This window comes from Ichthyophthirius multifiliis (assembly GCF_000220395.1).
Source record: "Ichthyophthirius multifiliis unplaced genomic scaffold scaff_1120509251387, whole genome shotgun sequence".
Classification (NCBI taxonomy): domain Eukaryota; phylum Ciliophora; class Oligohymenophorea; order Hymenostomatida; genus Ichthyophthirius; species Ichthyophthirius multifiliis.
Genome location: NW_004085923.1, coordinates 24886 through 86763, shown reverse-complemented (window position 1 = coordinate 86763; position 61878 = coordinate 24886). Strand labels below are relative to the sequence as shown.

Sequence of the window (61878 nt, the reverse complement as noted above, 5' to 3'; positions counted from 1 at the left end):
TTTTNTTTATTATTAAATTAATTAAATTTAATTTATTATATATATATATATATATATATATATATTCATCTATTAATTTATTAGTACTGTTTTTTCTTTAAATAACATATTAGGGTTTATTATATTAATAAGAAAATTAATCTCTATATAAAGATCATAAATAAGTAATGCTATAATTAAAAGTATCATTAGTCATGAAAATTTTGTTTCATATGGAAAATTTAATATTAGAAAGTAAAGACTGACTTATTCCAAAATATTTTATATATATAACATAAATTATAAGAATTCGAATTTTTGTGGTAATATATAAATATAAAGATAATATTTTTTATTTATTTGTATAAAAATACAAACATAAAACAATAAAATATTTGCAATAATAAACTAAAAATAAGCTTATATTTTTAAATGATTTTCTTTAATTTTTAATGTATTTTTTTTGGTTAATATTAACTTTTAAACTTATATTTATTATAAACTCTATAATTTTAAAACATTAATTATTTCTGTTTTAAAAATAATTTATCTTTATACTTAGTAAAAATATTATTCTTAGTTTAATATAAATTAAATTAATATGTTAATATAAATAATAAATCTATATTTAAAATAGTATATATATATATAATAAAAATTAAATGGAAATTATATTTATCTTGAGGGGTTACCTAGTTTTTATTTTGATTATATAAATACAGATTATAATAGTAAATATTTATATCATTGTTTTTTCTATTTTTATCATTTTATATATTATATTAATTTAATTTTAATAGTATTTATAATATTAATTTAATCAAAAAATTAAAAATACTAATAATTGAATATTATGTAAGAATATAACCTTGTTTTGATTATGTAAATATTAATATAGTTTTAAATTTAATTAAATAATTATTTAGTTCAAATAAATATTTTAGTTGTATCTAGAAGTATATGAATTAATTATTAATTTTATTTAAAATAAAATAAAATATTTTGTATATATATATATATTAGTTTTTTATTTATTCACATATTTTTCATAAAATCTTTTTTATTTATATATTTTTAAAAATCTTTTAAAATGAAAAAATTTTAAATATTAAATGTTTTAAAAATAAGTAAAACTATTTTTATTTTTAATATCAAAATTACAAATATAATAAATTAAATAATTATTATTTAATTAATTTAATAAAAAAAATAATATATATAAATATTTTTGATATATGTATATTATTTTATATAGATTAATAGAATTTATAGATATATTTAATAATTATTTTATTTTATTAATATTTATATCAGAAAGTTTTATAAATTTTACTAAATGATTTAAACAATTTTTGAAGCAGTAAAAACTAATGTATTGATATTAATTATCATTTTTGTTATATGCCCAATTTATTTAATGTTTGGAAATTTTATTTCAATATATTATAGGAATTTATGGTTGATAATTAGCAATAGAAATTCTTGGATTTTTAAAAATATAGGTGATCTATCATTTCTTTTTCCTTTTAATGTAATTTTTAATATAACTATATTTATATATTTATAAATATTTATTAGTCAAAAAATAATGAAATCAGACTTACTGATACTCTTTTAATATCAGCTATATGTGCAATTTTAACTGTTACTTTATTAGCTGCAATGATATGGAATAATATTTAATATAAGGAATAAATAATTGAAGAAGAAAAAAGAAATAAAATTGAGTAAAAAAAGAAAAATAAAAAAGAATATTGAAATTAATTATATTATTTTTTTAAATACTTTTTATAAAATAAATATTACAAATGTATTTTAGTTTTGGATAAAAATCATTTTTTATTTATAATTTTTTTGTTTAAAAATAGTTTAGATATATAAAATATATATTTAAAATATAAATTAAAAAAAATAAAAAAAATACTTATTTTATTTGAATTTTTTTCTTTTATATTTATTTTCATTATTAAATTAAAAATGCAACTCTACATATTTTATAATTAAAAATTTATAACATATAAAAAATAAATAAATTTAAAAAAAAACAAAAGAAATATGAGCAATTTATAATAATCTCAAACAAATCATTAAGTAAATAATAAGCTTCCAACCCTAAACTAGAGGAGCAACATTTTATCAGATTTTAACGCTTCAACAAAATTATAATATTTAGGTGACAAAAAATCTGAAAAATCCGCACAATTCTTTAAAGATACTAAAGTATAAAGTTGTTCATATATATCTCTTAAAACAGGAGTTCCTCAAGCAATTCCTTACTATTGTTAACCAAATAAAACTTATGCTGATAAAATGTCAAAAAGCTCTTATTAAACATCATTTTATTAGTAAATAATAATATTAAACTATTTAAATTAAATTTTTATTATTTATAGAGATGTATATAAAGTAAGACCATATTAACATGTAGGGATGAATAATAAACCACTTGATACATATCATCCTCATTCTTATAGGAACAGATTACCAGTACAAGATGCACCTCCTTAATTTACAAATGCCTCATAAATAGAAGTCGGAGATAGATCGTAAATAAATTGATTTTATTTATTAGTTATTGTTTTTTTTTTTTTTTTTAAAAAAAAAAAAAATTTATATTAAAAGAGAGGTTAATCATAGAAGATTTGTTAGTTAATCTAGAAATGTTTATGGTAATTTCGGAAAATTCGATCCGGTAACTAATACAGGTATTATTGCTAGATAAACAAAATGGCACCATCATTTATAATAAAAATGAGCAAAAAAATATTATATTTTTAAGAATTTATATTTAGTATGGAAAAAAATAAATATATATATATATTAAAGAACCTTCTAACTTTTTTATATTTATGTTTTTATTTTGCCTTGTAAATGAAAAATAATAAAAAACATATGTAATAGATATTAAATTAAAGTAATTTATTATAAAAATAAAATAAAAAAACTATTATATATAAATATAAAAAAACTTGGAAGGTTTTTTAATAATTATAAAATTTATGAATATAATACTATTTCTATATAATTTTTTTATTATTTAAATTATAATAAAAAAAAGTAATGTAAAATAATTAATTATTAAAACAAAAACATAATTAATTATTTTAAAATTAAAAAAGTGATTTTAAATAAATAATATGATAATAAATATTAAATTAATTTTATTTTATTTTTATAAAAAAGTTATAAATATTTTTTATTGATAAAATTTTATAAATTTCATATATTATTTTTTTATTTTTTTTTTTAAAAAAAAAAAAATATTATTAATAAAAAAAAAATGTAATATAATAATAATAATTTGAACTAATATGTTTATTAAGTTCCTTAAAACTTAGTAAACTCTACTTTTATATCTCCTAATTATTAACCTTAAATAATAATTAATACTCCCCAGTCTACATCAATTCCTCTAAGCTAAAGTTACAATTCTGTTCCTTAATATGTAACTTAAATTCCTTAATAAAATATGGTATACTAACCCTAAATTATTCCAACTTAATCACAACAACAATTAAGCTATATCCATATTACTTAAACGCCTTAAAATAGTAAAAAATACGATTAGAAGTACGTTGATAATGCCTTAGCATTAAGATAATGTAATATTATACATATACATATATATAAATTTTCTTTATTAAAATTATATTAGAAGTAAGCACTAGTAACTAAAATTTAATGACCTAAAACATTGCAAGTAAAATTTTAAGTAATTAAGAACTTTCTTAAAGCAATATTCCTGATAATTTTTACAATCAAAACAGAAGTAATTTTTTGTTTAAATATAAAAATATTTTTATTTAATTAAAAAAAAAAAAAAAAAAAGGAGAATAAAAAATGAATATAAAAGCTTAAATTAATTAACTTAAATATATATAAAATGAGCTAGTGATTGGCTAAATTCAGTATTAAAATGAAGTCGAAAGTATGTTTAATAGTTACTAATAAGAACTTAAGAATATTATTTCTTAAAATTAAAAAAACCCAGGATTAGAATTGCAGTACTAAAGTTAAATTGATTCTTTGTAAAAATAATTATCTTAAAAAGACGAAGAAATAAACTAATATAAATGCAATTAGAAATAATTAAAGGAAAATTATTTAGCCTTAAATCACTAGTTTAATAAGGAATAATAATTAAAATTTGAATCAGATAAGAAAGTTTAACATTTATAAAATCTTTAACTAATAAGTTAAGAAGAAATAAGTCTACTTAAAAACGAATAAGTTAATTATGAGAAAATAATTGAAAATTTATAAAAAAGTTAATAAAATTAATAAAACCTTAATAATGTTTTTCATGAAAATTAACAAGTTTAATAAAAATACTTAATCGTCCTTTAAGAAAACGAAAAGCTTTAAATTCATTTAAATGAAAAATAAAATTAAATAATATAGAATTCAAATCAAATTTAGAATTTGGCTCTTATGAATTAACAATAATAGACTTAAATAGAAATTTTTAATGAATAATTTAGCAAATAATAAATATAATTGAAAGAATTAGAACAATAAATACAATTAAAATAATAACTGGAAGTATAATTAGAGTAAGAAATAGTAAAAAAAGACAAAAAAATTCAATAAGATAAACAAGAATACATTGATAACTTAAATAAATTGTAAGAAGAAAAAATATAAATAACTTAATAATTTTAAAAACTCTAAGAAGAAAAATAACAGGATACAGATAATGAATAAGAAAAGGACGTTTATTTAAATTAACTTAAGTAATTAAATAGTTTAATTACCTAAAAAAATGAACAATTTAATATATTATAATAGAAAAATATGGAGCTTTAATTGGAAAACTAATCTTTAAATGAAGTTAATAACAAAAACTAACTTCTATAAGAGCAAAATTAAAGCATTAATTAATAATATTTAGTTTTAAAAGAACAAATTATTTAGTTAACTGAACATGTTTAAGATTTGACAGTAAAATTGAAAGAAAAAGTAAATGAAAATATGTAAATTAGTTAAAAAAATGAGTAAATTTTTAAAGAAAATAAGCAATAGTTAGCCACATTAAATGAAACTTAGATTTTATTAAAAGAAGAGAATGAATTTTTAATTGAAAAAAATAAAATATAGAATGAAGAAATAAATAATCTGAAGAATTAAATAGAATTACTTAAATTATAATTGGATAATCTTTAAAAAAATGATCAATATAATTCGGAATAACTAAACTTGTAATTTTAAGAATCGCTTGAAGAAAAAACATTCGAATACGAGAATTAAATTGAATAGTTAAATAAAAAGATAAAAGACTTAAAAAACGAAAAAGAATAAATTAAAATGTAGAAAAGCTTAAGTTAAGATCAGGAAAACATTCCAAACTAAGAAAAAATAAATGACCTTTAAATTTAAATGTAAGAATTATTAAATAAAGTAAGCTTATTAAATGATTAAAAATTTGAAAAAGATAACGAAATCTTAGATTTATAAAATTAAATATCAAATATTACTTAATAAAAGGCTAATTGTTTAAATGAATTAGAAAATATATAATAAACTAGCAACTAGATCTAATAAAAGAATTAATAAGAAATAAATAATTTAAAATAATCCAAATAATAGGAAATTAACAGTTTATAAGAAAAAATATTATTAATGTAAGAATAAAATTAGTTATTATAATAATAAACATAATAATTATAAGAAAAACTTTAAAATATTGAATAAACTTAAAATATAAAATTAGATTAGTAAAGTAAATAAACATAAGAACTTCTAACTAAAAACTAATATTAAAGTGATGAAATTAATGAATTAAAAATATAATTATAATAATTAAATATTAATGTAACTAGTTAATTAAATGAAAAATATTAGGAAAGCTTAAATAATTTAAAAAATCATTATTTAAATGAATTGGAAAACTAAGCTTCTGAATATAGATAAGAAATCGAATAATTATAAATACAAAAGAATAAAATCGAATAAATAAATCAATAGTAAGAAATATAGATTTAAAACATTAAAGATTAATTATAAAATTAAATTCTTAAATAAAATGAGAGTTAATAATAAATTCTAAAAATTACTTAACAAACAGATTAATAAATTTAAGGTTTAAATGAAGAAAGTAGAAAATAAATAGATTAAATAGTATCTTTTGAACATAAAATATAAGAACTTTAATCATAAAATTAAGTTTTAAATAATGAAATATAATAAATAAGAGAACAAAATTAATAATTATTAATTATTTAATAATAATTGAAAAATAGTATTAGTTAATAAGAAAAAGAATATTAAGATTTAAAATAAGAAAACTTATCGAAGACTTAATTAAATAGTCAATTATAAAAATAACTTGACTAAATAAATCAATCAAATACTGAACTATAAAAATAAGTTTGCTAATAATAATAATTAAATTATGATTTATAATTAACTTTACAAAATGTTTCATAAAATATGAATTGTTAAGATTATATCCATAATATGGATTAATTTAATTCTTAAATGTTTGAAAATATAAATTAATAACTAAAAAATATTAATCTTAATTTATAAAAATAATAATCACTTAATGAACTAAGTTAAGATAATTAGAATTTGTAAGTAAACTTGTTAACTGAAATCGAATAATTACATAATATTAGTAATGAAATAGAAAGATCTTAATAATAATTAAAATAAAAAACTTAAATTTAATAATAGTAAATAGAATAGCAAGATTAAGTGAAATTAACCGAAAATATTTAAGAAGGATTAAATTAATAAAATAATGTTAATTAAATTTAATATATTTAATATTAATTCTAACAAATCAATTAACTTAAAGAAATTAATTAATAAATTGAAACTATTAAAATACAAATGGAAAACAGATTATAAGAATATACCCAAAATGAAAAAAAATAAGAATAAATACAAATATAATAATCAAAATAATTAGAATAACTATATTAGGATCTAAAAAATAATAACAATTAGAATCGTTTGAACTTATATCTATAAAATACATAATAAGATTAAGAATCTATATTAAAAATTAAAATTTTGTAATAGAAAATTGAAGAAATTAACTTATATAATTAAAAAATAGTTTAAGAAAATAAAAATTTGAATGAATAAAATCGCCTATTATTGGCTTAAATTTAAATTTAGAAAGATTTCTTATCTTAATAAAGTCAATAAGAAATAATTGAAACATAAGAAATAAAGTTAATTAATAAAAATATAGAAAATTCTGAAAAATAATATATTAATAATAAAAACACATAAGAACATTAAAATTTAAAAATTTAAATTAAATAATAAAAAGAGGAAGATTAATTAAATAATAATTATTTGTTAAAAATTTAAAACTTAGAAAACTAATTGGAAGAATATTAGTAATTAAAATAAAAATATGATGAATTAAATGAAAAAAATAACTTAATTTCTAAAGAAAATGATAAATTATATTAAGAATCTTCAACCTTTACAATTAATTATTAATAAAGAATAATTAAGAAAAAAGAAAAAATAAGATAATTAAAATCAAAAGTTGAATAATTATAATTAAAAAGTAATATTGATAAAAACAGAAAAGAAAATAATAATTCAACTGAAACTTAATAAAATTCCCAAGAAAGTTAAATTAACCATTTAAATAATAAGAAAACATAAAAAAAAACTAATTAATAATTAAAAGAAGAATAATAATAATAAATTAATTTTTAGCAATTATTAAATTTATCAAATTTAATATATTAAGTAAATAAATGAGAACATTATTATTGATATGTTATCCATCAAAAGATACTTTTATATTAAAATATTTATTTATTTCCTTTATTTATTAAATATTAATATAGAATTAACATATAAATTAAATTATTAAATATATATATATATATATATATATATATATATATAATTTTAAATCATAATTATTTTTATTTTTATATTAATTATAGTTTTTATATTATAATTTGATTGGTTTAAGTTTTTAGTTTTTCATTTCTTTTTTATCTTTTTAACTTTATTTCTTGTTTTATTTATTAAATTGGAAAAACGTAATATATTTTAGTTAGAAACGCATTTCAATTTTGCTTTTTGAAATACTTATACAAACATTGAATAATAAAATAAAATTTAAATAACAAATAAATTAAAAATAATAATGAGAAAGACGGAATTAGTTATAATTTTACTTTTTATAAGAATATAATAAATATATTTAACAAAGTATTTATTTAAAATTTACACTATTATATAATTATATTTATAAAAATATTTATTATTAATAAAAAAGATTAAGAAATTAAGAACTATTATATGTAGGTCTACCAAAATAAAATGAATTTTAAGAAAGCAATAGTTAATTATAATAAAATGTTAATTAAAACTATATTAGCAAAACAGCTTTAACCATAAATAAAGATTAAAAAATAATAAATTAAGAAATTTAATAAAATGAAAATCAATAAAACGAAAAATAAGAACCAAGTAAAAATCTTGAATAATTATTATCAAAATAAGCTTAAAAGTAATAATTTAAGGATTTATAAAAAGAGAAACAATAAGAAAATCAAATTTTACTTAATAAAAAAATGATGGTTTTTAATAATAATAAAATAATTAATAAATAAATGTCTTTATAGATATTTAATAAACAAATTAAGGTACTAAAAATTTATAATATATAATATATTTATAAGTTCTCTTTAAAAAACAGAACAAATAGAATAATAATAATATTACAAAAAGTTATATAGATAAGAATTCAAACCTATTACTGATAATATTTAATATTAAATAAATACTAACAATTAATAAACATCAGAAATACAAGAAAATCAAATAACTTAAAACAATAATACATAAATTTATTAACAAGATCAATATAATGTTAATTAATAATCTGAAGAGTCTTAATAATAAGCTTATGTTGATATATAAAATTAAGATTAATAACTTTTTGCCGCATAAGCAATTAATATTCACATTTTAAATGATAGTTAATAAAATAATTAATTATAAAATTAAGATTAAAATTAAAACAACCCTACTTAAGAAGATATTTAAATCATTAATCAATGTAAGTTTTATAAATACTTAATATAACAAAATTAAATATAGAATAAGAAATATTATAACAAAGTACTGATTATAAACAAAAAATTAGAAAACAGTATTATAATGATTTATTTAATTAATATTATGCAGATTAAGAAAAAAGTATTATATCTTTATTATTTTATTTTAATTATAAAAATATAAAATTAAAGGTAGTTAAATTATTTAGTATATAATTAGCCAAAATGATAATGAATTTGGTTGAGTTTATATTTTTTTTAAAATATGAAAAATTTAAATATAATTCAAATATTTTTATTATTTAAATTAAAAATCAAAATCAATAATTATTAAGCTTAAATATTACAATAAATTTGATTTAAAATATATATATATATATATATATATATATATATATATATATTATTATTATATATATATATAATTATTATTATTTTTTTTAATTTTTGAAAAATAATATACATGTGTTTTTTTGTTTCTAAAGCAAAGCATATTTCATAATAAGATAAATATATAGTATCCTAATGTGAAGAATATGCTAAACTACTTTAAAAAAAATATCAAAATATTTATATGTAATTAAACTAAGATAAATAATAATTTTTTTATGATGCTTAATTATCAGATATGTAAATAAGCATAAATTAAATTCCTTATTTAATATAGTTAACATATAATTTAATTTAAGAATAAATAAATGAAGATTAGAAAAATTTATTAGTAGATGCATTAAAGAAATATTTATCTAAATTATAAGAACATTATCTATTAATTGTTAAATTAAGTTAGTAATCAGAATAAATTTTAAATATATATAATTAAATAGTTTTAAAATATAAAATTAAATAATCTTCTATTATTAAATAAATTTAAATATATTATAATCAATTCAAGTTTTTTTAATAAGATATAAATATATCTCAGACTTTTAAAAGCGAATAATAAGCAATATTAACTTAAGAAGAATAAGACAGATTAAATAATAGATTAAAAAGTGTTATTAGTAGTTTATGTTAGAGTATTAAATTAGACTGATTTATTTTTTTCTTCATTATTAAAGTTAAATTTTAAAATATTTATATATAAAATAAAAAAAATGTTATATACTATGTAAAACTTTATTTATAATTATGGTTATCTTTTATTAAAAATAATGTTTTTTTATATTTTCTCTTTTTATAAAGTTTAAACTATTATTTATTAAAAATCTTTATAAATAATTTATATAAATTTTATAAAACTATTAAAAACTAATAAATTGTAAAATTAATTTAATATTTTTTGTATTTAAATTTAAATACAAAAATTAAAAGATTTAGTCATTATTTTGCTCTAGTTTAATTTAATTAAAATTTTATTATATTAAAGATAAATTTTTAAAATTAAATAAATCTAATTAAATTGAATTAATTAAAATTACTAAATTTTTATTAAAAATATTATAGAATTTCATTAATAAATAGTTATTTAGATTTGATTTCTCCAAAATAGATCTTTATAATTTTATTATTTTTTATTTCAATATTTTTATAAAAAATATATTTTCAGTTTTTTTTTTTGTTTTTTTTTTTTTTAATAAAGAAAATTTTTAGTTTTTTAGTTAATTAAAGAAATATATATAATATTCAAATAGAAAATAAACATTGAATAATACATATTATAAATAAATAATTAAATAAAATATAAAAATGAAGTAGTAAAGGCTTTAACAGGAAACAGCAAAATAATTGTAAATTAAAACTAGCTAAAAAGATATTCCAAAACAAAGCAAAATAATATTAAGAGACACAAATAATAGTTCATTAAATTTTACTTCAATAAGTACAAAAAGGTTAATTGATTCAAAAAAGGAAATTTTTAATAATTCAAGTATATAATATATATCAAATTAAGAAGCAATTGAGATATCACCAAACGAAGTAATATTTAATGATATAAAAGTAAACCAGATATATGAAATATTTGTATTTGTCCGTAATTTATCCAAAAAAATGAAAAGAATAAGAATTTTTTAACCATATAATCGATGTTTTAAAGTAAATTATGATATGGTTGGGGCTGTAGCTGCAGGATTGGCAATGAAATTAACAATAACATTCGAAACTTAAAAACTAGATAATTTTTCCGATAGTATTAAAATAGTTTCTGATGGAGGATATGAAAAAATAGTTTTACTACATGCTTATATGTCTTAAGGCTATATATTATTTGAACCTTTTATAAATTTTGGGTTTGTAAATGTTGGAAAAGAGAAAAGAGAAGAAATTTTATTTAAAAATGAAGGAAATAGTGAATGTAAAATAGAACTTAAGACAAATGATGTTCAAGATCTAAAAATTTTAAACCATAGTTTTATAATAAAATCAGGAGAATAATAAAGTGTTGGAGTGATTTTTTTTGGAAGAGACAGTGGAATGTACAAGGGATATATTAATGTAGTTACTGATGGACATGTATTTTAAAAATAAATTGAGGTTAATGCTACTTCAGTAAAATTTATGAAGTTTATTATTGATTAAACTGGTTTAGATGTTACATCTTTTGACTTCGGTACTTTCTATTATGGAATGAAAAAATAAATTGTTGGATATTTGGTTAATAATACACCTAAAAAATACAAATTCAAAACTAGATTTAGATAAGGTATTCTCTATAATCTTGATGATATGGCTAATATTTAACCTCCTAATGTATTTGGTAGAGAATTAACTGAAAGAATTATGAGTTGTGAGCCTTCAGAGGGTATTATTGATAGTTATAGTTAGGTTTTTTTTATTATTTTTAATATTGTATATTTAATTTCTTTATTTATTTTTTTAGGTTCAATTATTATTTACTTGCTTATCTAAAGTTGATTATAATAGTTAAGTTTGGGTCGATAAATATTGTATTGATAAAGATGAAGAAATGATTCCAAAAATTTAAGACTTTGCTTATTCTGCTATGTTTGATTTTGAAGGTGAATAATTAGATTCTATTATTGTTCATTTGACTGGCAGAGGTATATGTCCTATGGTTAAAATTGATTAATAGATAGTCTAATTTGGAGATTGTAAAGTTTTTGAACATAAAACTTTACCTTTATGTGTATATATAATAAGATATTATTTAATTTTTTTATTAAAAAAAAAAAAAAGATATAAAATAGAAATAATTAGATTCCAGTAGATATATAATTAAATACGATTCCGGGATTTTAATTTGAGCCTAAAGAAATGGTATTGAAACCAGGAGAGAAAATTAATGTATTAGCTACCTTTAGACCAAGAAACATTGGCTAATTTAAACAAAAACTATAAGTCTTATTAATAAATAGGTCTTATTCTTTAAGAGTTAAATTGATAGGTGAAGCTACTGAAATAAGTAAACTTTCAGCTAGTTTTAAAAGAGGGCCTGAAGGACTTCCAGAAGATTTTTAATTATAAAAATCATTAGAAAGCTAACCAGAAAAAAAATAGCGAGATGAACATTCAATGGTGTCTATATATCCAAAATATCTTGAATCTATTATAACCGAAGAAACTTAAATGAATAAGATAGAAGAATTAGTTAAAAGCTTCGAAAATAAACATAAATATAATAATGAATTAAAGGAATAAAGATAAGAAAGGTTAAAGAAAGAAAAAAAATAAATAGTTTAATAAAAATTCAACTAGATTAAATAAAAATTAAAAGAAATGGGTTATGATAGCCTCTAGCAAGCATAAAATAAAGATTAAAAAGATAATAATTCAAAATTTAATACTTTAGAAGCTTTCAAAGATGCTCCTGTAGATTTCGAATATGAAGTAGGAATGGTAAATGCTTGCATTGATGTTCCTTATTTGCCTCTACCTGAGTAAAAATATCTAAAAAGAATATTTAAAATAATAAATAAAAAGGGCTTAAGAAAGTCTTTTTGTGACAAAACCTATAGACAATTATGAGCCTTATAAACAAGATGAGAAAACAGGTTATTTTGAAGCAAATCCAAATGTCCATATAAAGAAGAAATTTACAGGCGAACCCAAAAACCATTCAGAAATTCGAGAAATATCAAAATAGTTGAATGGAGAAGAACTATAAAAAATATTCGCAGGGCCAGTAGAAATAGACTTTAAAAACGTTTACGTAAATTCTGAAGTAGTTAAAACTTTTAAAGTAAGAAACGATTTGAGAACTTCTATATCTGTAAAATTAGAAACTAATAAAACAGAATTGAAAAAAACTTATTAAAAAACTTAAATTATTCCTAGTGGTTAAGTCGCAGGATTTGAAATCGTTTTGAATTCTAAAAATATAGGAGCATTTAGAACTAATGTTAGATATACTATTAATGATAAGCATAAGTTCGAAATTTAAATTTTTGCTAACATTGAATTAGTTAAATTAGAATTATCTAAAAACCTTCTTAGAATGTCATTTTCAGACGATAACATAGAAATGGATACTAAAGAAATTATATAACTTACTAATAATGGTAATGCAACAGGTACTTTTAACTGGTTTACAAATAACTCCAAGAATTTTCTTATAAAACCTATGTAAGGGTAGGTTTAAGCTGGATCTTTTATTCCGCTATAAGTAACTTATAAGCCTTCAACTTTAACATCAGGAAGTTATAATGCCATTTCAATGAATAATATTGTTTTGCCTCAAAACACTAATAATACTACAAATACTGTTAATAATGGGAGTGGAGGAACATAGAATATTACAAGAACAGAAGAAGAAAAACTTATTTTAAGAGTTGTTGATGGAATGGAATAATAGCTTAAATGTATTGGAACGTTTATTGAATAAAAATGTGTTCTCAAATAGTCTTCTGTTGACCTTTAGGCATTTTTTTCTTTAAAATATATAATTAAATATATAAATAATATAAAAAATAGGAAATATCGGTTGCAAAAGTTATATAAACAAGTTTTTAAATAAAGAACAATTCACGATAACCTGCTGTATATTTTATTGATCAAAGCAAACTACCTAAAGGATTAGAAATATTAAATTTCAAAGGAAAAATAGGATGTGATGAAAGTAAAGTTATAAATATAAAATTTTGTTCTTTTGTTCCTTGTGAAGTAAAATATGATATTTATATATAAATAAGGGGTGGAAAAACATTAAAATTACCTTTTTAAGTAACTGTAATTATACCAAACGTTTAAATCGAAGAGCCTGTCTTTAATTTCGGCAATATCACAACATTGGGAAATCCAGGTGTTTTACCTTTTACTTTAAAAAATTATACAGATATTCCAGTAGAACTTATTATCGATATAAGAAACAAAGGCGATGATAGTGAAGAAAGCGAAGGAATTGACTGTCTAAAAATTAATACTTTAGATGAAGAAGGTGACGAAAGTATTTTACATTCAATACATGAAGATTTAAATTAGAGCTTTGAATAAAATTTAAATACTAATTAACAACAAAATTAATAATTACTTAAATAAAATTTAGAGGATTTAGATGATGATCAATCCGCAGCTGAATGTTAAGAAAAAGAAGAAAACGAAGAAGAAAACCATGATTAAAAATCAAGATATTTTTCATTATGTTTAAAAGGTTAATAATAACTAAATTTCCAGCTTAAGTTTTCACCTAAGAATTTCAAACCATACAAATTCATATTTCCTATATAAATAAAGAATTACGGAACTATTGAAAGCATAAAAAGATTTATTATATGTAAAGGCTTAAAACCTAAATTCTTAATAGACCCTTAAATAGTAGATTTTGGAAAAAAAATAATTACAAGTATAGATAAATAAACTTGTTCAATAAAGTCTCTTTCATTTTCAAATCCAGACAAGAATCGTGTAAAATGGAGAATCGATCCGACCGTTTTATCATAAAAAATATTTGAAATAAGGCCTGAAAGTGGAGAAGTAGGTCCTGGTGAATAAAAAAGTATATAAGTATTATTTAATCCTTTTGAATAAAATTATTACAAAAAATAAGTTCCTTTATTTATCGATGATCCAGAAATTAAAACTAATTCTTCTTATGTTGATATTATACTTAAAGGAGAAGGAGCTTTCCCAAAACTACTTTTTGATAGAAAAGAAGTCATTATGCCTGTTGTTCCACTTAATATTTATTCTAGATGTGCTTTTAAAATTATTAATAGTGGATATGATAATCTAAACTTAAAATATAAACTAGTTGATGAACCTCCAAAAGGAGTTAATATTAATATCGAATTTCCTGAAGGAAAAAATCTAGGAATCGCTAAGACTAGATTAAAAGTGAATGTTTCTTTTATAAGCAAGAAAAGTATTTCTTTTTCTACTAAAGTTGAATTTTAAGACGATTAAGATAGAATTTATGAAATAATTATAAGTGGAACTGCTGATAATTGTTTATTTACAAATTTCACTTATATGCAAAGATGCCCAGGTGAATTTAAATTTAACTTAGAACATAATAAGTCGCCTTTAACTTTATTAGAATACGATATAAACGATAGTAATTCAAGTTTTTCCGAAAATAAAAAATTTTCTTAGCCTAAAGCTAGGAGTGTAGTTTCAAATAAAACATATAGTTCTTTGGGAGGAACAAACAAATCTTTAAAAAGTATTCTAGGCTATAGTCCTATTTCAACAAATTATATAGAAAATAATATCGAATTTTTAAAAAGATGGCTTAATTTTAACATTTTAAATTAAGACATTGACTCGTTTCCTAATAGTATTATTGAATAGCATGGTGCGTAATTATTTGATATTTTAGCCTATTTTTCTGATAAGAATAATAATAGTTTTAAGGCTAATATTGAAGCTCATACTAAAAGAGCTGTGAAAGTGGAAAGGCTATATAAATAATATGATGATATTATAAAAATTCTAAAATAAGATGGAGCTTTGCTTAATCACATAAGGCCTGAATATTTATTAGTCTATACTGATTACTTGTTCTATATGAAAAATTTACCAAACTAAAACAAGTAATTAATTGCTCCTTCCGCATTAAAACTTTCAAGTTAAATTTTTTAATATATTTCAATCGATGCTTGGACTCATATGATCTATTAAATTTTAAAAGTCTATTATTTGCAAAGAATTAATCCAAAAATGTACAAGTCAATTTAAGGAATTCCTCCAGAGAAAATTAGTATCCCTGAATATATTGATGGAAGCAATTTTATTTCCTAAAGTGAAGCTTTATTGATACATTGGTTCGAAACTCATCACGAAATTATAAATCCGATCTAAATTAGAAGAATTAGAAATTTCGATGAAGACTTTTAAGATGGAAGTGTTTTCGCTTCCGCAATTCAATCACATATAGGAGAAAACTCATATTAGCTATTTAAAAAATTCAAATAAAGTTGTGGAAGTGAATAAGAAATTATTTATAATGCTGAAAAATTAATTTTAGCATTAAATGTAATTAATAAATAAATATTTATAATTATACATATTTTTATAGAATATAGGAATGAAAACACATTTAGTTGTAAAAGATTTCTAACGCCCATAAATGTAAGAAATGTTAATTATCGGTTTATAATTATTTAATGCTTTACCTCATTACATACCTAAAGAATAAGTTGTCATTTTCTAATGTGTGTTAGGATAAGAAGTGATAAAAACAATAACGTTAACAAATAAAACAAAAAAACAGGTAAGCTATTGGGTTAATTTAGAGTAATAAGATAATGACTTTTCTTTAGAAAACGAAGATAATTTTGTTATCGAGCCTGATGGAGTTGTGAATTTTAAAATAAAGTTCGTTTCTAGAATTTCTGAAAGTGTTTCTGCCAGAATAAGATTTACAAACAAAAAAGAAAGCAATGTATGCGCTGCTGCTTTAGTTTTTGAACTAAAATCATAGATTATAGGTAGAAACTCTGACGAAATCTGGAAAATGACTAGCAATTTATATGAACCTTAGGAAAAACTTTTAAGTATTACTAATAAATTTACTAAAAGTGAAAAGGCAGAATTTTAAATTACTATAATTTAAGAAAAATTCAAATAAAATGACTCCAAAAAAAAGAAAAATTAAACTAAAAAAGATTAAAATGAATCCCATATGACTTAATTACTTCCTGCGGAAAATAACGATATATTTACTACTTTTTTTACCACCAAAACTACTATTAAAATCGGAAAATTATAAACAGTAATTTTACCTGTTACTTTTTTGCCTTTACAAATGGAAACTTAAAAATGTTATATTATTTTTAGAGATCCTTTAGTAGGTAAAAAAATAAAAAAATATTAAAAAATAAATAAAAAAAAGGTGAATTTCAACATGAAATTATTGGCACTGTAGAAATGCCAAATATATAAACTGACACAATAAAATTTCCTCTTACAAATATGAAAACATTATATGTGGATGAAAATGCAGTATAAGAATTGGAAATTCCTTTTTAAAATGAATCATAAATACGTGCCAGAAAACAAGTGTAAGCATTTTATATGGAAAAAAATAGGGAAAAATTAATGAAATAAAACTAAAATTATTGTAATATAGCAGATAAATAGACTTATTTAGCTATGGAAAAATTGTAATTCCCAGGCGGTTCACCTGACTTAATTTAGTTTGAAGTTGAAATAATTCCTTCAGCTTCTTTTGTAACATGTGGTAATTAATTTAGCTTATATAATCCAAATAAACTAATAAAAAAAACCAATGATTAGTAATTTACTTCTAATAAATTGGCTCTTAATTTTCTCTTTAGATAGCCTGTTAAGGAATATAAATTCCTTTTAGTTCTTAAAAATGCACAAAAAACTGATATTAGACGCTACAAATGTGAAGTTAATGTCAATCCAAGACCAATAAAAGCCTTCATAGAGTTTAAAGTACCAGCTAGGCTTTCAGTATCTTAAGAAATTCCTTTAGTAAATAGTACTGAAAGGGAATGGAATCTAAAAGTGGGATTTAATGAAGAAAACTAAGGTAAGAATGCTCAATTATTTTAAATTCCTCCAATTAAAGAATTTGTTGTCAAAAAAAAATCAACAGGAATATTCCTTGTAACTTTTAGTCCTAAATGGATATGTTAAGCATTTTCAAAATTAACATTTTTTAACCCAAATACAAATGATTTCATTGAATATGAACTTAAAGGTATTGGGGAAGAGCCAGTAGCAGAAGAACATATAATAATAAATTGTAAAGCAAAACAGAAAACAAAGAAAGAAATTGTAATTAAAAATCCTTACACTGACCGTGAGGTTACATACAAAGTCGAAACAGATCTTATTAATACATCAGGACCTTCTACAATAAATATTAAACCTGGAAAAACTACTTAATATGCGTTTACTATGTAAAAACTATTTATATTTTACTTATTTTTAACTATTTTTTTTTTAGACATCCTGTTCTAAGTGGATAGTTTACTGGTTCAATTACATTTTATGAAAATGAATAAAATTATTTGTGGTATACTGTCCTTTTAAATACTGAAATACCAAAATGTGAAAAAATAATTGACCTAACTACTTTTATAAGGCAAGCCGTAACATTCGATATTGAGATATATAATAATTTACCTTAATAAGCTATTTTTGATGTTGTTATTAATGGGGATACACTTTTTGGTAATCAATATTTATAAATAGAAGCTAAGTAAACAGCAAAATATTCCCTTTTATATTAACCTAATATAGTGGGTAGAAGTAAAGGATCAATAGCTTTTATAAATGAAAACTTAGGTGAAATCTGGTATGAACTAAGTCTAAATTGTGAAGAACAACCTCCTCAAAGACTTAATTTACTAAAAAGTGAATTAGGGAAATTTTCAAAGCATTAAATTTTTCTAGAAAATCACACTTAATAGGAAATTTAGGCAACCTATACAATTAGTAATGTTACTAATTTCTAGATTTCTCCTGAAAATATTGTTTTAAAACCTTTATAAGAAAATATGATTGAAATTATTTATATGCCATCTAATTTAGAAGTAATTTTTTTTTTTTTTTCTTCATTAAATTTATTATTTTAGATTATTGAAAGTGCAGAAATTATAATTTCTACTAAAAATATAGGAAAATGGTAATATTTGGTTTTCGGATAAGGTATTCCCCCAACTAAATTTGAACCTTTATTGGTTTCTATAGGAATTAACAAATATTTTTCTTCGACAGTTCATTTCAAGAATCCTTTTAAAGATACAATAAATGTTAATGTAAGTTTAGAAGCAAAAGTAACAAAAATAATTTTAATAATTATATATTTATTATTGAATATGAAAAAAAAAAAAAAAAAGGATGAAAGCTAAAATGTGTTCAAATTAATACAAAAAACTAAAAAAAATTAAAAATAATTAACAGTAGCAGGAATGAATATAGCCCAAATTCCATTTTCATTTATTCCAAGAGAAATAAACACTTATGAATGTGAAATTATAGTATCAATGAATGAAAAAATAGAATGGAGATTTCCAATTATAGGAATAACCGAAAATGTAATAAATTAAGTAATTCACCATTTTAAAACTTAGTGTAGAGAATCTTGTGAAGAAGAATTAAAAATAACACTTCCTTCTGTAATTTATAAATAAATGTTATTTTATTTTATTTTATTTTAAAAATAGATTAATTAATAAGTAAATTAAAGCGATATTTTTGATTATGAACTAGATGGAATTCCTCCTGAATAAAATAAACTTGTTAGATAAAGTGTATTTATTAAAACTTACAAAAATAGTATTTCTTCTCCAGATGATCATCTTATTTTTAATTGTAAATTTTCTCCTTTAAAACCATTTAAGGAAACTATAGAATTCAATATAATAAGATAATTGGGAGGAAAATGGAAGTAAATAATATTTAACTTTTTTTTATTTTTTTATTTTTTTAAAATAAATAAATTATATTTTAAGATTTAAACTCTTATTTGAAGCTATAGAACCTAAAGAAGATGATACAATTTATATAAGTTCCGAATTACAAAAAACTACAAGTGTTTAATTCAAACTTACAAATAAATCGAAAACATTTACTCCATTTAAAGCTTATTTTACTCCTTCTTCTGACTCAGAGTTTACTGTTAGACCTAAAGAAGGAGAATTGGAATCATATGGAAGGGAAGGAACAAATTTCGTAATTACTTATACGCCTATCGAATATGGAAAATAGAGTAATGGTAAACTTATTATAGAGACAGAAGAAATGATATGGTATTTTATTAACTTTTTATTTTCTTATATTTATTAAAAAAAAGGTCTTATATCGTTAAAGGTAATTTACCTAAATACTTTCCTCCAGTAGCAGATGCGAGTATCATTGATAATAAAATAGGGAATGAAATTTTATAAAAAAGTCTATATAACAATGCTATTAATTAATCTAAAAATTTTATGGCCGAAAATATAAACAAAGCTAAAAATATGAGTCCTGTTAAAACATAATAATTAAAAAATTAACTTTCTTAATAAATTAGAGATAAAAAATATTGAAATTTAGTTAATGTTTTCCTTTTTTATAATATTAAAATTTTCTTCAAATCAAATAACTATTTTTTTATTTATTTTAGAAAATAATTTACATTTAAATTTATCAAAAATTAGAATTTAATTTTAAATATTTATAATTACATTTCAAAACAAATAAATAAATATGACAGAATTTTTAATAACTATAAATTATATAAAGTTCAAAAAAAATATTAATATTTGTTTATAAGAATAAAAAATATCTTATAAATCATAAATACATGGAAATAAATATTTTTTATATATATATATATATTTTTTTTAATACTTAACTATCTTACTAACATATTAACTTTAAAAAGTTTTTAAATATTATCTTTTAATTTTTTATATAATCTTAAATAATATTTAAAATTAATTTTTAATAATCATAATTTGTTTTGTAAAATAAATATTGAATTTATTTTCTTGAAATAATTTTTTTTCTTTCTATATCCAAATATTATATAGAAATTTCTATTTAAATTACTTTATCCACTCTAGATATTTTAAACCCTCTCGAAAAGTAAATCTATCTATAATTTCACCTATTTGTTTAAAGAAAATATACTTACTTACATACTTACTATTTTAATTTCCGTCAAAATTAATTTAAAAACCTTTTAAAAAGCCTAATTGCACTCTAAATCTTAAAATAGTAAAAATATTAAATTTCAAAGGTTAATTATTAAAGTGTATATGATAATTATTTATTTCGTTTCATTTAAAAAAAAAATATTTCAGTCATAACAATATCTCTACTTATAAAATTTTTTTCTTCATTTAGATAAATTGTATTTTTTTTCATTTAGATAAATTGCATTTTTATATATTATTTGTTTAATTTAATCTTCTAGTTTAACATTTTTATCCTCTAGAGTAATTTTTTTTCTTTTTTTAAACTTTATAATGGTAAAGTATCACTTTGCTATGGTTTAACAAGTTTTTTATATTATTAAAGGATTATTTTTAAATCATAAAATCATTTAAAGTTCTCTTTTTTTAAAAAATAATATTTTGTATATTGAGATGTAAAATCAATGATTTATTTTTTAATAAAACTTATTTATATTATTTTTTTATTTAATTTTTTTTTTAAAAAAAATACTTTATTTAATTATATTTTTTTAAATGCCTTTAATTACTTTTTAAATTACTGATTATTATATGAATCCGTATTTAAAACTTAAAACATTATTTAAAACTTCATATTTATATATATTCCGTAAAATAAACCCAGTGCATTAAAATTTACTTTTTTTTATTTATTTAAATCTACAAATGAGTAAAAACATAAATTATTTAAACAAAAAAGATTATAAAATAAATTAAAAAAATATGTTTAAGAAATATTTATATTAAATTTATAATATTTAATAAAAATAAAAAAGAACACAAATTGTATTTAAGAATTTTTAATAAAAAACAAATCCTCAAATCAAAAAATTTACAAAGAATGCTTTTCGTAAATTGAGATTTTTAAATTAATGGATGGATTGCGGCTTATATTAAATATAAGGTATTTATAATTATTTAATGAAATAATAAATTAGATAAATTTATTTGTTTATAATATTTTTTTAAAAAATATTTATTTTAATAATTTATTTTAATTAACAATATATAATTGTTTTATTTTTTTTTATATTTCACAATTAAAGAATAATTAAGTCCTTATCTACAATTTTTTTAAAATAAATACTTAATTGATGATATTTAAGAATAATAATTCATAATTATAATATAATATTTTTATAATTTAAATTCATAAACTAGAACTTTATTTTATTTTAAATTTTTAATTTTATAAATAATTTAAATATTCTATTAAACTATTTAATTTTATAAATTATTATTATTAAAATTTTTGTTTAATATGTAAATTATTTAATATTAGGCTAAAATGAACACATTTAAATCAATGTTAACTTAAAATAAAAAATTGTTTTTAAGTAATAAATATTTTATTTTATATAAAATAATTATATTATTTTTCATTTAAATATATTTTTATTTTGTACTTTTTTAATAACAATAAAAAATTATAACCATTTTACCGCCAAAATTATATATTATTTTGCGCTAAAAAAAACTTAATATTTTATACCAAAATTTATTTATAATTAACAAAAAATAATACTATAAATTATATAAAAAAAATATGAACTAAAATTATACAGGTGTAAGCTAATAAAAGATAGAGAAAGTAAAAGCTGTCTTTTATAATTTCTTAGATGAGTAATTAAAAATAAACAAAATTTAACTTTAAAATAAAAAACTAATAAATAAAGGTTTACAGCAATATTAAATATAAATGGTTAAGAAGAATCGTAAAAAGTGTATGTTTAGCAAGTTATTGATATGAAAAAAAATTTGATTAATACTTTATATGTAGATTTTTCACACTTTGCATAATTCTCACAACCCGAAGTTCTAGATTTTATAATTAATGAATACTATAAAATTGAACCTCATCTTTAATAAGTTGTTCCAAATTTCATACAGTCAGTTTTATAAGAATAAATGTAATACATTATATAGATTTATATATTTCTAATATATATAATATATTTATATTATAAAAAAAGAGTAAAAGATGCTATCTACTATTTGAGTTTTTATAATAAGCCTAATCCTTTAAAAATAAGAAACTTGGTAACAGCTGAATTAGGAAAGTTAAATTGTATAGAAGGTTTAGTAACAAGAACTTCAGAAGTACGCCCTGCTCTTTAATTTGGTACTTTTTAATGCTAGATATGTAATAGTGAAGTCAAAGACATTGAATAATAATTTAAATACACATAGCCTAAAGTATGTAGCAACCCAGGCTGTAACAATCATGATAAATGGAACTTATTAGCAAATTAAAGTTTGTTTGTAGATCTATAAAAAATAAGAGTTTAGGAAGATTCAAGTAGCATTCCAGCCGGTAGCATGCCCAGAAGTTTAGATATTATTTTGATCAATGAAATTGTAGAAACTGCTAAACCAGGAGATGTTTGCTCTTTCACAGGATTCTTGGTGGCCTTCCCAGATATTACAGCTTTAACTAAGCCAGGTGAAAAAGCTTAATTAGAAATGAAAAATGAAGGAATTAAAGTTAGAAATGAAAACGCAGGAGATGGTATTACAGGGTTATCTTAATTGGGATAAAGAGACTTAAATTATAGATTAGTATTTTTGGCAAGACATGTCTAGAAAACATAAACGAAATTTACAGTAGGAAAAAAGGATTTGGAAGAAGAAGAAGAGGAAATGTCAGAAAAAGAAAGAGAATTATTAATAAAAGAAAAGTTTACATAAAAAGAACTTCAAAGAATAAAATATATGTTCGATAGTTCTAAAAGTATATATGATAAATTAGCAGGTTCTCTTGCTCCATAAATACACGGTCATTTAGAAATCAAAAAAGGAATTCTTCTAATGCTTTTTGGAGGAGTTAATAAAAAAACTGAAGAAGGAATTAACCTAAGAGGAGATATTAATATATGTGTAGTTGGGGACCCTTCAACTGCAAAATCTTAATTTCTTAAATATGTGCATAGGCTTGTTAAAAGATCAGTTTATACTTCTGGTAAATCTTCAACTTCTGTTGGTCTTACTGCAAGTGTAAGCAGAGATCATGATACTGGTGAAAATTGTATTGAAGCAGGAGCTTTATTATTGGCAGATCATGGAATTTGCATGATTGATGAATTTGATAAGATGGACAAAGCTGATTAAGTAGCAATTCATGAAGCTATGGAACAATAAACTATCTCTATTACTAAGGCAGGTATTCAAGCAACTTTGAATTCAAGAACAAGTATTTTGGCTGCTGCTAATCCTTTGTTTGGAAGATATGATAAATCCAAAAGTTTAAAATATAATTTAGATATTAGTGCTCCAATCATGTCTAGATTTGATCTTTTCTTTGTAATTTTGGATGATTGTAACGAATAAGTTGACAAATATATTGCTAAGCACATCGTTAATATGCATAGAGATTGGGAAAAAGGAATTGTTCCGGATTTCTCGAGTGAAGATATTTAATTATATATAAAATACGGAAAAACTATTAGACCTAGATTTACTAAAATCGCAGCTGAAGAGCTTTAAAAATCATACGTTAAATTAAGATCTTAAGATGCTACTTCTTAAAATACTTCATATAGAATAACTGTTAGATAACTTGAATCCCTTATTAGATTAAGCGAAGCCCTTGCAAGAATTCACTTAAGTGCTGAAATCTAACCTGAATATGTTAAGGAAGCTACTAGATTACTAAGTATGTCTATTATTAAAATCGAAAAAGGAGAATAAGATTATGCTATTGAAGAAGATTAAGGTACTTAAGAATTGGTTACTGCTATGGAATAGCATAATATAATTGTAAATTTTTTGATTTTTTTTAATTTTTTAATTTTTTTACTTTAAGTAACAAGAAATTGATGATAAAATTTAATAAGAAAGATAATAATAAAAAGTTGTTAAAATGACATACGAAGAATATTATAAAATTAAATAAACTATTATTTAAACAGTTAAAACAATGTAAATTTAATTAGAATAAGCTGCTGGTGGCGAAATGGAATAAGAAATTTAAAGTATTTATTTTTTTATTTTTTAAATTTTTTATTTTATTTTTTTAGATGGAGTTAGTTAACGAGATATAATCGAATAAATTATTTATGAATAATTTGAATAAGATAAATAAAATTAAGATCTATAAAAGGCCTTTTAATTAAAAAAACTATATGCAGCAATAATTAAAAAACTTATAGAAACAGAAAATATATTAATTATTACTGAAGATTCTAGAAATTTTGATGATCGTAAATTAGCTATACATGCTAATTATTCTGAAGATTTTTGAGGAATTTTAATAAAATTCGAATTAATTTAATGTAAAATGAATAATAATATTTATGTATATTTTAAGGCTTTTTTTATTTATAATTATTAAAAAAACATCAATTAAAATATATTTTTATAAAAAAAATTAATTATAAATTAATATTTAATACAGACTTTACATTTTTATTTATAATAATCAATACTAATATAATAAATTAATATAAAATTTATTATATTGATAAAATAATTTATATTAATTTTAATTTTTACTTAATTAAACTTATTTCATATTTTATGTTTGAAATTTTTAAAAAAAGTATTTTTAAAAAATATTTTATGAATTTTAGATAAAATATTTATAGAATTAAAGTTTTATTTAATTAATTATTATTAAAAGTAATATAAATTATTATTAATTAAAAATATAATTAATAATATAAAATAAAAATATATGATTATAAATTACATATTTAGTATTATTGTCATATAATAAAATATATTTTTTAATAAATTGTAATTACTATTATTTTATATTACCATTTTATACAATTTTTTATAATTTTTGTTAAGTATTTTTTTAAAAAAATATTTAATTTTATAATTTCAATAATTATGTTTTATACAAAGAAATATTTTTATTTATTAAAATAAATATATAATTATTTATATATTTATTATTATTTTAAATATTTACAATTATTAAAAAAAATTCAAATAATAAATTAATCAAAGACATATGCTTAAATTTTAAACTTGCAATTTCAGTTTATATTATTCATTAAAACTACAACAAAATACCAAAATAACCCATATATGTGATATAAAATTGATATATCTAAATTTTTAAAATTATTAAAAAAAAAATTCTTATTTTATAAAAGAATTATTAGATTTTGAGTTTTGATTATATTATGATAAAAAAGAGAAATTTTAATTTAATAGTAAAAAAGTATTTGTAAAATAATTTAATTGATATTAATTTATTTATATAATATAAATCTTTTTAAAAACTATAAATTATTATCAAACTATTATTTTAGCTTTAAAAAAGCATTAATAATATATTTATCTCTATTAAATATTTATTGTTAAAAATATAAGGGTTCTTACTTTTTTTATTTGAAAAAGAAAATATAATATATTAATTGATATTTATATTATAGATGATAAAATAGTCATTCATTCAATTTTTTTCAAAGTATATTTATTTTTTAAAAGATAAATAAAATTCTTATTTTTTAAAAAAAGAAGACAAATTAACTATTATTTAAATAATTTTGAAATTGAAAAATAAAATTCAATATTATCAAAATAGATGAGACTAAAATATCAACAACTATAACATATTTAGGTTATTTATTACAATTAAAATTTTAAATACTTTCCTTTAATCTGTATCTATAATAACCTTAAATAAAAATATTATTTTAGTTTTATATTTACATTTATTTAAATGCATATAGATTATTTTAAAAATATATATATAATATTCTCTTTTAATTTTTTAATTATATAATAAATAAATTATTTGTTCATATTTTTATTTTATTTTATTTTTTAAAAAATATATCAAAACAAAATGAATATAAAGATAAATATTTTTGCAGCAATTATTCAAGTATTATTTATAGTTATTAAATTTAAAAAATAAATAATTAAACAAAAAAAAAAATTAATAATAAAAAAAATACATTTATTATATTTAAAAAAAAAATATAAAATATATAAATAATATAAATTTATATATTAATATATATTTATAATAAATATGATATTGTTAATAAATTTAGAATAAAAATAAATAATTATATATAATTTTAAATAATAACTATATTACTAGAGTAAATATAATATATTAAGTTTACTTAAATTTTATATTAAATAAATAAAGTAACATTAGATAAAAAATAACATAATTTTAAAAATTTATATTGATAATAATAAATAAAATATAATAAAAAAAATATTCATATATATATATTATAATAAAAAAAAATATAAATATAAATATATATATATATATATTTATATATATAATTTACATATATTTATATATATACATATATTTACATATATTTATATAAATTATTATTATTATTATTATTAATTTTTTATTATTATTATTATTAATATTTTTTTAATTATATTTATTTATATTATTATCATATTTTTTATATTTTTTAATTTTTTTCTATAATTTAAGTTCTTTTTATATTGTATTTTATATTTTATTATTATATTTTTTTATTTTTATTATATTTATAAATATTTTTTTTAAATTATTTATATTTTAAATTTTTTTTTATTATAATATAGTTAAATATTTTTATCTTTATTTATTTTTATTATATTTTTTTTATAATTTATTTTTTTATTTTATTTTATTATATTTTTAATTAGCTACATTTACATAATATTTATTTTTTAAAAATTTTATCTATTTTTTAATATACCATAAATATTTTATAAATATATTTATCATTTTAAATACAATTACTTATTTTATATTTTTAAATAATTTTTATGTGTTTTTTTTTACAAATCATAAATAAAAATCTAATTCACTGTAAAATTAAAAGTTTATGTTTATTTCTTTTTAATATTTATAAACAAAGAATAATACTTAATATATATTTTATTTTAATTAATTAATATTTTTAAAAGTAATATTTTATTTTAAATTGATAAATTTTTAACAGATATTTAAAATTCTAATGATTATGATCAACTTTTTCTTTTGTAATTAAACTTTAAGATTAACTTTTTATAAATTATTTATTTTAATTTAAAACATAAATTAATAAAAGCTTTTTTTAGTAATGCTAAAAATTATAAATATAGTAAAAAATAAAATTAATTATTAAAAAAAGATTTTTTTTCTGATAATTTATTTTGAATAAAACATTACATATATAAAAGTGTTTTGCTTATATAAATATAGGATAAAAAAAAATTATATTATTTTTAGGCCTATTTACTTATTTTAAACCTAAGTCTACAAAATTTCGTTCCTTATTTTAACGACTCACTTTATTCTGAATAGTTTTTAAAAGAATAAACAAAGACTAAAAATATTCATTAACTTTTAACAATTAAATATTAATATTTAGGGTTAATAATAAAGTTTATATATTACAAAAATATTAAATGATGATATGTTCACTTTATATCAAACAAATATTAATTTAAAAAATATAAAAGAAAATTATTAACTAATTTATAATTTACAATTCCATCTGATCTTCGTTAATAAATATATAGATAAAAATTTATCTCCAAAACTAAATTATTAGATACAGCTTATAAAAAATAGAAAACTGAAAAATAAGATTATAATTTATTAATATATATAGGATTTTTGTTTTGTTTTTTGTTTTGTTAAATAATTAACTTCATTAATAATTTATAAATAAATTAAATATTTTATTATAAAAGATTATAACTTTTACTATTTTTATTCGAAATTTCATTATCTAGATTATGATAAAAACCATTAATTTTAGCAGAAAAAAGGCATTTAAATACTTTTCATTAAATAAATTTTTTACAAACAATTGGACAAAAAACACCAAAAAGCGCTTTAATATTACTTTTGACTTAATTAAAATGAATTTTTATCTTTATTAAAAAATAATATTTATATGGTGACTGCTATATTTAAAAATAGAGTATATGTCTTTATTATATATTATGGTTCTATTAAAATAGACTTGAATTAATTTATATTTTTTACGGATAAAGCCATTATAAATAATTCATTTTTTTTCTATAATCTACTGTATTCACCACTGTTCATTAATAATATAGAAGAATTTTACACTATAATTAAGTATTACATACTAAAAAAGAAGTTATAAAGCAAGGGTTCGGGTGCTTATTTATGACATTCATTACTTTATTTGTAAGATAAAATTAATTAATCTAATTTAATATGTATATGTCGGTTTGTATAATTGTTATTATAAAAATATTTAATATAGAAAATATAATAATTGAATATATTTTTAATTATTTGCTAAATCTATCAATATTTTAATGATAACCATCTTAAGTATAATTTTCTAATGAATAATATGACTTCTATATTTATTTTTTTAACTAATTAAAACAAAACTTTAAATATATAAATAAACTTAATATAATAGTTTTAAAATTAAAAAAATTAAGTTTTCAACAAAAAAATAAAAATAATTAAAAAAATGCGACACTACTAAAAAAAAAATAGGAAATAAAATTAATTAAATATTTTTTTTATTTATTATTATTTTTATTAATTATTTTATTTAAATTTCATAAAAATTACTATCTATCAACAAGTATTATTAAGTTAAAATAGATTATATTCTTTTGAAATGAAGATATAGTATATAAATATTGAAATTAATTAATTTATTTATTCTGAGATTTTATTTTTTTATCTAATTTTAATTTAAAAATGTACTACTAACAAAAAAAAAAAAAGTTATCCACTTTATTTCATCTTGTTTTCTTTTGGAGATTATGTTTTTTTTTAAAAAATAAACTATCTGAATAAGTATTATAAATAGTTCAGTCTATTATATAATGGGTGCATAATATTTTCAATATATTTATATAAATATTCTAATATTGGCTTTTATATTTATTAAAATTAATAGAACATAAAAAGAACAAATAATTCTTTTAATGAAAATATATAAAAAGATTAATTTTTAATAAAAATTAAAAAAAAAATATAATAAAAACAAATAAATAGTAATACTAATGTAATTTCTTATATATTTTTATAAATAAAAATTTATAAATATTTATATTTTCAATATTTTGCATCTATAAAAATAAAAGAAAGACTTTAAAATTATATATAATATTTGTATTAAAAAAATTAATTTAATATTTTTATTTTTATTATATATGAAATAAAAATATTTATATAAATAAATAATAAATAACTATATATTAAATAATTAAATTTATCATTTATATATATATATAATATATAAATATATAAATATATATATTTATATATTAAAATTTTTATATATATATAATTATGTTTTTATATATTTTTAATTTTTTAATATTATTTTAAATAAAATATTAAATAATCACATTTTTTTATTACAACAAAATGTATATATTTAGTATATATATATATATTTTTTAGTGTAAAATAATATGATTAATTATAAATTATAATATTTTTGATTAATATTATAATTACTTCCTACATATTTATATTGATCTAACAACTTATAAATTAAAATTTAATTTAAATAAATAGTTTGATTTTACTAACTTAATTATTTTATTTAAATAACATTATTTTTATATATAATAACTATTTAAAATTACAAAGGCAAATTTTATATTTTATAAAAAGAAAATTAAAATTAATTAATTTTATTAAATTAATAAACTTATAATTTAAAAGGCAATCTTAATATTTATATAAAGACTGAAATTTTAGATTAGATATTTTATTATATAAGAAATTTAATATTTTTATAATAATAATTAAATTGTTTTGTCTTTTTCAAAATTTACCAAATTTATTTATTACAGAAAACCCAAAATAAATTCTGAAACTACAATTCTAAAAAGCTAAATTATACTTTAATATTTAATTTTTTTGTTAAACAAAAATATTCAATTAATTTTTGTTGAATTAACATTATTAATTAGACCTTATGAAAAATTAAATAGATATATGTTATATGATATAATTAAATTCCTAAAAAAAAAAAAAAAAAAAAAAAAAAATTAAAAAATGAGTTTTCTTTTTGTGTGTAAAATTCACAAAAAAATCGACAGGAAAATTGTTTAAAGTTATAACTTATTTATATTAACATTATATTTATAATTATTATTTGCAACAATTTTGGCTTATGGCTCATTATCTAATTCTGTTAATTTATACTTCATTTGACTTGATTCAATACTTTTATTAGTACTTGCAAATTCATCCTAACCTCTTTTATAGTTTTTATCTTTCTTAGATTTTATTCTTTCTTCAATTTATTTTATACTTCTATTTAACCTATTATCTATTTAAATTTAAGAAATGTCTTTCAAGTTATTGTTTTATTTAATATTCCATTCTGTAAATTTATGTTTTACACTGAAAAAATGCTTTAAAAATTTCTCCCATATTTCTCCTTCTGATTAAGTTATTATTTCTTTTGAATTCACTATTATATTATCTTTTCGAATTACTTAATTTTGAGCTAAAAACTGTAAATTTTCTACATAAAAATTTGAAAAAGTTATAGTTTATAAAGCTTCCTATGTATCTATTTTTTTGTTTAAAAAAAAAAAAAAAATTGTTTATAACGTAAAAACTTACCTAATCTATTTGTTTTTAGCCTTTCTTAATCTGAAATTTATTATAATTACGGTTATTAATTTAAATCAGTTTGAATGATTTATTCTTTTATTTATTACTATTATTATTATTCAACTCTTTCATGTTTATGTGCAAATACATTATAATAATCATCTTCATCTTAAAAATTCAACTTTTGTTCTGTTTATTTACACAAAATTTTTTATCCACTAGATTATTTATTTTGATTTTCCTGAGTTTATAATTTATAATTACCTTATTTAAAAAAAAAAAAAAAATTAAAGGAAATATAAAAATACATATAAGAACCTTTTTATATATTTTAAATAATTGTTTTATAATAATTTATTGCAAATATCCACTATTTTTTTTTATATTCAGAATCGGCAGCAAGTACTAATTAGTCATTTTTTTTTCTGTAATTTTATTTAAAAACTTTTAAAAGAAACCTTAATTTTTTTTAATGACATTATTATTTTTATTGATATTTTTTTCAATAAACTAAGAGTTTTATTCATTCATTTATGTATTAAAAGCTACATAGCTATTTTCTTCAATTTATTAAAACTATTATTTTTAACTTTAAATAAGGTTTTTATTTTCTATTTTTTCAAGCATAAAACTATATTAGTTTTATTAGTTAAAAGGAATATTATTATCAATTTTAAGTTAATATTAATTTAGTTATATTTAATCTTTTATTTAAACTCAGATTATAGAAAATTAATGAGTCGTTTTTAATTATTACATATTGCTTTTTAAATGAATAATTTTTCAGATTTGTATGATAGTAATTAATATTTTTTTTCTATGTAATTGCTATTTCTAATATTCCCGCATATTCCAGTTCTATTTGAGCAACTTTTTACGCCAGATTTTTGTTTTTATTCAGAATTTCAGGTTTTTTTTTAGCATTTAAAATATTTATTATAGATATTATTTCTACACTTTCTTCACTTTTAACAAGATATATTTTTTTTTGTCGTAAATCATTAATAAAAAATGTCCTTTTTTCGTTTTCTGAGTTATTATTAATATTATTAGTTTCTGTAAAATTATTATTTCCTAATTATTAAAGTCTTGTATTTGAACGTTTATTTCCATTTCTTCCTTATTAATTATTTGTTTCTAAAATTTCAATAAAGGAACATTTATATAATTCAATATCTTACAAATATATTTCTTTACTAACTGTTGTTGGTTTTACTGAAAATAATGTATTTGAAGATGATTAAATAAAAAAAAACATATTCGACCATTTATTTGCTTTTTTTTTACTAAAACGTGTTAACCAACCTTTACTCTTTGGTTTGTTATTTAATAAATATGAATTAAGCTCATTTTCGATTGCATTTTCTTAGTTTTAATCGTTTTATTTTTTCTCTTCTTCATTTGTATGGTTCTCTTATTCGTTTTTTTCGCCTTCTTTCTATTTTATACTTATTAGTTCGGATAGTCCTTCGATTAGTTTCAGGGTCAATATTTGCTTTAGCTTTGTACTTATATTTTGGAAATAGTGGACTACATTCTATTTTTTTTTAAAGTCCCGTTTTGGTAGTTACTGTAAAAATTAAACAATTCCATTAGCTAAATCTAAATTTTTATTATAATTATATATAAATAAAAAACAATGAATAAAAAAATATATGAAATAATAATAAATTATAAAAATATAAAAAAATTTATAATATAAATATATATATATAAAAATATATATATTTATATATATATATATTATTTTTATGCTATGCTTTTTTTTTTTTTACGAAATCTAAGTTTATTGACTTGTGCTGTTCTGAATATTTTATTAAATGCTTTAATGTAAACTATGGGCCATCTTCAGATAAAACCCTAAATATTTTCATACCTTTATTTACTTATTATTTTTGATTTTATTATATTTACCTATTCTTAAAATTAACTCTGATTATGTTAAAGTTTATAATTCTATATTTTTAAGATCTTAACATAAAAATAAAGAAAAACCTATTTATTTGAAAAATGTATTATATATTTTCTTTATAATTTTTTTGTTTACTTAAAAAATCCACATTATTTTCCTCATTTTTAGGAATATTATTATATATTATGTCTGAATCTTCCTTTTTAATAATTTTTATTTTAAAGTAAACAGATGAACGAAAAAATACGTTGGTAAAAACAAATAAGAAAAAATACATATAATGTTTATTTTTTAAAAATTACTTTTTTTTGGCATATGTTTAATTTTTTAAATAAATTAAAAATTTCTTCTTAACTAATTTAATTTTCTTATTAAGCTTTTAAAGCAATAAATATATCTTAAATAATAGGAACTTAGTTTATTACTTTATAATAAAAAAACAATTATAATTATACATAAAATATATAATATATAAAATTACATTCGGCTTCTTAATCTAATGATTTTTCAGAAAGTAATGAAGGTGTACTGTTTATGTTTAAATTTATTTACTCAAATTGTTTTTTTCATATATTTTATTCAAATTAAAATAATTTATTTGCATCATTATAAACGACTACCAATTTATTATTTTAAGGGTTTTCTTCTTATTATAAAGGATGTTATTTTTTTTCAATAACTTCTTCATTTTATTACGTAATCTAATTATTTTATGTATTTTTTTTATTTTAAATGTGCATTTTTTCCTTTCTTCTATATATATATATTTTTTTTTTTGAAATATAATTGAATTTGAGTTATAAATTAATAAAATTTATTTAAATGTACTATATAATTAAAAACATATTTTATTTCTTATCCTTTAAAAAAATTATTTTTTGATCTTAAAATTTTTTTGTATTAAATTATTAAAGGATAAATTTATTATAAGTTTAAAAAAATAAAATAAAAAAAGTATACAATCAAACAGATTTTATTTAAAAAATATTATATAATAAAAATATATATATAAATAAATGAATATACATATATAAAATATATATATATTTATATATATTTTAAATAAATATATATATATATATTTATAATTGAAATATTTATTATAATTATTTTAATTATATTATTTTATTTTTATATTAAATAAAATAAATATCTAATTTTTAACAAAAAATAACAATAGATAAAATTTTATTTATTTAAATTAAAATAATGATAATAACTTATTATCATATAATAATATTTTTTAATTTTCAATTTTATTTTACTTTATTTTATAAAATACTAATTTCTTCGTTTTCTAATGTTTCTGTAATTTTATTTAATTCCTATGTTTTTAAATTTTTTTTATTAATATGAAAACTATATATAGCTTTATACTTAAAAAATTTTATTCAAAGTCTTTTCTTTCTTTTCATAATCAATTTTGCGAACTTTAATTATAAAATTAGCAAAAACAGGTCTTTTATAAATAATATATATATATAATTTTATCTATATTTGGAAGTAACTACCTATGTTATGAAATAGAAACTTCAATAAAATCATAATTTTAGGCTATACATGAATCTTGAATTCTTTATTAAAATAATATTCTATCACACCTTCCATTTATTTTTATAAAAGATTATAGAATATTAATATTTAATAAATTAAAAAAAACAAAAAATACCAAAATGGAATTATATCAAAATCATATTTTTATTTATTAACAAAATATTTAAAATTTGGTTAAAAAGTTACTGCTTATTCTTAATATTTAGATAGAATATCACTATTTTTTTTTTATTATTCAAAAATATCATTTTAAAAAATTTTTGCTATAATCTTAACAGCTTATTCTTCCATTTTATTATTTTTTAATAAATCAAACTCTTATAATAACTTATTAATATCCAATATAGAAATACTATTTCCAAAACCCATATCTCCAAAGAAAAATTTAAAATCAACAAGAGGACTGTTTTCTTCTTTTGACAATTTAATATAATCATGAATTTCACGAATATATTATAATTTTGTTTATATAGACCCTTACTCTAGATGTACATTTAAAAAACATAAAACAGTATCATCAACTTAAAATTGACTGATAACACATCCCTTTTTATATGTATTTTTATTTTATATATATAATATCATATAAATTTAAAATAATACTTTATTATAGGATAATTTGATAGTTTTTTCATTTATTTTTTATACTTTTTCTTTAATATTATTTTTTGCAAAAATTAAACTCAGATTTCCAAATAAATCCTTATATGAAACTAAGGAATAATTATTTAAAAATCTCTAAATAAGTAATACTATTTTTTTAACTTAAGGTTCATTATTTTTTATATTTTAAGGGATAATTTCTTAAAGACCAATAACTAAAATATCTACTTATTCTTTAAAATTTAAAAGATCTTTAATACATTCTTAACTAAGTTCATTTCCTTACAAATTCCAGGTTAAAACCAATAATTAAAACTAAGAAAAATTGCAAAATTGTTCTTATTTTTTAGTAAGTTCATTTTCTATATTTTCATCGAACTCATTTTTTTAAGTATGTTATCCTACAACTAAATCTATTGCATCCTATTTAATATTATCCTCAAAGTTTTATAAATAAAAGCGTGAAATACTTTTATATCCATGTTAAAGAAGACCTGCAAAATCCCTTTTACCTTTTTTGGTTACATCTGTATGTGTAGAACCAGTACCTGTGTAATGTTTTGATATCATGTCTCCTAAATCAGCCCAAAGACATTTAAATTTGGTCATAAAAGGATGATTTTATTTTATATTATTATTATCTATATGTTTCAAGGATTCTTCTCCAAATTAATCTTTTAAATTATTTTATTTAATTTTTTTTTTTTTTATTTTTTTTATATAAAAAAAATACCTTATAAATTAACTCCCAAATAATTAAGTTAAAAATCAAGAATGTCTAATGCTATTTTTGTTTATAAAACATTAGTCCTATCTAAACAATCAAGGCAATTAGTCCTTACAATTCCTTATTATTGAACTAAAATATTACCAGTGATTGTATTTTCGGCAAAAAAAAGAAGGTTTTTATTCATTTTACTTAATTCTTATATTAAAGGATTTACATTTTCGTATTTTTAATGTTTACAATGTTCATGAAAATCAAAGAATTTATATTTAACAAAAGCTTTATTTATTTATATATTACTTTTTAATATTTTATTTTTTATAATATTTTTTTTTATTTTTTCATAAAACACTAAAAACACTATTAACAATTAACTAATATTTCTCGTTTAAATAAATTTTTATTATTATTGGAAAAAATATTTTCAATTAAAAAAAATGGTTTAGTTAATTTTAATTAATAATGATAGATATATTGAGATTTTTTTTTTTTATAAAAAAATAAATAAATAATAATATAAACAAGTGTATATATATATCTATATGAAAATATATTATTTACGTAAATTATTGTGTAAAATATGTTTTTCATATATATCAGTTAATAGTTATTCACCATCACTATGCTTTTTCATTAAATTTATACAAAGAATTCTTTAATACTTTTTTTTAAATCTTCGAAATGCTTTAAAAAAGCCTAATTAGCTTATTCGAAATTCTTTGTTAGTTAACATTAGGCTGTAATTCCTGTTTATCCCCAAAAAGAAGGCACAGAACCTCTTATTTAAGTATATGAAACGCAATATTAATTATAAAAGAATATTTATTCAATCTCAGTATAGTTTGCTACATTTCCTTCGTCATCAATACCTCTCGAATTATATCTCGTCCCAGCTTTTTTGCATGAACGTCTTGCAATTAAATAGAAGTCTAATTTTTTACCCTATAAATAAACGTTAAAGTAACCTACATATCCTTAAATTAAAGGTATTGACCACGCATTAGATAATTTATTTGCAATTATATCTTTACATAAATATGAATTCCAACAAAAACGGAAATCCTATTGTTCATTTTGCCTTTATCTTGATAAACTTAGGTCTAATGTATATGAAAAATAATAGCCTTCTTAAAACAATTTTCTGATGTTTTTTATTTGATTCAATATTTCTTTCCCAACTTCAGTTTCTTTGCCATTATCAGATTTAAATATGTTACGAGCTTTCTCAAACGGAACAAAAGCTAATTTATTAATCTCAAATATGTCATGCCTTTAGATAGAACATATATGATTTACTTCTTCGGCTAATAATAAAAATGGTATATCCAATATATATTAGATTCCTAAAAAAGCAGAGAATTTTAAGATTTCTATTGGTTTTTCATATTCATGTTTTTTTGTTATATCTGATTAATTTTTTTTTTATATATTTTTTTTTTTCAATTAAACCTGTTTCATATATTTTAGAATTTTTCTCTATTATTAACTTTTTATCATGCTTTGTGTTTTACTTAGATTTCAATTATATCTTTTTTCATTTGATAAAGTAGTTATATTATTATTATTAATTTTTTTTTAAAAAAAAACCTCAATATATGTAGGATATCTTAATACAAATACAACTTAAGTGTTTTAACTATTGTTATTATTTGTGTTCCCTTCTTGTTATACTGTTGGCGTGGCTCCTGAAAAATCAGAAGTACCTAAAATGGACATATATTCCATTGTTATATTATTTTATTTATTTTTTAATTTTAGAGTATATATATATAAATATAATATATATATATATATATATATATATTTTTTTTTTTTTTTTTATAAAATTTCGTACCAAAAAAAAATATATATTTTATAAAATTTGCATCCTTATTAATACAAAAAAAAAAAAAGAAAAAAAAAAAAAAAAAAAAACCAAAGGGAAATATTAATTTTTAAAAGTAAAATAAATAACGCAAAAGATCAACATCGTTAAGAAATTCGTAAAAAAACCATAAGCCGTCAAATAAACAAGAAGCGTATGAACCTATATGGAATGCAATAAATCTAAGAAGAAAAATAAATTCCAATATCTTTATATATTCAGTAGCTTTTTGATTCAATGAAAAGCCCTTAATTAGTCATTTAATAAAAGCTAAAATAACTTCGAATTCAAATAACATACATAATTCAAGATAAAATCTAAATATAAAAACAAGAAGAACATCAGTACATTAACTTATTAAATATATTGAGTAAAATTTTATAAGAAATTAAAAATAACAACAATTAAAACGAAAATCAAACATTAAAGGAAATTATAATAATAATTGGAAATATATATTGCTAAAAAGAAATAGTTGAACTATATAATAAAACATAAGAGGAAGAAGAATTAATCAGTGAAATTTCCCAAATATTCTTTTAAAATATCAATACACAAATCTTAAGTGAAATTTTGCGTCTTTTTGGTAACTTTATTTCCGAAAATTTTGAAAATAAACTTAGATTGATTCAGTAAGGAATTTTAAAGGAAATTTCTTCGGAAAGTTTTTTCTAAAAATGCACATAAATAGATGAAGATTTTATCATTTATACAATGTTTTTTCTTAAAAACTTTATTGTAGGGAAACCTTCAGTGGCAGAAGAAGAAAAACAATAGCTTTTTTAATTATTTTCTTGTCTTTTTTTAAATCCTTTAGCCAATACTGAAGCTATTTTAGATGGTTTTAAAATACTTTAAGTAATTCCAGAATATAAAGATCCTCTTTCTATAGCTTTAATGCTTTAATATAGAGATGTATTTGAAAAATTGCATTCTTTTGGAACTTTTGGAAATGGTTTTTGTAAAGAAATTAGAGTTGGAGCATTAAATACATTATCTTTTTATTTTAAATTCACTGATAACTAAGCAGAATATGTATTTAATATTTAAGGAAAAGGCGTTTTTTTGGAAAATATAAAAAATTATTTTTCAAATAATGAAACATTTTGGGAAGAAAAAAGGGAAATATTGAATATTTTGTATTTGTTTTTTATGTGTAAAAAAAATGAGTTTTTCGACGAAATTTTCTTTGAGTTTTTTTTATTTTCGAATAAATTTTATAGAATTGTTTTAATTAGGAAATCGGTATTTTAGCTTAAAAAGTGATTTGTTAAAGCCTTATTTTTGCAAGTTTTTAATAATAAATGATATTTATTAAAAACTTGAATTCAGTAAAGGTTTTTTTTAATATTCTATAAAACGATGATTTAAATTTAGTATAGAAATGCCTTAAATCGATTGTTTGTTTAATATAAAATTAGGTTTTCGAATTTATTTAGTAAGTTTTAAGTTCTTAGATTTTCTTAGGATTGATTGAAAACCTAAGCTTGAGTTAAGAAAATTAAATTTGTGAATTGGCAGGTGAAATTTTAAATACTTTATAAAGAAATTGAACAATTATGAACTTTACTTTTTCTTTATTTAGTTATTTTATTATTATTTTTTAAATTTATTTATTTTAATTTTATAAATATGTATTTGAATTTCTTTTTAATTGTAAAATAAAAAACATTTTAATCTTTTTTTAATAAATATGATTTAATACATTTATTTTTTTTAAAAAAAAGAATATAAAAAAATTTTATTTATAGATTTATTTATTAGTTTAATTTAATTATATATATTTATTTAATAAAATTAATTAAAAAAAAAAATTAAGCTATTTAAAAATAATAAAACATAATAATATATATTTTTCTGTTAAAAAAAATATATTTATAAAAAGTTATTCAATCAAAAAAAATTCATTTAAAATCATAATAACAAAAATATTAAATGAATAAATAAAAAAATGAAATACCTAAAGCAAATTTAAAACAAGGAATATTTTCAAATAAGATAAATAATAATTACATAAGGCTTTCACCAAATATTTAGACAAAATAACAATCAATACACAAAAAAGATATATCCAAGCCAAAATATCCAAAGAATAATATTAATAAATGTAATAATATCAATAATAATATTAATAAATGTAATAATATCAATAATAATAGTAATAATATAAATAATAATAATAATAATAATAATAATAATAATAATAATATCTATAATAATAATAATAGTTAGTAATATTTTCAAAAACCAATAACTAAACATACAATGTCATTAGAAAAGTTTAGTTAAGAAAAAATTCAGTTAAAATAATAAGAAAGCAATAATCCTCTTTATTATTAAAAACATTAAAGAAGCTTATCTACAAATTATACTGAAAACAAATAACAAAGATCTAGTACAAACACAAATTGCTAAATTTAAGATAATTTTGCAAATAAAATTATTGAAAACATGATTAATTATAATCAAAATTATTATATTTAAGAAAACAATTAATTAAAAGAAAAAGTAAAAACTCTTTTAAATGAAATAAATGAAGTTAAAAAAAAATCTAATTTTTAACAACAAGAAAATTAATAAATATAATACAATTTAATTCAAACTTAATAAAACTATCAAAACGAATTAATTAAATTTTAAGACTAAATTTAAAAGTTTAAAAGCATTTAACAAATTTATTAAAATGAAAAAAAAGTTAATTAATAACTCGAAAAAAAAATTATTTAAAAAGATTAATAAATAGATGATTATAAAAAGAAAATTAAAGAAATTATTTTTATTTTATTTGAATAACATGATATTCTATCGAATTCTAATTATTAAAATAATAGCTTTTCTTTTGATGAAAAGTCTTATGGTATTATAATATATATATATATATATATATTTTATGTAAAAAATAAATTTCAAAGAAAACCCAAATGATAAAGCTTTGAAATGTTTGGAAAATAGTATTAATTTATTAAATCCAGTTATAAAAGAATTAAACATTGTAAGAAAAAACAATAATAATAATAATTGTAATATGCCTAAATAAAGTGATTAATTTTAAAAAAGTATAAAATAATTTCCAAATAATAACTTTTTCTAAAATGAAATGTAAAAAAATATTCTTGCCGTTAATAATAACTAATAATAATAAAATAATAGCATTTTTAAGTTTTTAACTTAAAATACATAAGAAGATAATGAAGAAATAGGTAAATTTTATTATAAAATTAATATTAATATTAATCAATTTTATAATTCATAAATTAGAATATATTCCTTCTAAAAACAGATAAATAAAATCTGAACAAGATAGTAAATTAAAATTATATTTTTTTAAAGTTTTATTTATTTATAATTAATTTAAATGCAGATAATGATAAAATACATATATTTTCTACAGAAAATGAGGAAAATAAATAATTAAAAAGTATTTTAAATATAATGCAATTATATACTTTTATAAATAAATTAATCTTAATATTATATTTATAATATAAACACAGAATAAAATAACATAGAAATAGAAAAAATTAATGAAGAAAAACTTTAGTTTTCTAAATCAACTTCATTTGCAATATTTTAAGATACAAATTAAAATTAAGAAGAAAACAGATGTAAAATATATGATATAGATATTAAAAAGCCTTTAATAAAAGAAAAAGAAAACAACTGTCCAAATAAAAACTAAATAAATTTAATAAATGAAGAATAAAAATATTTAGTTGCAAAATTAGATTATATAACTTAAAAAGTATTTATATTTTTTTTTTATTTACAAAAAAATAAGGAAAGTGATTTAAAATTTAAGTAAGGCGATAAAATTTAAGTTCTAAAAAAAACAAAAAATGGATTTTGGATAGGTATGTGCAATAATAAAATCGGATATTTTCCTTGCATTTATGTAGAAGAATAAATCTGAAGTTTTTAAAAATTAAATACTAAATAAATATATTAATTATAATTAAATATAAAATAATGTTTATATGTAAAATAACTATTTATTTATATTTATATATTAATTTGTTTTTAATTAAAATATAAAAAAAAATCGTAAAAACAACAATTATATAGATATTATTCGAAATATTAACTTATAAACTGAGTATAACAAGTAATTTTTAATAATTTTCTGAAATTTCAATTATTTTATGTATAAAATTAAAGAAGAGTTTTTCAAAATTATAATAATTATAAGCAAATACTACAATATTTAAATAAGAACTCATAAAAAAGTAATTTTCTTATTTATTCATTTTATTTTATAATAAGGTATAATAAGATAATATTAATAATCTTTTATAGTATTCTTAAAATACTTTCCACTTGATTTTTAAAATTTTTTAATAATCCTTCTTAAATTTTTTATATACATCTTTTTTTAACCATATTCAATAAATCATATTTTTATTTTATTAAAATATTATCTAATTATTTAGTATTTATTCAAATATTAGTTTTATATATATATAAATAAATAAATAAATAAATAAAAGAATAAATAAATAAATAAATAAATATTTATATATATATATATATATATATTTATATATATATATATAAATATTTATTAATTTTTTGAATTATATTTTTTATAATTTTTTTTTTATTTTATTTATTTATATATAATATGTAATATGTAGAATTTTTTTTATTTATTACATATTTTTTTTTTTATTATTTATTTTAATTTATTCTATATTTATTTTTCTTTTTATTATTTTTCTTATTTTTTTTTTTTTATTTTTCTCTTTTTCAAATTTTATTTTATTTTTTTTATATTTTGAAAATATAATTATAAATATCCATTCAGAATAATTTTTTTTTCAATTCCTTAATTTTTTAATCTACCATTTTTCATTATATCTTAATTCATTTTAAAATTTTTAATTAATAAATTTTAAACCTCAAATAACATATACTTGTCTTGATTTTCGTATAATTTAAATAATTCTATGATTTATTTATTTAATTTTTTTTTTATATAATAATATTTTATTTATGTACGTTTATATTTGTATTAAGTTTTGCTATAATATATATATTTTGCATTTATGTATTTATTAAGAAGTAGATAAATTTATTTATTTTATTATTTTCCAGTTAATATCAAAACTATATTTACTTTTTTTTCTGTATTATTTATTTATTAAGTTTTATTTTTTATTTTTCTATTATTTATATTTGTTTTAATAAAGTTGTATTATTGTTTTTTTCATAATATTTCTTTTTAATCGAATTAATTTAATTTTTTATATGACTTATGTTGTTTATTTAAAATTTTTATATTTAGTTGTTCAATAATTTAATATTTTACGTTTTTTTTAAACCCAATTGCTTTTTTAAAAGATTAAAAGACTTATTTTTCCCATTATGCTTAATATGAATTTTTTAAAAATTAATAAAGAACACTTCCATAATTAAGTATACTGAAATTAATTATATTGCATAGTAAAATTTTACTTTCGAAACTAATGCATTTATTATTTAAGTAATTTATTTTTTAGTATACAATATTTATTATTTTTTTCATTTCTTAAAAGTGTTCTTTTAGTGAGAATTTTTTATTTATTATAACTCCTAGTTGTTTATAAGATTTAATAATTGGATATTGTTGAAATTGTTTATTGATTTAATTTTTTTTTTTAATAAATATTATTCCTGATTTTTTTTTATTAATAATCATTAAATTGTTTGTTGACCATTATTCTAATTTTTTAATTATAAAAAAAGCTATTATAAATTTTTTAAAAAAATCGCTAAGTTATCAGCATAAAAGAACATAAATAATTATTATTTCTCGTAATATTTTTTTCTTATAGTAGTTATGAAAACAATATATCAATAAAAATATTAAATAGTGTAGGACTTAAAATTGAACCTTGGGGTACGCCTCTTGTTATTCTAAATAATTTATTATCTATTTATATATAAGTATTTTTTAATATAAATTTGAATAGATTAAATTCCTCTTAATTAAAAATATATTTTTTTAAATTATATCTATAAGAATTTTATGAGGAACATAATCAAACGCATTTTTAAAGTCTATGAATAATATGCCACTTTTTTCATATTATTTATGGATATTCCATTATATTCCCAGCTTATATAAATTAACTTCTGTTCCTAATTTTCTAACAAAACCTGTTTATGATTTTCATATATTTTTATAGATATATAATTATAATTTTTGAATCAATTATAGTTCTAAAAAATTTTTAATGGGAGAGGATATTGCTATTGCTCTTATATTTAATCTGCCAGTTAAATGAATACGAAATTTTTATTAATTTGAAATGTAATTTAAACGATTTTATATGAATTATTTTCTTTCTTATTCCATTAATTAATTATCCTTTATTTCAACAAGTATATAATCGGAAATTAATTCTATCAAAATAGGTATATTAAATGAGAACTTAGGCAAATTATTAAATTTCCAATTTTGAAAATTAATTTAATATAAATTTTACTTACTCAACTAACTTTGAAAATGTTAAATATAATAATAGAATAAAAATTCATTTAATTAATCTCCTTATAGTATTTTTTCTTAAGTATATAGACAATCTATCGGTTATTACTTTTTCTTTTTATTATTATATTAATTTTTTTTTTACATTGAATCCAAAATTATTATGATTAGTTAGTTTTTAAAAATTCTGAAAAATATGCCTACATATTACACCATGAAAAATATTTTAATTGTTTTTTCTATTTGATATATTATTATCATGTCGTAGATTTTTAAAATAAATCATAATAAATACTATTACTATTAACTAATTAGTTAATTTTCTTTATACATTATTTATATAAAACAGCATATTTATATATATATATATATATAATTTCAAGGGTATTTTTCGTTGAGTAATGAATAAAATAGTTATTTTGCAATATTTTTATTATAAATTTATATTTTTTTTCTTTTAATTTATTAATTTAAATTAACTGTTTATATTATTGTTTTGTGATCACTATTTCCAATAAGTTCAATAACTAATGATTAAAATATTAAGTTTTTATTAACAATTATTTATTCAATTATATTTCTAAATTATATTTTTATAAAAACTTATTTTTAATTTTTTTATTTAGGTTGGTCCTAGATTAAAGCCTCCATATATTAATATTTAAGAGGAAGTATATTGTTTAATAATTTATTCTATTTCTAAAAATTCTAGCTTAAGTATGCTTTTAATGAGTAGTTGGGCAAATATACTCCAAATATTAATAAAGAATAATTATTTTAATTATAAATAATAACTCTTTTTAATTCTTAAATTTAAGTTTTAATTTCTAAATTTATAATGATGGGTAGACTAATATAAAAACTCCACCTCAATTTTCAGTTATGTTTCTAAAATAATCAAACGAAATATAGGGTTTTAAATTAACAAATTTATTTTAATTTAAACATCTTTCTGTTAAAATGATTATATCAATTTAGTATTATATTACTTTGTGCAAGAGTAATTCAACTTTATTATTAATGGATCTAATATTTGTACTTAAAATTTTTATTTAATTAGTTACTTTATTTGTATTATTATTAATGTTAAAATTTGTCTGAATTCTATTTTTATTTGTATATATATATATATATTATTATCTATGGTTTTATTATAATTGAGGATTATTAATTTAGTTATCTATTTTATTTTTATATTGTAAACATAACTAATTTTTGTTTGTTTGTTTGTCATTTTGATGACTTGTTCTGAAATATAGCAAAATTTTATGATGATTGGAACCTTCTATTAACTTAATGTTCTCTTTAGTTATTATTTATCATCTTTTTTTTTTCTCTGTTTTCTTTAAACTTTTTATCAAGTTATCTTTTTCTAGAACTTTCTCTAAATTCTTATTTTAATTTGCTCATAGATCTTTCTCTTTTAAATTCTTTTTCATTTTAGTGTGTAATCTCTAATCTTTTTTCGTTTTTATATTTCTTTTGATGCTGGGATATTAGATTATTATTTCGGGCTCTATTATTCTTTAATAGAATTTACTGAATAATCATTTTTCTAAGTTTTTTACTAAACGTATTTTTCAGATTTATTGTTTTATTTGTGGTCAAATCTTTTTCGCGATTTTAAGCATTTTCTTTAGATGGTCTTTATTTTTTTAATGATTTAATTAGAATATAGAACCCCTTTTTAACAAGTATTAAAAGATAATAGATTATTGATAATTTTTTTCATTGCATTCTGTAAGATTATGATCAATATTAGTCAACTCAATAAGTTCCTTTTTAAATAAAATTTTTATTTATTTGGAAAGCATAGAATTAGCTTTTCCACAGGCTTAGGTTGTAATAGATTCGAAATTTTTTAAGGCACCAAGTATAAGCGAGCGTATGCGTAATTTATTAGATTTGTTTGTATGTGGTTACCTTAATTTTTTACTTTTTTAATTTTTATCCGCAATTTTTTTTAAAAAAAATTTTAAAAATTCCTTTTCCTTTTTTTTATTTTTAATCTTTATATATATATTTTTTTTTTTAATAATGAATTAAAATAAATATGGTATTTTATTTTATTTTTTTATTCTCTATTATTTATTTTTTCATAAAAAATTGCTTTTTATCTGCATAAAAAATAAAATTTATTATTCATAATCTTTGATAGTCATAAAATAGGGATTGTTTATTCTTTTTTAATTTCTGATTATTTTTTTTTTAATCCAAAAATAAATCTAATTTCTTAATTAATTCTCTTTCTTCAATTAAATATTATTTAAAACAAGATTCAATAAATTATACTACTTCACCTAAAAAACATAATATGTCTATATTTTAATTGTAATAATGGTTATTTTAATGCTTAATAATTTAATATGTTTGCTTTTTATTTACTTAAATATTTCTTGGTTATAAAATTCAAATTAATTTATTTATAAATGTTATTATTATTAAATTTAAGATTAAAAGTATATACTGGAATTTTTATTAAGAATAAATACCATTTTAAAAATTAAAATTCATTAATTTTTTAGAATTATAACATTTGATACATATCCGAATTCTAAAACTACAATATCTAGTGAACAACAATTAATCTCTGCATTCATTAACATTTATTAAATTTTATATAGGTATAATTCCATATTCAATACAAAATTAAATATCAATTTAATTGCATTTTAATTAAGTATTTAATAAATTTTTTATTATAAATAATATAATTGTTTATATTTTAATTATTAATATTATTTTTATAGGGCTCTTTAGAAGTATTAGATGCTAAAAAATTATAGTTCTAACTAAATTTACCTCATCTAAAAAATTATTTTCTCTTTATATTTTTTACACATTGAATTCTGATATAATTATCTTTACAAATTATAAGTTTTTCAGTAATATTTTTTATTTTTTTTTAAATCTAACTGTATAAGAAAAACTGATGAAATTTTTTTTTTTTTTTTTATATAAAAGCCAAATAACATTTTCGTTATAATTTAGTAAATATCAACATTATTTTTTAAAAAAATGTATGGCACGGTATTAAAAACCTATTATTATAAAATCTCCGATATATAAAGAGTTAATGTTAAAAGTTTATTTTATTATTTATCATTTAAAAATAGAAATTATTTATGCATATAGATAGCTTAATGTGCAAAATTATATTCTAAATTTTTTATAAAATTTATAATACTGATTTTAAACTATCATATGAAAAAATTTAAAAGAAATTAATTCATTTTAAATTTTTATTTTAAAATATTTTTAAAATGTTTTGAAGTTTATTACAAAATAAATTAAAGCCATATTAAAACGTATAAAATTAGTAGACAAATAGTCTATTATAAATTTAATATATATTAGAAGAAAAAAAATAGTATTAAATTATAAAAATATATTTACATAATAAAATAAAAAAATATATATAATAAATCTCCACTAAATACATTTTTATATTATTATATTAATATTATTTACAACTTTTTTTTTTCATTTTTTTATAATTATAATAATATTTTATATTGTTTAATTTTTTATATATTTAAATTTATGTAAAATTATTAGATACTTATAAATATTATTATTATTTAATTTTTTTTAAAAAAATATTTATTAAATATATTATTAGATGCTTATAATTATTTTATAAAAATATTTATTACAATGTACTTTTTAAAAAAAATATTAATTTTTTAAATAAAGGTAAAGGGTAAAGGATAAAACAATATGCTTTACTCACATTTTTTTCAAAGTATTTAATTTTAACAAAAATTGTCAATCTATATTTTGGACTTGTGATTTTGTGAGGCTTAATTTTTTGGAAAACATACATGCAAATACTCAATTTTATTGACAACAAAGCCCTAAATCATATATTTTTTATAGATATTATTTTATTTGTATAAGACATACGATAATATAAAAATTTATATATATATTCGTCATAATAAATATATTAACGCATTTTCTATATATATTAATTTTAGTATACCTAAAAAATTTTTTATAAATATTAATTTTAGTATACTCAAGAAATTTTATATATTATTAATCTTAGTATACTGTCGTTAAATATCATATAAGTTAATAGGAATAAACTAATAATCAAAAAGAGTTTTTAAATTAGAATTTACAATAGTTAGTAGCTATTACATAATATATACTTTTTAATAATTTTAATAATAAAAACTTTTTAAAAGTGATATAAAAAACTTTAATCAAAATAAATGAAAACCATAGTTTAAAATTCCTTAATATTTACTTATCATAATAAATAATTTTTTATAAAATAAAAAAAATATTAATTTATAAGAAATTCAATAATATATATTAATCTAAAATTTGATTATTTTATATAATATAAATATATATTTTAATATTTATATATATTATTTTAATTAAATTATTTATATTAATTATCTTTATAAAAAACTAAAAAATTATATATTAAGTAAAATAAAAGTAATATTTTAAATAAAAAATATTACAATCATAATTAAACAAAAATTTAAAAACTAATAATTTAAATTATTATATTATATGATAAATTAATAATTTAATTTAAAATAAATTCTAATAATTAGTAAAATAACTATATTAACACAACTAAAATAAAAAAATTTATAAATAAATTATATATTTATATTTTTTATATAATAAAAAAAATATTTAAAAATAAAAATAACAAATTATAATAAATATTTACATATAAATTAAAAAAAAATTAATAATTTAATTATTTATAGACAAAATTTAATATATAATTGATAAAAATAATTAAAATATCGTGTTTGTAAAAATAAATCTTATTTAGTAATATATTATTATATTATATAATTTAAAGGGAAAATGAAAAATGCAAACAAAAAACAAATATAATAAATATAGTTTATACAAGATGAGGAAGAAGATCAAGAATATGTAGTTGAAGCTATTCGAGATGTCAAATTTTAAAATTAAAAAAATATTACTTAATTAAATGGGAAGGATACCCTGAAGACTAAAATACATGGGAACCAATTGAACACTTGTCGAATTTAAAAGATATGTTGAATAAATTCAAAAAGAAATAATATAGTATGAAGTAAAAGAAAATAAATAAAGATAAACATTAATAAAAATAATAATTAAATAAGAAAATTTAAGATAAAAAAAAGTAGCTGATAAAAATATTAAAATATAATAAGAAGAATAAAATAATTAAGCTTAAATTTAAGTAAAAAATAATATAATATAATTAAATAATAATAAAAAAAATAAAAATAATACAAATTAAAATATAATAAAGTTTAATAATACAAATATAAATAATAATATTGCTATTAATTTAAATTTTAATTAAAATTTAATTAATAACATATAAAAGTATGCAAACTATATATAAAAAAAAGAAAATGATTAAGTAAATAATAATTAAAATGAATTAGAATTAAATAAGGATAATAATAATAATAATAAAAAAAACTATAATAATAATAATAATAATAATTATAATTAAAATATTTATAATGTTTCATAAACTAAATAAAAATTCTATCCTTAATAATAAAATTTTCTTATTCTTTCTGATGATAGCCTTGATTTATAAATAATAAAAAAAGATGAAAACGCTTAATTTTAAGAAGAGTTTATTTAAGAATAAAATAATATTCTTCTTTAAAAATTATTTTAATAACAATTTTAAAATTAAAATTTAGATGATGAAGATGAAGATAATGATTAAAATGATTAAGAATATCTTTCTGAATCTTCGAATGTTATTTTTAATGATGAACTTGCGATAAAAATTTGTTAAAACTAGAATTTAATTAATATTAGTGAATTTGAAACTATTTTCATCGATATTATTAGCTAGTTAAATTTAAATGTTTAAAGTAGTGATAATAATCATTAATTATAAGGATTTTTTTTTAGTAAAAAATATAAATTTTATATTTTTTTATAAATTTAAAGCAAATGATATTTTTAATATAACTTAAAAAAGCGAATAACAAAATATAAGCTAAGAAGTAAATCTAAAAGAGTTTTCTAATTCGCTTTTTAAATCTGTTGAAAATTTCAATTAAAGTGATAATATAGAAATTTATGTTGAACAATAAGAAATTGAATTAGAAATTGTTGAAAAAGATATTGACTCTATTAATAATGTATTAAATATATTAATTAGATCTTAGTATAGTTATATTTTTTTATTATTTATAAGTAAAATTAATTTCAGAATGTAAGCCAAATTATTTTAATTTAAGAATAAGAATAAGAATAAGAATAAGAATTAGAATAAGAATTAGAATAAGAATTAGAATTAGAATAAGAATAAGAATTAGAATAAGAATTAGAATTAGAATAAGAATAAGAATAAGAATAAGAATAAGAATAAGAATAAGAATAAGAATAAGAATAAGAATAAGAATAAGAATAAGAATTAGAATAAGAATAAGAATAAGAATAAGAATAAGAATAAGAATTAGAATAAGAATAAGAATAAGAATAAGAATAAGAATAAGAATAAGAATAAGAATAAGAATAAGAATAAGAATAAGAATAAGAATAAGAATAAGAATAAGAATAAGAATAAGAATAAACTAACCATCTATTTTAAATTTAAAAAGAAGTATAAAAATATAATAAAATTAAAAATTCTTAATCAAAACTAAAAAAGAGTTATTAAATTAATTATAAGGTTATAATAAAATGCTAAATATTTTATATTAAATTTTTATTATTTAATTTAGAGGAATAAAAAATCTAAATTTCTTAGGACGAAAAAAACTTTAGTGATTACCAAAAATAAAAGTAAATAATAAAAATTCATTTTTTTTCTAAATATTTATTTGAAAATCAACAAAATTTTTATGTTCGTCTTTGTTTACTTTACAAAAATAAACTAGTGATAAATGGTAATATTAATTTTCTTTTATCTATTTACAAAAAAAATAAAATTAAAATAGACAAAATATAAAAAATTTAGGTTTTCAAATACTACTTTTCAATTTTTTTATTTTAATTTTTTCTGTGATTTTTTTTTTTAAAAAAAACACAATTGAATAAAAAAAAATGCGAGAAAATATTGATTATAGACTTTTTTTTGATTGAGTTCTTTTTTTTTAAAAATAAAAATACAGAAAAAATTAAAATAAATTATGCTAAAAAATAATATATGTTATAAAGTTTATATATTTTTTTTGAATTAGAAATGAAGAATAAAATTAAAAAACAAACTTGTTATATGAAACATAAAGTATAAAATATGAAAACTAGAACATATAGAACAATGTTGAAAAATAAAATAAAAATCAGATTATAAATGAAAAAAAATTAATTAATACTGAGAGTAACTCATAATTAAATATATCACTAAGTTAAAATAATAATTAAAACTAAGTTTTAAATGATAAAAGTCAAATATATGATTTTATTTTTTATCAAATTGGATAAAATGAAAATGAATAAAACAATAATTCAATTGAATTAATTAATAATGATTAATTTAATTAAGAATTATATAATATTTCGAATTCAGCTCTAATAAAAAATGACAAAAACATTTAAATAGATACCTTTAATTAATATTATAATTAAATAGCTTATGAAAGTAAATTATTTTGTTTATTCTATTTTTTATATTATAAAATAAAATATTTAGATAAAACATATTAATAATAGTAACTATCATATGAAATATAAAATGATTAAAAGAGTAACTTTATATAATAAGAAAATTTTAAAAAATTATATAATGTTTTAGATAATTAAAAACATAATAATAAATAGAAACATTAAAAAAAATTAACAGAGCTAAATATATTAAACTAGCAAAAGTAATATAATATAATATTAATATTTTAAATTTAACTAAAATAAATTATTATAATTTTTTTTTTTTATTTCAAAAATAAATTAATATAAAATTTTTATAAGAATTATTTAAATAAAAAATTATTTTAAGAAAAATGCTTAAAATATAAAATTTATTAAATATAATTTTAATTTATAAACATATTTTAATATAAAATTAATATATTTATTAATTATTATTTTAGATATAAATATATATATATTTATTTTTATTTTATTTTATTATTTTTCTTTAATAAATTAATAATATAATTTTTTTATAAGATTAATATTAGATCAACTTTACTAAATTTAAAATATTTAATTAAACTTAATTTATGGTTAACATTAGATTAATATTCCCTATAATATAATTGGATACATAAATTTTTAAGGAAAATGTTATTTTAAAATAAGTTGGATTAATGAATCTTAATTATTTTCTAATTAACAACCTACTTTTATTTATTATTAAAAGACCAAATTAATATTTCCATTATTATTTGATTAATTTTTTAATTAATTACTAAAAACTGATTTTATTTGATTTTATTTCTTAATAATTTTATTTTTATTTTATTTTCTTCAATTTTTAATTCTTATTTATCTTTTAATAATTTTTTATATATTTTAAATTTAAAGTATTTTTTTTTTTTTGTAATTATTATATTATCTTGTGTTTTTTTTTTTATATAAATTAGTATTAGAAATTTATAAATCTAAATATATTTTTATTACTTTTTTGTTATTTATATTTATTAAATTGTTTTTTCTTCATATATATTTAATTTTTTATTTTTTCTTTAATATTGTTTAAAAGCTCAACTAATTATTTTTCTTTTTTAAAATTAATAATTTATTTAAAATTTTTGTTTACTTTATTTACGAATTATTGGTTGCTTACTTGGAAATATTTTAAATTAATAACTTTTTGTTTAAATTTAATTTTTTAAAAAATATAAAGAAACAGTATGAACTATTAATATATATTAACACTAACTATTTATACTCTTTATTTGAATTTCCAACTACTCTTGCATTAATTAAAAATTTATGATTTTTTAATAAAAATTAATTTTTATTTATCTATATTTTTAATTAATTTTAAGATAATAGAAAAGATTAATATTTATTATATATATTGGGGAAAAAAATATAGTTCATATAATAAAAATAATAAATTAATATTGTTTATTAAATAAATGATGAATATATAAAAAACAATTAAGATTAATATATATTAGAATAATCGTAATACGTTTATTAGGGATGGCTATAATTATTACAAAATAAAATATTGTTAATCAAAATTTCCATTATTTTCAAAACAATAATTATTTTTTAAATTAAAAAATTTGCAATCCATTTTAGAAAATTTAAGCGTCTTACTAATTTGGATTATCTACAAAAAAAATAATTGAATTATTATTTTAAGGAATTTATTGATTTTAATAAAAAATAAATAAAATATGATAAAAATATTCGTTTACATTTTATTTCAAAAATAATATAAAAAATAGTTTTGACAATATTTATTAATTGAAATAAAATAAATTAGAGTATTTTTTAGTTAAAGTTATTGACCAACATTTTTTTTTTTTATCTTTAAATTAAGTTAATTATTTAATTTTCAAATTTAATTGTGATTCTTTCTAATTTATAGTATTTACTAATTGCCCTTTCTTTTTATTATGAACTATAGATTTTTTTTTTTTTAAAAAAAAAAACCTATTTAACGAATATACAAAAACTCTATAACACATTAAAGTAATACATATAAAATCTAACTTTTCGGTCTTCAACAAGATTAATTAAATAAAAAAATATAATTAGTTTAACATTTGTAAGCATTTCTTTTGTAAAATAACTTTTTTTTAGTTTAATTTCTTTGTATTATAGAAAGTAATGGATATCGCAATTGTCATTAATTTATATTATATTTTTATATTTATAAATTTTATTATTATCTTTATATATATAAAGATATATTTTTTTTTTTTTCAAAAATATAATAAATATAATCTTTTGTCAATATATATTTTATTTTTTTAATGATAAATCTATATATATTTATAACTAAAAGATGAAAAATAATAGAATATATAAAACACACACCACACACTTCATTTTTTTTTTAATTTCAATTTAGATTTGTCTTTGTTATCGCCTATTTTTTGTCCTTTTCTTAATTTTTTTTTGTTATATGTTTACAATTAAAATATATTATTCCATTTTCATTTATAGTTGATCAAATTTGTTATTATATACAAGTAAAATGCTTTATGAGATTTTAAATTGAATAAAATATTTATTTTTATTCCATATCATTTAACAACATTCTAAATAAATTTTCTTAATAATTATACTCTTTTTACTTTGTGTTATTCCTTTAAATAGTTTTTAGTTTAAAATTAAATTATGTTCTTTACAGTATAAATAATTATAGTTTGAAAATTTGTTTATAAAATCAATTATACTAAAATCAAGGTTTATTATTTTTTATTTTATTTTTAAATTTATAATAGAGAGCTTTTATATTAATTGATAATTGATTATAGTTTTTCATTTTTTTTGATTAAATATGCATTTTTTTTCTTCGCTTCTTTATTATAGATTGAAATTATTTATTATTGGTACTAAAATATATATAGAAGTATATATATATATATATATATATATATATATATATATATATTTATATATATTTATTTTTACATTTTATTTTAAATATTAATATATTTATTAATATATATTAATTATATTAATTTAATTATAAAATAATTACAAATAAACCAATAAAAAACATTGCAAAACATAAAACTAAAAATAAATAATAATATTATATAAAATAAGTAAATATATATTATATTTTTATCATTAGATTATTTTATTTTATTAATTTTAATTTTTTTTTATAAAGAAAATTATTTAATATTCTCATAAATTTTAATATATCTAATTTATTTCAAAATAATATGCACGAAAAAAAATAAAATTTTATTACATAAAACTTATAATTTTATATTACTTTAGAAACTTTAATTAAATTAATTTTAATTTTTTTTTTTTTATTTTTATATTTATATTTTAATTTAAAATTAAATCTAATTTTAACTTTGATATAATTTTATTTTAATTATTTAAGATATAGAATTTTCTTTAAAAATTAGAACTTTAATTTTATTAAATAAAATTATATAATAAATCCAAAATATTTAATTTCTAAATATGAATAATTATTTATAAAATATAAATATAAGAATATTTTAATTCATAGAAATATTTAGAACTTTCTTTTGATTCAATTTTTTATTTTAATTATTAAATATTTAATTTATATTAAAAAAATAAAATAAGATTTAACACAAATAAAAGTAAATAAATAAAAAATGAATATATTTATTAAAAGATTAAATATTCCATTTTTGTTATTAAAAAATTTAAAAAAGAAAGCATTATAAATTCCTTAAAAATATCAAAATAAAAACCGTATTATATTCCCAGGCTTAATTATTTTTGGTTTATAAATATATTCTAATAAGTAAACAAAAGCTATAGAAGATATAGTTATATCAAAAGCTAAAAAAGTAATAGAATCATAAATAGTTTAGCTTAAGAAAGAATATGGATAAATTGCGTTTTTTCCAGAAGTGAGGTTGATTTTTTTTATTTTAAAAATAAAAATACAATATAAAAATAAAAAAAAGATATAATATTAGAGGAAGCAAATATTAAATAGATTTTACAATCGATTAAAGAATATGTGATATATATTAATTATTAATAACAGTATTAGATACATATGAAAAAAAGAAAGATGAAAATAATTTTAAAATAAAAAATTTAAATACAGTAAGAGAAAAAACTATTTTAAGTATTTAAATAGATTTCGAATAATGTTCAGGAACTAAGAAAAGCAGATATATATATATATATATATATATATATATATATATATATATATATTTATATATATAATTATTTATATTTATATTAAATTTTTATATTTATATATATATATATATGTAAATTTTTTTTTGACTTAAACTATAACAAAATAGAATTAATTACAAATGGAACAATATTCATAAGTGGAGAAATGATGGCTGATAGACCTGGATTTAAATTTACATTAGAAAAAAATGATGAAATAAGTGATTTAGATATTTAAGCATTTTTAAATTGTTATATAGAAGCTTATAAACCTTAATAGTTAAACTTTGCAAAAGAAAGATTTAAAAATTAATAAACATAATAAAATACAAGAAAAGAATTTTAATAAAAAGGAATAAAATAATTACTTTAGAAATTAGATTAATTAGGTGTTACAGTATTTATGCCAGAATAAAAAAATTCTGATTTAGATTGGGTATTTTATAATACTATATTAAATTAAATTATATAATTTAAGGATTATTTAGCAGGATATGAATAGTAAAAAAGAGATATTGAAGATACAGTACTTTTATCACTTTAATATCCTGATATTTATGATAAAATTACAAATGTTACAAGAATGAAATAAGAACCTAATAGACCTAAGGCTGTAATATTTGAAGGACCACCAGGGACTGGAAAAACAACTTCAGCAAAAATAATTGCATAATAGGTTAATATTCCTCTAATTTATATGCCTTTAGAAGCTTTTATGTCTAAGTTTTACGGAGAATCAGAAAAATAATTATCAGATATATGGGAAGCTTGTAAATAATTAGGTAAAACAATAATTTTTATTGATGAAATTGATGCAATAGCAGGATCAAGAGGTATATTTATATAAAATAATTATTTTAAATATTATATCAAAAATAATAATTATAAAAATAAATGCAATATTATAATATATATATATATATAAATATATGTATATATATATATTATATTTTTAAATATATATATTTTTTTTATTCATATATATTTGTTAATATTTATTTTTATTTTTATTTTAATATTTTCATTTTATAGATTCTGATATGCATGAAGCATCTAGAAGAATTTTATCAACTTTATTAAGAAAAATAGATAGTTTTGAAAGTAATTAAGATGTTCTTTTGATTTGTGCGACTAATAGAAAATAAGATTTGGATGCAGCTATGCTTTCTAGAATCGATATTTCTATTAAATTTGAAAATCCAGATACTCTTTCAAGAGAAGCTATTTTTAAAAGATATGCTAAACAATTGAATTAAAACTAATTATAATAATTGGCCTAAATGTCTGATAATTTTTCAGGAAGAAATATTTCTGATGTTTGTAAAGGTATTTTTATGTTTTGTTTATTTATTATTATTTTATTTATTAGATGCGGAAAGGCGGTGGGCTAGTAAATTAATAAGAAAAGAAGTTGAAGGTAATGCACCTGATTTCGAATAATATAAGTCTTCATTATTAAATAGACTTGGATAAGGTTTAAAGTGATTTGCTATTATTATATATATGTTTTGATATTTTTTATTTTATTGTTTAATTGTTATTATATTCTTATTTTTTTTTTTAAAAAAAAAAAATATGGTTAAATATTTATTTTTTATTTTGAAATAAATAATTATTTTAAATTATATTTAATATTATTTGTTTATATTTAAATAATTTTCAATATAATTTTTTTTTTTTTTTCGTTTAGTTTAAAGTTTGAAAATAAATAAAATGTCTGCTAAAACTTATAGTTAAATATATACAAAAAAAAAAGAATTTTGTACTGATAAAGAAAATTATATATAATTTTTGGAATAATGCTTAAAAAAATTTACTGATTCAATTGTTGATAATGATAAAATTAAAGAGAAAATAGAAAATATAGAAAAAAAAGTAGAAGGGATAAATGAAAAATGTGAAAATTTAACAAAGATAAATTAGCTTTATTAAACTTGTTTAGATAATTATGTTAATTAAATTACCAATTTTTTTTGTTTATTTTATTAAATATATCATATTTATATTAGGAATAAGATTTTAAAAATTTTTAAAATAAAATTTATATTGATATTGATATGAAATGCAAAGTATTAGATTCAAAATTTGATGTTGAAGAGAGATTTGTATATAAAATAATAATTTTTTTTTTTAAAAAAAAAAAAAAAACAAATAAATAATAGATTTACTTTGAAAACTAAATAAATAAAAAATATAATCAAAAATAAAAAGAAATTGAAACAATACTTGATTATAGTTAAAAAAAAATCAAATAATTGATAAATTAAGTTTAAAATAAAGAATTATATTAAGATAATTTATAGCCTGAAAGAATTATAAATAATAATCATAATTAATCATTTAATTAAATTGATTAAAATTACATTGTAAATATCTAAAAATGCAATAAAGATATTCTCGATTTAAAACATGTAACTAATTTAATGATGGAAAAAATCGAATAATTTTAAAAAAATGAAACGATTCCTTAAAATTCTACCAATATAAATTAAATAGAGAAAAAGATTAATAAATAAATAGAATTTTTGTATGAAAAAATAGACTAAGTAATTTATATAATATATATATATAATAATTATATGTTTTTTGTTATAGTTTACTGTCTAATTAAATAATTAATAGATATAAATTCATAATTTAAGTAAAGATATTAAAAATTCTAAAGTTTAAGAGAAGAAATCCGATTAGGAACATGTATATATTTAAAATTAATTAGGAAATAAATAGATTTTAAAGTCTGTATAAAAAACCTTAATATAGACTAATTAGATGATTCTAACGAAAACTTATAATATTAAAAAACTAATATTTAATAAAAGCCTTATTTATAATAAAAATAATATGAAGATTATGAAAAAAACTTAAAATATTAAAAAAGTTTTGAAGGTAAAAAAAAGAATTAATTAAGTTATTTTTAAAACATAATTTTATATAAAATAATATTATTAATTTTTATAGAAATAGATGTTAATTAAGATCATTTAGAATAAAGAAAAAAAAGATTACAATAGTTTATTTAATAAAAACAAAGTAATATAGAAAATTAAAATTTCGATAATGAAATCGATAATTCTAATATAGATTTTGATATAAAAAAAACAAAATATTGTTATAATGATCGAATAAATAATAAGTAAGAAATTATATATTTTATTAATATTAACTCTTAGTTGTTTATTTATTAATAAAATATTTTATTTTTTTTTTAAAAAAAGTGTATTTAACGATAATTAAAATATTAATGTTTCTTTTAGAAATGATTAAGTTTAAAATGTAGGTTCTAATTAAAAAAATATAAAGGTTAAAGATAACATTTAAGATGATTTAGAGTAAAGTGATTCCGATAACTCTATTGATAATATAAATTTATTATTAAATAAATACAAACAGAAGACAGTCAATTTATAAATAGAATAAAGAAATTAATAAAAAAATATTTATAATATATGAAATAAGGAAAATATATTATTATTTAGATATAATATTTATTTTAATATAATTTATACAATATATTTAATTTTTTTCATTAGTTTAGTTTTCCATATTGTTTTAATTTTTCTTATGTCTCTTTATATTTTTTGAGTAATTCTATTTCACTTTAAATTTAACTTGCTAACATCTTACATTTTTTTGACTTTTTAATTAAAAATATTTAAAAAAAAAATTATTTCATTTTCTTTTTTTTTTTAAAAAAAAAAAAAAAATTAAATAAAAATAATATTACGTATAACAAAACAAAAGATATTATGAAAGAGAATATTGCTATTAAAAAAATAGCTAATAAACTCATTTATAAAAATTATATTTTTTTATTATAAGCTAGTTGTTCTTATTATTTATTTGCTATTAGAAAAGAATTTAATAAATAAGTTAATTTTATTTATTTTTTAATTATATTTTTATTATTTTAAAACTTTACTTTTTATAATTGAATGTTTTACTTAATTATGATTAGAATCTATAATAATTTTATTATTTTATTATTTATTTTTTTGTTGAAATAACTATTTTTTAAATTTACTTTAATTCTGGATTTATAACATATTAAAATCCTAGTTTTATTGAGAATAATATGCTTTTATAATAATTAAGTATTATTTTATTTTCATTTAAGAAAAAGATTACTTGTAAAAACTATGATGAAAATTAATTTGTAAATTAGCATTTTTAAATATATTTTAATTTATATTTTATTGTTTTTTTTATTTTTTTAAAGATTGAAAATATTAATAAAAAATAATTTATTTAAATACTATCTTTAATAGTAATAGTTTTTATTATTTAAAATAAAAGTTTTAGTAACATTTCTCTTTACGTTTTATAAAAACATAGACAGTATAAATTTTTAAAATAAAGACGTTTATAGTTTTTTAAAAATTCTGTGTTCAGGAAATAAAAGAAATTGTAAAATATTAAATAAATTTAAATTCAATTTTTTATTAAATATTTAAGTTTTATTTTATTAAATATTTATGTTTTATTTTATTTTCAAATATTTAAATTAATAAAATAATATTTTATTAGAAGAAAAATATATATATATGTATTTATTATTAATTTTATTTTTGATTATATTTTAATTTTATAAGGAAAGTTTATAGTTTTTATTAATAAAATAAATTTATTTTAATTTTATTATTTAAATTAAATAATTTTTTATATTTAATTAATTATGGTTTAAAAAAGTATAATATTATTTATATTATTATTAGATTATATATATTTTGTATCTTAATAAAATCTTAAAATCATAATTAATATAAATTTTTATTTATTTAATATAAAATAATTGTAATATATAAAATAGCTTTATTAATTAAAAATGATTAATCATAATTATATATTTATAATAATATAAATATATATATATATATATATAAAATATAATATTTTATATTTATATATTATTAATAGTAAATACTTATATTTTAACTAATTATAAAATTTATTAATAACAGAAAAGAATTTTTATTTAAAAAAATAAATGCAGTTCTCAAAAAATAATAATGATGAAAATTATTGCACAATTCAAGTTTTAAATGATACAAATTCACTTTTATTAAAAAAGCTTAATAATAATAATTTGAATTATATAAGAAATAATTAAAATTAATAGTTTTAATATAATTGTTAAAATCCATAAAATTATATAAACATTTTGCTTAATAAAATTAATTAATTTGTCGAATATGTTCATAATCTTACATCAATAATAGAAAAAAAAGATTTTTAATATAATGAATTAAATCAAAGATATAATTAACTGAAACAAGATATAAATTAATTACAGTTAATTAATAAAGATAATAGCTAGCATAAGAATAATTATTAAAATAGTTAATGTTTTTAATGTTAACATTATATTTAAAATGAACATAATTTAAGAGATAAAATTGCAGGTAA

The 61878-nt window shown here is 16.5% G+C and overlaps 7 protein-coding genes across 7 annotated transcripts, besides 95 other annotated features; 4 read left to right on the top strand and 3 right to left on the bottom strand. All coding sequences in view use genetic code 6, as the record gives it.

Moving 5' to 3' along the window:
- Window positions 1-36: 36 nt before the first annotated feature.
- Window positions 37-65: a microsatellite.
- Window positions 66-891: 826 nt separating this feature from the next.
- Window positions 892-925: a microsatellite.
- Window positions 926-1009: 84 nt separating this feature from the next.
- Window positions 1010-1066: a microsatellite.
- Window positions 1067-2102: 1036 nt separating this feature from the next.
- Window positions 2103-2747, top strand: IMG5_193190 (hypothetical protein; the record flags this gene model as incomplete). The annotated part of the gene is made up of 2 exons (XM_004025023.1): window positions 2103-2525; window positions 2602-2747. Coding segments are annotated over 2 exons (555 nt in total), but the record flags the coding sequence as incomplete, so codon positions are not given.
- Window positions 2748-3225: 478 nt separating this feature from the next.
- Window positions 3226-3273: a microsatellite.
- Window positions 3274-4939: 1666 nt separating this feature from the next.
- Window positions 4940-4993: a microsatellite.
- Window positions 4994-7822: 2829 nt separating this feature from the next.
- Window positions 7823-7857: a microsatellite.
- A 1527-nt stretch (window positions 7858-9384) lies between these two features.
- Window positions 9385-9444: a microsatellite.
- A 379-nt stretch (window positions 9445-9823) lies between these two features.
- Window positions 9824-9869: a microsatellite.
- Window positions 9870-11069: 1200 nt separating this feature from the next.
- On the top strand, window positions 11070-20422 carry IMG5_193180 (hypothetical protein; the record flags this gene model as incomplete). The annotated part of the gene is made up of 15 exons (XM_004025022.1): window positions 11070-11786; window positions 11842-12108; window positions 12159-12859; window positions 12903-13839; window positions 13893-14913; window positions 14965-15471; window positions 15673-15715; window positions 15764-16391; window positions 16435-17209; window positions 17251-18289; window positions 18337-18925; window positions 18968-19168; window positions 19232-19782; window positions 19847-20143; window positions 20188-20422. The coding sequence occupies 15 exons, from the start codon at window positions 11070-11072 to the stop codon at window positions 20420-20422; spliced, it is 8508 nt and encodes a 2835-aa protein (XP_004025071.1).
- Window positions 20423-21208: 786 nt separating this feature from the next.
- Window positions 21209-21264: a microsatellite.
- Window positions 21265-21499: 235 nt separating this feature from the next.
- Window positions 21500-21535: a microsatellite.
- Window positions 21536-22026: 491 nt separating this feature from the next.
- Window positions 22027-22051: a microsatellite.
- A 177-nt stretch (window positions 22052-22228) lies between these two features.
- Window positions 22229-22287: a microsatellite.
- Window positions 22288-22796: 509 nt separating this feature from the next.
- Window positions 22797-25368, top strand: IMG5_193170 (minichromosome maintenance protein, putative). The gene is made up of 4 exons (XM_004025021.1): window positions 22797-22962; window positions 23026-24808; window positions 24855-25023; window positions 25069-25368. The coding sequence occupies exons 1-4, from the start codon at window positions 22799-22801 to the stop codon at window positions 25290-25292; spliced, it is 2340 nt and encodes a 779-aa protein (XP_004025070.1). The 5' UTR covers window positions 22797-22798; the 3' UTR covers window positions 25293-25368.
- Window positions 24812-24846: a microsatellite.
- Window positions 25026-25065: a microsatellite.
- Window positions 25369-25370: 2 nt separating the features above from the next.
- Window positions 25371-25439: a microsatellite.
- A 137-nt stretch (window positions 25440-25576) lies between these two features.
- Window positions 25577-25609: a microsatellite.
- A 61-nt stretch (window positions 25610-25670) lies between these two features.
- Window positions 25671-25717: a microsatellite.
- Window positions 25687-25725: a microsatellite.
- A 202-nt stretch (window positions 25726-25927) lies between these two features.
- Window positions 25928-25974: a microsatellite.
- A 941-nt stretch (window positions 25975-26915) lies between these two features.
- Window positions 26916-26961: a microsatellite.
- Window positions 26962-27003: 42 nt separating this feature from the next.
- Window positions 27004-27059: a microsatellite.
- Window positions 27060-27149: 90 nt separating this feature from the next.
- Window positions 27150-27187: a microsatellite.
- A 55-nt stretch (window positions 27188-27242) lies between these two features.
- Window positions 27243-27356: a microsatellite.
- Window position 27357: 1 nt separating this feature from the next.
- Window positions 27358-27436: a microsatellite.
- Window positions 27365-27534: a microsatellite.
- Window positions 27415-27668: a microsatellite.
- Window positions 27417-27630: a microsatellite.
- Window positions 27481-27534: a microsatellite.
- Window positions 27481-27658: a microsatellite.
- Window positions 27501-27631: a microsatellite.
- Window positions 27516-27631: a microsatellite.
- Window positions 27516-27665: a microsatellite.
- Window positions 27526-27642: a microsatellite.
- Window positions 27597-27666: a microsatellite.
- A 960-nt stretch (window positions 27669-28628) lies between the features above and the next one.
- Window positions 28629-28653: a microsatellite.
- Window positions 28654-29510: 857 nt separating this feature from the next.
- Window positions 29511-29559: a microsatellite.
- Window positions 29517-29558: a microsatellite.
- A 599-nt stretch (window positions 29560-30158) lies between the features above and the next one.
- Window positions 30159-30199: a microsatellite.
- Window positions 30161-30285: a microsatellite.
- Window positions 30162-30219: a microsatellite.
- Window positions 30234-30302: a microsatellite.
- A 686-nt stretch (window positions 30303-30988) lies between these two features.
- Window positions 30989-31015: a microsatellite.
- Window positions 31016-33236: 2221 nt separating this feature from the next.
- Window positions 33237-33314: a microsatellite.
- Window positions 33277-33332: a microsatellite.
- Window positions 33282-33333: a microsatellite.
- Window positions 33287-33334: a microsatellite.
- A 1147-nt stretch (window positions 33335-34481) lies between these two features.
- Window positions 34482-34548: a microsatellite.
- Window positions 34502-34588: a microsatellite.
- Window positions 34535-34646: a microsatellite.
- Window positions 34545-34644: a microsatellite.
- Window positions 34598-34631: a microsatellite.
- Window positions 34601-34629: a microsatellite.
- Window positions 34647-35698: 1052 nt separating the features above from the next.
- On the bottom strand, window positions 35699-36234 carry IMG5_193160 (hypothetical protein). Its single transcript, XM_004025020.1, has one exon. It carries the CDS (start codon window positions 36183-36185, stop codon window positions 35739-35741), a length of 447 nt encoding a protein of 148 aa, XP_004025069.1. The 5' UTR covers window positions 36186-36234; the 3' UTR covers window positions 35699-35738.
- A 74-nt stretch (window positions 36235-36308) lies between these two features.
- Window positions 36309-37019, bottom strand: IMG5_193150 (inositol polyphosphate-5-phosphatase f, putative; the record flags this gene model as incomplete). The annotated part of the gene is made up of 2 exons (XM_004025019.1): window positions 36309-36664; window positions 36947-37019. 2 exons carry the CDS (start codon window positions 37017-37019, stop codon window positions 36309-36311), a joined length of 429 nt encoding a protein of 142 aa, XP_004025068.1.
- Window positions 36344-36376: a microsatellite.
- Window positions 36666-36720: a microsatellite.
- Window positions 36666-36727: a microsatellite.
- Window positions 36686-36720: a microsatellite.
- Window positions 36686-36722: a microsatellite.
- Window positions 37020-38145: 1126 nt separating the features above from the next.
- Window positions 38146-38189: a microsatellite.
- A 75-nt stretch (window positions 38190-38264) lies between these two features.
- Window positions 38265-38299: a microsatellite.
- A 24-nt stretch (window positions 38300-38323) lies between these two features.
- On the bottom strand, window positions 38324-39318 carry IMG5_193140 (hypothetical protein; the record flags this gene model as incomplete). The annotated part of the gene is made up of 1 exon (XM_004025018.1): window positions 38324-39318. A coding segment is annotated over one exon (438 nt), but the record flags the coding sequence as incomplete, so codon positions are not given.
- Window positions 39319-40340: 1022 nt separating this feature from the next.
- Window positions 40341-40452: a microsatellite.
- Window positions 40341-40476: a microsatellite.
- Window positions 40358-40476: a microsatellite.
- Window positions 40477-42698: 2222 nt separating this feature from the next.
- Window positions 42699-42804: a microsatellite.
- Window positions 42707-42757: a microsatellite.
- Window positions 42755-42804: a microsatellite.
- Window positions 42802-42857: a microsatellite.
- A 24-nt stretch (window positions 42858-42881) lies between these two features.
- Window positions 42882-42961: a microsatellite.
- Window positions 42882-42990: a microsatellite.
- Window positions 42901-43021: a microsatellite.
- Window positions 42906-43022: a microsatellite.
- Window positions 42927-42982: a microsatellite.
- Window positions 42943-42993: a microsatellite.
- A 2491-nt stretch (window positions 43023-45513) lies between the features above and the next one.
- Window positions 45514-45551: a microsatellite.
- A 3120-nt stretch (window positions 45552-48671) lies between these two features.
- Window positions 48672-48772: a microsatellite.
- Window positions 48678-48770: a microsatellite.
- A 281-nt stretch (window positions 48773-49053) lies between the features above and the next one.
- Window positions 49054-49107: a microsatellite.
- Window positions 49065-49125: a microsatellite.
- An 822-nt stretch (window positions 49126-49947) lies between these two features.
- Window positions 49948-50021: a microsatellite.
- Window positions 50022-50147: 126 nt separating this feature from the next.
- Window positions 50148-50203: a microsatellite.
- Window positions 50151-50203: a microsatellite.
- A 747-nt stretch (window positions 50204-50950) lies between these two features.
- Window positions 50951-51289: a microsatellite.
- Window positions 51290-52673: 1384 nt separating this feature from the next.
- Window positions 52674-52714: a microsatellite.
- Window positions 52706-52780: a microsatellite.
- A 298-nt stretch (window positions 52781-53078) lies between these two features.
- Window positions 53079-53163: a microsatellite.
- Window positions 53110-53152: a microsatellite.
- Window positions 53164-54468: 1305 nt separating the features above from the next.
- Window positions 54469-54524: a microsatellite.
- Window positions 54525-55183: 659 nt separating this feature from the next.
- Window positions 55184-55247: a microsatellite.
- Window positions 55207-55311: a microsatellite.
- A 54-nt stretch (window positions 55312-55365) lies between these two features.
- Window positions 55366-55411: a microsatellite.
- Window positions 55412-55752: 341 nt separating this feature from the next.
- Window positions 55753-55799: a microsatellite.
- A 663-nt stretch (window positions 55800-56462) lies between these two features.
- Window positions 56463-56567: a microsatellite.
- Window positions 56568-56641: 74 nt separating this feature from the next.
- Window positions 56642-57960, top strand: IMG5_193130 (hypothetical protein; the record flags this gene model as incomplete). The annotated part of the gene is made up of 5 exons (XM_004025017.1): window positions 56642-56696; window positions 56856-56911; window positions 56954-57308; window positions 57508-57801; window positions 57845-57960. The coding sequence occupies 5 exons, from the start codon at window positions 56642-56644 to the stop codon at window positions 57958-57960; spliced, it is 876 nt and encodes a 291-aa protein (XP_004025066.1).
- Window positions 57375-57441: a microsatellite.
- Window positions 57386-57461: a microsatellite.
- Window positions 57961-60909: 2949 nt separating the features above from the next.
- Window positions 60910-60962: a microsatellite.
- Window positions 60963-61312: 350 nt separating this feature from the next.
- Window positions 61313-61380: a microsatellite.
- Between the last annotated feature and the right edge of the window lie 498 nt (window positions 61381-61878).